Source organism: Myripristis murdjan, chromosome 23, assembly GCF_902150065.1.
Source record: "Myripristis murdjan chromosome 23, fMyrMur1.1, whole genome shotgun sequence".
Lineage (NCBI taxonomy): Eukaryota > Metazoa > Chordata > Actinopteri > Holocentriformes > Holocentridae > Myripristis > Myripristis murdjan.
Genome location: NC_044002.1, coordinates 10,251,035 through 10,320,856, shown reverse-complemented (window position 1 = coordinate 10,320,856; position 69,822 = coordinate 10,251,035). Strand labels below are relative to the sequence as shown.

General features: G+C 43.2%; 1 protein-coding gene across 1 annotated transcript; it reads left to right on the top strand.

Annotated features, from left to right (window-relative positions):
• Positions 1–13,724: 13,724 nt before the first annotated feature.
• Positions 13,725–69,325, top strand: pcloa (piccolo presynaptic cytomatrix protein a). Its single transcript, XM_030046428.1, has 27 exons — positions 13,725–13,948; positions 16,747–17,698; positions 19,564–20,616; positions 34,380–36,569; positions 37,425–41,505; positions 41,853–43,393; positions 45,461–47,528; positions 49,135–49,182; positions 49,902–49,984; positions 50,248–50,323; positions 51,221–51,346; positions 53,856–53,964; positions 54,581–54,645; positions 55,278–55,460; positions 56,066–56,112; positions 56,567–56,697; positions 58,791–58,817; positions 60,064–60,157; positions 60,898–60,969; positions 61,068–61,314; positions 61,949–62,206; positions 63,534–63,722; positions 64,914–65,055; positions 65,199–65,260; positions 66,335–66,469; positions 67,655–67,800; positions 69,066–69,325. The coding sequence occupies exons 1-27, from the start codon at positions 13,725–13,727 to the stop codon at positions 69,207–69,209; spliced, it is 14,493 nt and encodes a 4,830-aa protein (XP_029902288.1). The 3' UTR covers positions 69,210–69,325.
• The last annotated feature ends 497 nt before the right edge of the window (positions 69,326–69,822 follow it).

Sequence of the window (69,822 nt, the reverse complement as noted above, 5' to 3'; positions counted from 1 at the left end):
ATACTTGGGCTTCTCACCTTCTGGGCATGGCACGAATACACGAATAAATTTCCCCTTGGTATTTAACGAATCAGTAGGGAAACATAATTAGACTTGTCTGTTGCTGTGTTTCTGTAATCTGCATTTTTTTTTGCTCTGCAATGAGGCTTTTAAACACTCAAAAACAAAACTGCGTTACTGGAGGGGAACGTGGCTCCGAGAGAAATCGATTATGCTCAGACATCGCCACAAGAGGTCACTGTCATTTCACTGCCTTGGCTTGTCGGCGCCTAAGATCATACAAGGCCTTCTGGTGGGAATGCTTGCATACACACCTCACACTCTATCTTTCACAACATTACGGAAACATCTGTTGGAGGTACGAGTGGATTTCTCAATAATCTCAGCACCTTGGGGAATATTTTGGAAATAACAGCAGACATGAACAGACATACAAAGAAGCAAAGAAGCCCAGACTGTCTGGTTGTGTTTGTGTGTGTGTGTGTGTGTGTGTGTGTGTGTGTGTGAGGGGGTGAGGGTGGGGGGGTGTCTGAGGTGATGAGAGTGGTGCAATCACATTCCCTGCCCTCAAGTGTCACAAACGTGTTGTGAATTCACTCGTCCTGTTACCATGGCTACTGTCCTTGAGCGCCCTGTGTGTGCGTGTGCGCATGTTTGTGTTTTGTGTGTGGATGTTTTTTGCATGTGTATGCTTGTGTGCATGTGTCTTAAAACACACATTTTAAGCAGTAGACATCTTGACCATCATGTAGTAGAAGTCTTTATCTGGAGGGTTTTATCTGGTTTTATCTGGATTTTCGTGTGAATCGTCACCAGCAGGTCCTTTGCTGCAGGGGAGCTTCTCCGCTGTCTGAACTACTTCCCTCCTCAAGCCTCCTCTCATGTCGGCTCCTTCAAGCTGCGTTTCTATCTGCGGCAACCTTTTGTTTTCCCCCAGCATGCTAATCTCAGTATCAACGGTCAAACTCCAACATTAGCTGCTGTGAAACATGCACAGTATTCACCGGCAATTTTCAGACACAAGGGCAAAAACCAATAAACACAATAAACATAAAATATCTCATAAGTTTGATTTGTAACAATAAGGAAGGAAGGATTTTTAACAACAAGGAAGCAAATGACAGTAACACTCTAAACCATGATAGGCACTGAGACTGTTAGAAATACAGTGCACTTACAATTATTATTATAACAACTATAATTAATTTGTATTACTACTTGTAATATCAATTAATAGTTATAGAAGTAGTAACTTACCACTATCATAACTACTACTGCTACTACTAATATTACTACTACTGAGGCTGCAATTACTGCTACTATTACCACTAGTACTAGTACTACAACTGCTACCCATACTACTACCGAGGCTACTGTGATGCTACTGCTGGTTCAGTCAGAGACACGAGGTCATATGAGGTTGGAGCAGTTATTATGAATTTGGCAGAAAAAAGGCTCTGCTCTTGTGGATGCTCCCCAAAAATGAATCTAAGCAGCATGCAGGAGGTTTTGCACCGGTCGTGATAAATTCCACCCAAAGCACAGTAGATATACAACGAATTATTCAGTCTGGATTGCCTATTTTGTCGTTGCCGTTGCTTTGTTTTTGTTTTATTCTTCCTCTGCTGCTTATCTTGTTTTTACGCCGTTTTTTTTTTTTTCTTCTCTGTTCAGATTTTGCTTTGTTTTCATTCAGGGTCTGTTGCACCCACTTCCTTTGTTGCTGCCTTTTTGGATTTTTATTTGTCTGTCTGTTTGTTGTTTGCTTGTTTTATTGTTGGTTTTTGTGAAGCACTTTGTAACTCCATTTTCAAAAGGTATGAATAAAACTTTACTTACATATCTACTGGCTTACTACTATCTCTACTATTGCTACTGCAGCTAGCTGTGCCAGTGCTGCTCCTACTACCACTAAAGCTCCGGCTATTCCTATTACTGCTGCTTGTTATTTTATTTAGTATTATTATTATATTAAGAGAAGGAGAAGAAGAAGCAGAAGAAGAAGAGGGAGAAGAGCAGACCTTCCTTTCATGCTTCATCTGCCTCATTTGCCACACATAATGGAGGAGACAAGAAGTCAGGGAGGTTTTCAGTTTCATTGACATGCAGAGCAATCCCTGGAATCTCGAAGCCAGAGGCATTTATTGAGTGGCCCCCCCCTCCCACCGCCTCAGCAACAACACGCATGCTCTGATCTCCGCATGCTGAAGATGCTCGAGTCATTCTGTAGCTGGCATAGTTGGCTTGGAATTCCTGCTGCATGAATAAACGCATATACGCATGGAGATACGCACATACACACACACACACACATGAACGCACACACTCACAACAGCTGGCAGAGGGGGAGATGAGGCTTTGACACAGATGCCAACTGTAGGAGAGAAGAAAAAGTGAGTCACTATGGCAAAGAGGCATGCTCACACACCTGCTTTTTGTTTATTATCTGTTCGGATGATGAATGGTACAACCACCCTTTATACACTCTGATAGATAAATAAATTTTGCCTTCTTGTCTGCCCCATGTGATGCTGTGTAGAGTCAAGAAGGTCCAGTGACCCAGAGAAATATATTCTGGCTCGTGAGGGGGAAAAGGACAGGGTGTGTGTCACATGTGTCATCCCACTCTGGCCAAACCCCAGAGGCCAGGACCTGTGTTCTCAGAAGATAAGCCAATTGTCAGCTCACAGAAGAGGCAGTTTCCTCACTCAACAACAAGCAAAGCCAAAGAGCGAGGCCACTCAGAGCGCACTGGCAGGTGAACTACTTGACTAATCAGCGTGTGTGTGTGTGTGTGTGTGTGTGTGTGTGTGTGTGTGTGTCTGATCGGTAAGGGTTTTCACACACATGATGACAGAAAAGCATGCTGGATAAACCCTCTGTCAGCTGGATGTAATGGCAATAAGCCCCCAGATTAATGAAGAGAGAAAATTCAGCTGAGGTTTTTGTGCACGGATGCACAAATTGTTTTTCTGAGCAGGTGCCATGGATTTGACTTTACATTGTAAACTGAACATATTTCACTGGAGACTTCATAAATCAGATTTGCAGTGCACACTTTTGATAAACGGCCATGTATTGATTGATTTATCAGGAAGTAGTTTTGATTCGAATTCTGATGTATTTTTTATTATTATTCATTTTGTTGAGTGGATGACCTGGCAAAAGGAAAGGCACTGGGGGTGAGCTGGCTCCCTGTGGTAAACCCACAGGAAACTGGCATATTAAATTCAATGATAATAAAGCAAGAATGAAAGAAGAAAAGAACAAACATTTTTTTTATCTCCTTCTCCCTGTCCTTAATCCCCTCTACCATTTGCCCAGGCTGTTAAAATGTAGATGTCCAAAGTAAAAGTTTTCAAAATCATTGTTTGTCATGGGAACAGACTGATCAGTATTCAGTAACCCAAATCAAGAATGATTAACACAGCTAATGAAAAACACATTTAGAGGAATAGCAACACTCAAATCTTGACTCAATGCTGTTTTATTTATAAAGAAGAATAATTCTAGTGGGGTGTTCCGACAAGGTGAACAGATTCCTTCTCTCTGTCTTTGAGAATTAAAGCTCTGAAAACCAACCTGCCCAGGAACGGAGCACATAGGAAGATGAACTACTCCGACATACTGCAGTCACATACTCGTACTGTACTGGACTTAGACTGTAAATATACATAATAAGACTCACTGTTAAATCACATTAAGTAATCCTGTGTGGTGTGATGGCAGCTGGATGGTGTATGTTATGAACCAGAAAGAAAACTAGCTCCTCTGACACAGGCGCGGTTGGTACAAATTTAATGCAATTACACACACGCATGCATACATGCACACGTCTTTATTTGTGACAGTTTGCATGCACTGTATGTGGGGCATTAAGCTGCAGTACTTGGACTAACCACTAGGTGGCTTTATAGCATACTGTGCTGCGTTCACAATAATATCAACATTACTTTGTGTGTGTGTGTGTGTGTGTGTGTGTGTGTGTGTGTGTGTGTGGTTGAAGTGACCTATGATGAGTCACCTGAGGAGACTGAAAGTACCTCCATCTATCCCCAAACTAATCAAGCACCTGACAGCTAGAGACATTTGAGTGTCTTCACACATATCCATCAGACTACACTGTGTGTGTGTGTGTGTGTGTGTGTGTGTGTGTGTGTGTGTGTGTGTGTGAGTGTGTGTTTGTGAGTGTGTAGGTATAAGAGAGAGAAAGCAGGAAACTGAGCCACTGAGCTCTAACGTGTTTCTGTGTTGCCTTAGGCTAAGCACATGTGTGTTTACAAATTTGTATACATAGTGTGCATGTGTATGTGTTTTTCATGTGTGTGTGTGTGTATGTATGTGTGCATGTGCGTGTGTGTGTGTGTGTGTGTGTGTGTGCGTGTGCGTGCGTGCGCGTGCGTGCGTGTGCATGTGTGTGTGTGTGTGCATTGCTCAATCCCCTCACGACTCTTGAGAGTGGGTTCTCGCTTCAGAAGCTCTGACTCACTCCTTCCTGCCCAGGAGCAAGCCCAAAGGATTGTGGGAAATAAAGTCTGTGGGCAAGGAGAGAGAAGAGAGGAGATTTAGGTCAGCTGCAGGACACACCAACACACCAGCAGACTGGCAAACTCACAGCTAGTTCCCTCTCTTACACACACACACGTCTATCTGTATCTGTCTTTATCTTACTCCCCCGCTCTCATTCTCCCATTCTGTAAATCTCTCTCTCCCTCTCTCTCTCTCTCTCTCTCTCTCTCTCCATCTTTTACTCTGTACTTCTCTCTGTGATCTTCTTGTCATGCTTTTCCTCCTCAAGCTCCATCACTCTTCCTCCCTCCCACCCAGTTTCCCTCATAAGCTCCTGTTCCAAACATCTGTTAAAGCTTTGAACTCGATGTTGTCCGTCCTATTCCCCGCTGACTCACTTTTCTCAGTTTAAACTGCTAAACTGTGCAAAGCGGTGCCACATCACACACCCTCACTTGGCCATACAGACACCGTACAGTGTGTGTGCATGCTTGCAGCTTATGTGAGTCCTGTGTTGAACTGTAACGCACTGGAAACGCATTGTTGCACCACTCCTCAGCAACCTAATAATTAGGAGCTCTGCAGGTGAGTGGCAGCTGCCTCGGAAACCATGGCAACCGCAGAGCAAGTCTTCTTGGATGATAGATGGCAATTTGGATCTAGAAATGCAAGCACCATGAAATCCTCTATGGATACAGTGTTCTCTCCTTGCCTCCTTTAGGAACTGTTCATTGAAAATACAAAAAAATAGATAAATTTTTTGTCACTTATTCTAAACGAAGCTGTTCGTCCAGACAGAGTGTGTGATTTGGTAAGGTTTCCAGTATGTCATGACCTTCCCCACCTCTCTATACCCTAATACACCAGAAAACTGTTTGTTTCTGCCTCCTGGGGGAATAAATTAGAGACAGATTGATACAGTTTGATGGTGTTCTTTGGTAGGAAATAGTTCCCAGCATGCGTTGCCCCAGAGCGGTGTGGATTATTTCTCTGTGTCATCGTCTATATCGTTTTTTCACGGTGTGAGCTCCACAAAAGAATACCCATCCAGCCCCACTGTTCTGGTGTGAGGGGAGTCAGACGGGAAACCTCACCAAATCACACAGAAATTATCTGAATGGACAGATTGCACTAGAGGGAAGTAGGAAAATCAGCTTTTTCAAAATTAATTTTACATGAACCATTCCTTTAAGTAATTACAGACTGGATTTCCTGGATTGTTAAAATTGTTTAGAAATGTATAATCGGCAGCATTTTATGCTTTCAGCATGTTTTGGGAGCAATATCATTTTGTGACAGAGCACTGTTTTCCTTTCTAAATGCCTCTTTGTTTGGTAATGCGATGTCAAATTACTGTGTGCTGCAGCCTACACATCAGGCCTGCTACTCTTGCCCACAGTTTACTAAGGAGCCTTTTATTCTTAGTAACTGGCAGCTCCCCTACATTAATTAACACTTGAGATTTGGGGAGTTATCAGAGCTACAGTCTAGGCTGCCAAAAACCATGATGACCATGATGGTCCAATACATTTCAACTCGAGATTATTTACACTAAAGCAAAAAGCTAGCCAGTTGAGCTTGTTTCTGCCTGTGGTGGACAGCTACAGTCAAACGCTAATCACATAACCAAGTGCTTTATCTCTCTCTGAAATTATTCCTGAGGAGTGAACAGCGCCGACTGGGAGCGCTGCACCCCGTCTGTTGTTAACACACAACGATTTATTGCTGTGATCCCCCCTTCTCGACACCAGGCCACAACACTGGGACTCATAAACCCAGGCACGTGTTAGAGGACAGACAAAACACACACAAACATGTGCGAGTATGAGCACGCCAATATACACACATGCTCACACTCTCCCAACACTGATTGCTTGGGATTGATGAGCTGATCAATGGCCTATTCCTGTCCCTCTCTGGAGACAATACAGCTTCACAGAGGGCCGCAGGGTTAAGTGCAAGGACATGGGAAATCATCAAGGATTAGTTTTGCAAAAGCTTTCAGGTCCTAAAATCGCCTTTCTATCTTTCGAAAAAGATGATATTAATGCTGATGCATTGTTTGGAAGCCTCTAATATAGATTTATATGCTTTGGAGCTCCATTTTGATGTTTTGGGACCCCATTTCTTATGATTTGGGTGTTGGCTTCAGAACGATGATTACTTTGTGAGTGTGTGTGTGTGTGTGTGTGTGTGTGTGTGTGTGTGTGTGTGTGTGTGTGGCTTTCCTTCGGTGTGACTCATCTGTGACAAGCCCCAGCTTAATCACAAGGGCCCCCCTGCCTCCTCTCTGCAAGGTGATGACATCACCACCTGTGACGCACCACCTTGACAACAGGTGTGTGTTGTCAAGGATTCATGAACAGCAGGGGTGTGTATGACTTGATCTCAGCACCTCGGCATTGTCTCTCACCCCTCCCTCTCTCTCTCTCTCTCTGTCTCTCTCTCTCTCTCGCTTTCTTCTTGTTTTTTTCAGAAATGATTAGACACGAGAATGTGTAAATACTTATTTGACTCCCACTGCTGATGAATGGGCCCATTAGACCTGCGAGCCGCATGGGTTGAGATGTCAGCTGCTGTCAATTCACTCGAGGAAAAAGGAGAAAGAAAGAGTGAGAGGGTGGGATGCGGTGACAGAGGCAGTAGGAAGGAATGTGAAAACCCATTATACTGGTTACCCAGGCTGCTGAGGCTTTTGCTCAAATCCCGCATTTCACTTCAGCATAATCTGCATAAAGACATGTACAGTAATGCACTAATGAGACTGCTGAGTTGAACTGCGCAACACTATTTCACATTATTTCCAAAGTACAGATGGAGTAGCAAAAAGATGAAATAACAGTTAGGAGGTCTAGCCCTTTGTTGTGACTGGCTGAACTACTGACCTCTTTGAAATTGCTGTAAAATATCCACTAAACAAGACCAAGACCAAATAACAATTAATTTGAATATTTATATGCCAATCAAAAATCATCCCTCATACTGATACTGATGTGTTGCTTAGTAACAGCATTGTTTAGCTGCTGTGGAAGATCTATGTTTCTTGGGAGAAGAATGACATTTGTTTCCTTAAAACTGTGATTATTATTGATTAAAAGTTAATAAGTGACAGCATTTCCGCATATATTAATGTTGCGTTGCTGATCTGGCACAATAGTGATTAAAGGCCCCCCTCCAGTGACTTCATCAGACTCACATGTGCAGCACCTTAATCAGAGCCTGAGCTGGTGGTGCCAGCTGTCAGTAATTAGTTGCTACTCCCATTCTACCAAATAAACCAGCAAATGTAATTGTACTGCATGTTTGACATCACTGGAAGAGGTGTGTTTATACCTGTTGCTCAGGTGAGACTCAGTTTGGTTGAGGCTGGTGATAATAGACCCCCAAGATCTAAATGGAACAGAGCCTTACTTTAAGTTTCAAGTGACCCAAGTCTGGAAATTTCTGGAAGAAGGCTTTGACTCTGTACCTGTTTCATGAAGGCTTTTACATTTGCCGTGTAAGGAGGTCCTTAGAAAAAAATCTGCTGCATGAGAAAAGACGTGTTTTCTTTGGTGGCTGCAGTAACAGCTGTGTGTTGGGATGCGATCGAAGGAGAACTGGGTGGTTTGTTTGAGTAGCGATAGCCACCAAAGTCCTGAGCAGACAAAGAGAAACGCTCCATCTGCAGAGATAAAAATTTCATCAGCAGGGAAGAAAGAGTCATCGCGTTTGACTGACAAGCGAAGAGCAGTGCAAATATGCCTCAGCGACGGCTCCTTAGCACCAAAGACTTCCCCTCCCCTCTTTAAAATGTATTCAACATTTGTGTTTTTTTGTTTTTAAATTCAATGATATGGTACTGGCATTTTCTAAAACACTTTATGTTGTGTTTTGGTGTTTTTTTTAGAACAGCGGAAGAATTGCTTGTCACAATGTGAAGTGGAAGTCAGTAAAGCCGAGGATTGTTGCTGGCACCGTGGCCACTTAGGGGACAATAACTATAAATATATTTGGTCAGCAGCAGCTTTGTCATCACTTGCCTGCGACCTGCTCTGAGTGTTCTTACCTCACCTACACCTCTCCAGTATTTTCACTCCTTAAATTCATTGGCAGGGTGGCAATACTGTTGTTGAACCAATCTTGGGCAGTGGCTTTGGAGATTGGCTCAAAGACAATGACCAGTAAATCCAATTAACAGTCCTATTAACAGTCAAAATCTCCTTCCCATGCCCTTCACCAAAGCATTAAACAACATCCCTGAAATAATACCTGCTGACAATGATTTCAGATCCCTTCATCATCATGAAATTGGAAACTGGAAGGCAAACTGTTAGGAGCACCTGCTCTTACAGTTTCCTCGACAGACCAGATGGATTGAGGTGAAAGCTGTGATCCCTTACTGACTCCATCAATTAAATCCGCTTCAGCCATGACAGGGAGACCTAGATGAAGGAGGTGACACGTTACAGGGACACTGCTAAGCCTTGAAACAACTGAAACACAAAATGCAATGTGATCTTACAGAGAAAACTGACCCTATTCAACCGAGTCAAAGTTACAAATATGTGTATGTGTATCTGAGGAACTGTAAACACTTGTGTCTGCAGTGTGGCCTTGTGCTGGTGTGTTTTTGTATTGAACAAAGGGCTTAGATTGACTTATATAACTCCAAAGCTATGTTTTTGAATCACACTTCTTTCATGTCTTCAGAAAGCGGGGAATGTTATTCATAATGGAATTTGGCCATAAAAGAAACCGTCTATGCATGCTCTATTTCTCAAACACTGTACAGTAATTATATGTTTTGTGTAAAGCTTAACAGGGATACAGCTAAGACATCCAGTCTCCTTCTTTGTGCGGACTGCTTTCAACAGATGGTGGTGTCATCGCATCTCAATGCAGCTTTAGAGGTGTTTGGAGCTGCTAGGAGGAAGAAGTATGCTGTGGGCAAACACTAATGTACTTCGGCCTGGGATGAATAATTGATAATGAGAGTCTCTTTTGGGCTTGTTCGTTTGTTGTCATTTCAGCTGATTGCAGTTCAACCACGGGGTTGACTGTGAGCCGTGGCTGCGCTCTGTGAGTTACAGCAGGTCTTCATGCACTTGTGTGTACAGGAAAACAGCTTACCGTTCAGAGCCCTGTGTGATTGGCCTATCTCTTAGGAGAAAAGAGGATTAGGGGGAGTGCACCTCCTTAGCGTGCGCGAGTGACAGAATGAGTCTGTGCATTTGTGTGTCCTATATTGCATAAACCTGTAGTCATATGTGTTTGTGTGCATGTGCGTGTTCATGTAGAGACGGGCACACCCCAGCATGCCCCCCCCATGTGCTTGTGCGTGTGCATGTGGGCACAAGGTGGTAAGATTGCCACTGTGCCTTTAAAAGTATTTTTAGTCCAGGGTGTCTCGCTGGTCAGCGGTCAGGGGAAATTGGCGTTGAGGGCGGAATTAGGCACTTGCCAGGCTGTTAATAGGGATGGAAGTGGCTCAGCCCTAATGTAGCAGAAATTAAACGTCGCTTGCAGGTACAGTGTCGCTCAGGAGCCTGCCCACCCTTTGACTTCAAGGATATACACACTCTTTCACACAAACAGTCCACAAAAGTAAAGGTATGTAACTTCTTTTCTTGCGCACTGGAAAGACAACTACTTGTTTGTGGGGAGTGAAAGGGATTTAGAGACATAAAGCTGCCCAGAGAAGGCTGTAATAGTTTGAGACAGAAATTTAACCTCACCATAGGGGGAAAAAATATCTGTTCTGGGACATACGCAGTCCCAAAAGTACCTTAGGCCTACATAGGTAGCTTTTGTTAAAGGTATAATTGTGAAAATGGGTCCCTTGTTGTGTTTGGTTTGGTATAGTTTTTTTTTACTTGAGCTGCACTGTTCAACTTCCACTGCTATCTAGAGCAAAAGCAAAGGGCCTTCGTTAGCTTGTTTGCCTCATACCATGACTGAATATTCAAAATTAATGAACACAGTGCAGTGTGTGTTATCTGGTTACCAGACTCAAATTACCTTCTGCACCAGCCCAGCAACACACAGCAGCACACACACGGTAAATAGCCAAGAATGAAGAAGCTGACCAAACACTCATTGAATACAGTACATGAGAAACATTTCATATTGTGTTTGATCTGTGGCTATATAATACAAATAAGGGCCTTGGCCATGCGGCTAAATAAATAAATTGCAAGATGAAACAGGAGGTGATAGCATTGTTCATCAGAATGTAGACTGTTTGCAAGTGTGTGTGTGCGTGTGGGTGTGTGCTTGTCCCCAAAACCTGTGCTTGATGTTGTGTATTTACACCTGTGTGCGTGTGTGTGCATATCTGTCTGTTTGTGTGTTACGCTGCGCATGACTGCCTGCCTCAGTCGGTGTATTTACGTGAATGTGTGGGTGAGGTACAGAGAGAGAGTGACAGAGAAAGAGAGGGAGGAGGAGGAGAGAGAGACGGCAAGCACGTATGGGTTACTTCTGCCTCACAGCGTCGAGACAATCAGGCCATGCTTCAGCAGTCAGTGGGAAGAAGGGGAGGAGCACAGCTATCTGTACGCTACCATCATTTATCACTGACGACAGAAGCCAAAACTCACCGCTGCCTACACACACTCGTACACACTGAGGTGAGGAGGAGGAGGAGGAGAAGGAGGTGGGGGTGGAGTTGGAGGGGGGCAGGGAGGCTGAAAGGAAAGAGGCAGAGAAATATGACATGTGCAGGTGGGTAAGTCGAGGTGAAAGAAAGGGTGTGACGTGGTGATGACGAAGAGTGGAAACTAAAAAGTGAGAGAACAAGAATGGAGAAAAGTGTGGCCCTAACTTCTACCAAGGTCAACAGTATATTCACTGTATCACGAGGTTTCTTCTAAATACTTATGAAATTATCATATTACATGGTTACACACATAGCACTCTATAAAAATACACGAGTTAGAAAAAAGAAACTATTATAGGCCTATAATAGGAGAGGTAGGTGACCTAGTGTATCAAAATTGTCATTTTTTTTTTTACTGGATTTATACTAAGAGCTGTACTGTCACAATGTCCAAAATCCTTTTTTTTCAGCTGCGTTTCCATGTTTTGAGGGGAAAAAATGCCAAAAATTCTGCACTATTGGTCCTATCAGTGACTGTGGTCCCCTTGGTGTCTTGTCAGGGGTCTTCTCCTCCACCTCTGCCCAGAGAGCAAGCGCTCTGAGCTGGGTACACAGAGGACACATCTGCCCCTGAGCTCCACAGGCACACAGAGAACGAGCTCTAGCTGTCATATCACTGCACGTCTCCCTGATGTACAGCAGAGTGGACGTATTTTAATATCATACCCACTGATTCTTGAGACTGGGTTTGCATAGACCCTGTGCTGTGCAGCTAAAGATAGGGGGTTGATGTAATGCAACTGCCTTATTATCTTGTCTTTGGTTGACATGGGCCCACATGAGGGTGTCATGTTGTAAAAATGTAACATACCTCAGTATCGCCTTCTCATTTGATTTGGAGCTTTTATATTGCACTCATTTGATCACACCTCACACCCCCCACAAAAGCACCAGTAATGACTTTATGAAAAGGGATGAGGAGATAAACAATTCACTGAGATTTATGAAGCTACATCGCAAACCCAGCCTTTTCATATAGCTACTTCATTGTTCCAGCTTTGTTTTTCTCTCACGTTTGAGAAAATGACGAGGTCCAATGCAAACTGTGCACATCCACCAGTGTAAAAAGTTGATGCCTACATGTACAAAATGATTGCTGTTATTCAAGGGCTATTCTTCAAAAAAAAAAAAAAAAAAAGTCATCTTGAGACATTTACCAGTAAACTCATTATTAAGATTGGTGTGTATCAAAACATGAAATTGAATATCGACCGGTGCATTTCAGGTAGTGTTTTTCCCAAAATGGATACACAGCAATTTGTGCTGTGAGTTGTAAGGCCAGCTGAGGAGTGGATGGTTAGTGCTTAACCTTGAGGCTTATGAAGACACTATCAGATAAAAAAAATAAAATAAAATAAAAGGTTTTAGACATGGTGAAAACATTTAGTATAATAAAAATGGAAGGCAGTCTGTTTCTGTCTGTCTTTTTGAATGAATTTCCACGAGCCAGCTCTCAGTGGGTCCCCAAAGCACCTGACCTACAAATAGCTACAAGTGCAAAGCAAGCTGACCCGTTTTGTTAAGAGCCCCAGCTACTTTAAAAAGAAACCAGAAAAAAAAAAACACCACTGAATAAAAATCAATGAATCTAAAAGCATTAGCGGTCCCCACCTCTCCTCTATTTTCCACTCAAGGCTCGATTCTTAAAACCATCAAACTAAACACATTTAGAGAAGTTTGTCCCCTTTAAAAACATGTTTTTTTCTTCTTCCTCCGGTGATGTCTTCTGATCACCTGTCAGAGGCGGAACATGCGCGGTGGGGAGGAGAGCGGAGGTGCTGATGGGGAAGTTGCGTCAAATGACCCAGTGCCAGCAAGAGAAAGACCGGAAGTTAGGCTGTTTTGCCTTCGACATAAAAGCGAATGTTACTTTGGTGGGAAAATAAGAATTAAGCGTAATGGTGTGTACAGCACAAACAACAGCTGCGACCAGGCCTTTTAAAGTAGACATCTTCAAGGTTGTATGCTTTGTTGCTTTTTTGTGATTATTCTGCATTTCATAATCCGTAGTGAAAAGAACATTTCAAAATAATAGCTAGATAGAAAAATAATAAGCCTAATCTACTAATAGTGCCGATTTGAATAATCTATTCTTTTTATGTTGGATTTGTCTCTCTCTCTCTCTCTCTCTCTCTCTCTCTCTCTCTCTCTCTCTCTCTCTCTCTCTCACTCACTGACTCACTCACACACACACACACACACACACACACACACACACACACACACACACACACACACACACACCCTACAATACGGGACTGTGAGGGTTTTATTTTGTAAAATATTGCCGGAAGTGCTTGTGTAATTGTGGGTCACTTGACACTACGAGAACAGAGACCCCCTTACGGAAAACTGTGGTTTACAGCTGCAGAGATGCGCGACACAGAAAAACACAGAGAAACGAGGGAAATGGAGAGACGGGACGGGGGAGGGAAGTAACGACGGGAAACACATCACCTGAGATGCTCCGACGAACCGAGGGACACCGTCTTCGCCGCGCATTTTGGAGATAAAAACGCAAAGAGAGATTGGATCGCGCATTGATCCCGAGTAGAGGGGACGGGAGGGGTCGATCATGGGGAACGAAGCGAGCCTGGAAGGAGGCGAAGGGCCGCTGTCTGGGCTACCGGAGGGGCTGGTACCTGACGGGAAGGGAGGCTTCGTCCGGCTCCCCGGTGGGACGGAGGCCGACCTGAGCCAACTCAGCGAGGAGGACAGGAGGCAGCTCACCGCGGCGATGTCAAGGGCGCAAAGCAGGCAGTCCGGAGGCGCAGCAGCTGCACGAAGGCAGGGCTCTTTGTATAGTATTTGTTTGTCGAATCTACAGCACACTACCCGCATAGTAATACACGAGAGAGGCGTGAGCGGCCGTGCTTTGACAGTGTGTCTGCAGGTCGTGTGCACAGCATCATTTGGGAAGCACAAGACTCAGAAGAGGCAGAGCTCCAGTTCACGCCCATTTATAATCCTCCCAAGCGCACCAAGAAATTATCCAATTCCTGGTGCTCGTATAAAGGGATTATTATTAACATCTGCTGCCCTGAATGGCTGAGAAAGATTATTTGTCTAATTAATCGGGGTGCATGTTATTAGCTCTACTGTGGGATGGATGGATCCGTTTGACGAGCCGCTTTTGATCGTTTTGTCACCGCATCTCACGGCGATACTCAAGCCGCTCGTTCTCACTGTTTTCCTGCAGCTGAAATGTCTGGACTGGGCCTGAAACCGACGACTTGTTTGTGTCAATGTCTTGCTTCTTCTTGGCTTGTCTCAGTGTGAGATCAGTGGAGAGAGACACACCTCCAGTATTTGTGCGAAATAATCGAAATGCCTGCTGGGTAAAAAAAAAAAAAAAAAAATCTCTGTCGTGCTCAGTGTTTTTTTCCACTTGAGCGACGCCTTCGCCCCCCAAAAAACAAATACGATACCAGTACGAGCTGTTTGCACATTAATTTAATTTCATTTTACCTACTAGACTGTCTAATTTTGAATTTCGCCCTAAACTGGCTTTTGCATCGGTTGTGTAAAGGGTTGGGTCTTAAATGGAGAGAGGGAAAGCTCCCAGTGAAAAAAAAAATGCCCCCAATTCCAGAATACCTCAGATTTTGTTTAACTCTCGTAATTGCCAACGATATTCCCAACTCCTCTGTAGAGCGGCATCACAGAGCGGCATGATGTGCGTTATCACTAATTGCCTCTATTGGTGGTGACTTGTTATTTATATCTGAGCTGGAAATGGGGGGAGGGGTGCATAAATATTAATATGACTAAAAATAGCACAGCTAGCGCAAATGTCATCACTCATAGATTCCCCTCCTGCTGATTTTGAAATGTTTTCATTTAAACGGCAGATGTCATCTTGCGGTGTGAGGAGGCGCATCAACCTTGGAATGAGAGTGTGGTCGCTGTCCGTGGTGCTGAAACACTCTGCTGCCTGGATCAGCCTTGAGCGGGCACTTCAGCAGCGCTACTTGTTGTCTTTACTCAGTCGTGTCGTTTATTACTCATCTCCTGGTGCAAAGTAATCAGGATGGTATTTGTGTTCACTCGTAGCTTCAAAAATTAGATTAACTCTGGCTGCATCTTCTTTTGATGACCACGTTAACAAAACAGCAATGGGAAAAGTAATGATAGTGCTGTGGCATGTCATGGGGTTATACACTGCCGCTTGACAACTGATGCTTAGACAGTTTTTATCTAAGATCACTTAAAAAAAAATCATAAATAAGTGGTAACTCTCACCTGAATATAACATGAGATAACATAACAACATAAATAAGAGAAATGTTATTGCTCCTGCAAATAAATATTTCTTAGACATCCTTGCAGAAGCACCAAGGACATACAAACAGCAATTAAAGTAGGCAAAACATAATAAATACATCCTCATGGAATTAAAACAAAACAAAACAAAACAAAACAAAACAACAACAACAACAAAAAAAAAACAAAAAAAAAACAATCTGGTTAGCCCACTAAACACACCATACACACATCAGACAATGAACTACTTTCCAGCTTGCTATTGATTTGATGCATTTCTCTAAGGTTACCATTGACGTGCATGGTCGTGCTGGGCAGTGGATGCTGGTTGCCTGTGATGCCTCTCAATCCAAGCTAACAAAGACATCTCAGCTTACGCCCATGGAACCTAGTGTGTCCCTCTTTATCTCACTGATCTACACTCCATGTCATTCAGCAGTATTCACTCTCCTGTCAGCTTTACCCCAGGGCTGCTAGCTATACAGGTTTTGTGTTCAGTGATGTGTTGAAAGGAGCTAGTGCTAGTGGTGTTAACTTGTGACATTAATGTCAATGATGTGCGGGCAATCCTACAGTCTAGGCAATGGAGTAATATCCTGAGTGATATATGCTTGGAAAGATGAATTGGCAAGGGGATTCAGAATAATGTGATACCATAGTGGGCACAAAATTGTAGTAAAACACACAGTACATCATAATTGTTGTCCAAATTACACATCCACATTAACTCAAAATGTTGTCTCTGTATTATGGCCTGTAGGCAAGTGAAACAGTTTTGTTTCAACATTAGTATGCAGCGTACATGCTTGTGTCTCATCCCCATACATTTCATACTGATGATATCATATTCTACGCATAGTCATGGAGCCTAGATATATCTTGGTATGAAAAAATATCAGGTTTGTGAACATTTTTGTGATAGATTTTGCTCATGTCAATGTCATGTTGACATTTCAGACTTTGTGAGTGAGTTTGTTCAAGCAATTTGATTCTTCAAATTGCTTCAAAAGCTGTAATTAATAATACAAGAGAAGGATCTATTTATGTTATCTTCTTCATTGGCATTTGTTTCAGCTGCTCAGTACCATTATAAATTAGCAGTGACGTAAGCAACATGAAGGAACATATTACAAGACTATCCAAATCTTCATTAGGTCTTCTGATCAGCTGAGGGGTTTGTGTTGATTTGTGTTATGTTTCTCTGAATTCAGATCAAAGAGACTGAATGGGATTAATTAGGTCTTCTTATATTGCCAGTAGCAGCAAAAATAAATAAATAAATAAATAAATAAATAAATAAAACCTGTCTCTCTTTCTCTCTCTCTCTTCCACAGACCTTCAGAAGCTGATGCCCAGCAGCGTTCCCAGCAAGTAGGATCTGGGGCCTCCAGGGGCCCAGCTGGACTCAGTAAGAGCCTCACTGTAGACGCCTTCAACCAGGGTCCGGCTGGCAGGCCCACACCAGGCCGCAGCCCCTCCTCCCTCAGCCTCCTCGAGTCCCGATTCCGGCAGGAGCCAAAGGACCCTGACACCAAGTCCAGCGGCATGTTTGGCTCCAGCTTCCTCAGTGGGGCCAACCCGCTCAGTGCCGTGTCGTCTATGACTTCCTCTGTCTCTTCTTCTCTGTTTGGAGAGGATGAGGAGAGAGATGCTTCTGGGGCCAAGCAGAAGGGCCCCCAGCAAGGCCCAGGACCCAAGGGACCAAAACAAGGAGGGCCACAAAAACAGGGTCAGCCCCCCTCTGGGCAAGGGCCAAAGCCAGGGCAGGGACCCCCTGGGCAAGGGCCAAAGCCAGGTCAGGGACCCCCTGGGCAAGGGCCAAAGCCAGGGCAGGGACCCCCTGGGCAAGGGCCAAAGCCAGGGCAGGGGCCCCCTGGGCAAGGGCCAAAGCCAGGGCAGGGACCTCCTGGGCAGGGGCCCAAAGCAGGCCAGGGTCCACCAGGCCAAGGACCCCCAGGACAACAGGGACCCAAACCAGGACAAGCGCCACCAGGTCAAGGGCCCAAACAGGGTGGTCCTCCTCAGCAAAAAGGCGGGGGCCCTCCACAAGGACCTGGGCAGGCTGGACCCAAGCAGCAGGGACCACCTGCACAGCAAGGGGAACCAGCTAAGCAAGCAGGGCCCCCTGGTCAGCAGGGGCCTGGAAAGTCTGGAAGTGGGCTCTGTCCACTGTGCAAGACCACCCAGCTGAACGTGGGGTCCAAGGAGCCGCCTAACTACAATAACTGCACTGAGTGTAAGAGTCAGGTCTGCAGCCTGTGTGGGTTCAGCCCCCCAGACTCGGCGGTAAGAGAGCTATTACGTCTCTTTGCTTTGTGTTGTTTTGTTTTGTTGTGTTTTTATGTGTTTTACATTTTCATAACTGACTTCAGAAAGGGTTTATAGTAAGTTTTCTTTGTTGCCAGCACTTTGTAAAAATATCAGTCACATTTTTCAGAGGATTTTCAAAAATAAGTCCAATCACTACAGGATTTGCTGGAAAATTGACACATTCATCTTATATAACATAAGACAGCCCATGCTATTATTCACAAGAGGTCATACCAATTTGTGACAGCAGTGTTCAGTTTTCTTTGTGTGAAACAGAATATCCAGTCAGTTTTCTCACTCCACATTACATGGCAAAAAATATCCAACTGAAGTCTTTTTTCTTTTAGAAATAGTGAAATAATGTGCCAGTCGGGTGAGATAATTTCACTTGCTCCTCATGCAGATCAACTTGCTTCAAAAAAGGGAACAGCATTGGAAGCAAGTACTGATCTCACCCCACACTGGCAGATTAGTTTCCTTTTTGAAAAGGAAACACAATTTTTAACATGCAATGCCAGAAAAATGAGTTGTTAAGATGCATATTTTTGTAGTGTAGTTGAATCCAGTAGTAGCTTGTTAGCATATTGCATGGTTAAAAATTCCCTCAGTCCAAACATGACACCGAAAGTCTGGCAAAGGAAAATGCGACTCATAAGAGTGGCACACGATTTGAGGAACAGAGGGACCATATGGACCCAGGGAATGTTGATCAAGGTGACTCATGTCATGGCCACAGGAAGATATTGTGCCAGCCAGTCAGGACACTCGGCCACACATTGTCTGTAAACTCTGGTGGGCTGTGATGCAGCACAGGAGAATGACTGGTTCCCTCTGAATGAGCTTCTTCTAGGGATTTGTTATGGATCAGGGATGGGATCAGTTCTTTCTCAGTTTGATCAATTCAGGAGCTGAATTTTGCTCAGTTTTCAAAAGCTGGTTTCAAAAGCTGGCCACCATAGAAAGGCTCTTACTTTTAAAATGACAAAAAAAACCTTTGAAAATAAAGGCTCTATCAATATAATTGAGTTGCTGATTCAATGCACATTTTAAATTCCATGAACTGACCCTAACCCTGGTATGGCTTATATCCATTAAGTGCCATTATACACAGAAAATGCACGCTGTTCTGCTCTAGATAGTGATCAAACTGTCAACACTGGCCCTTTTAAAAACTGTGGTTTGTACACAGTGGAAACCAGGGGATATGCTGTACACTAAACAAAGATAGCATGTGATGGAGCCAGGCTTGTTGGGAACAGGTGTGAGATATATTGTCAGAACAGAGATAATGAAAGGCAAGCATATATCATGTTCTGCTGTACACCTATCATAAAGGGAAAAAAGGAAAATATTGTTTCACTGACAGTAGTTGCGGTATTGCAGACTCTCCTTGTATTATAGTCACTTTTTATCATAGAAAAATGATCAGGCAGATGAACCTTTTATTGCTGAATGAAAAGAAGCTGTTTGTAGAATTAATGGGTTTTCATTTTTTCACTTAATAAGAAAAATACCAACTGTTGTATTCATAAAAGATCTAATTTTCAGTGTTGCCCTAATATACAGTTTCAACGTCATTGTAGGTTTAAGAGTGATTAGTATTTATGCAACAGTTCCCACATTTGAAATCCCTCATGCTATTAGAATTGGCATGTGAAAACAGGATTCCACATCATTTGAAACGGCCTAATTAACAGACTTGTTTTCTCTCTTAATGAATTTGTCTTTATATTCAGCTAAAAAAGCAAGTGGTTATTTTGGGGGCATGTGATTGTTTGTATATATAGTCATATACATATATAATGACTGTGCTCACTACAGTGTCTTTTGTTTCTGCACAGGGTAAAGAGTGGCTGTGTCTGAACTGCCAGATGCAGCGAGCAATGGGGGGCATGGATCCCCCTGGCATGATGAAGCCCAAGCAGGGCTCAGCCCCTCCCTCACCTCAAAGACAGGCATCAGGCAAACCGGGCAAGCTGCTAATCAAGCAGCAAAGTACCACTGACCCAGGGTTAACGCCACCAACAACACCCAAGCAGAAATCCCCAGGCCCTACCTCTCCAGGACCCGTATCCCCAGCCTCCTCTGCGGCAGGATCCCCAAAAATCGACCCTAAAACTGGCCGCCCAATTCAGCAGAAATCCAGCCCGCAGCCCTCCCCAGCCAAGGCCAAACAGGAGTCTAGCTTCTTTGGGGGTTTGGGGGGAATTAGTCTGGGAGGCCTTACAGACGCAGCCAAACCCCCAGCAGCTGCCTCTCAAGCTGCTGAGTCTGTTACAGGGAAACTGTTTAGTGGGTTTGGTGGGTCAGCGAAGCCCCAAGGGCAGGCCACACCAAAGCAGGAGGAGTCAGTGGCTGGGAAATTGTTTGGAGGCTTTGGAGGGTTGACGGAAGCACCAAAACCAAAACCACCAGCGGCCGCTTCTCAGATGTTTGGCTTTGGATCCTCTCTCTTGAGTTCAGCCACTAATCTCGTCACTGGTGCAGAGGCATCAGATTCACCACCTGGGTCACCCCCGGACTCCCCCGCTGACTCAGGACCAGGTTCCCCTCCCGATTCTGACCCTGGCTCACCCCCTGACTCCCCCTTCTCTCCTCCGGGGTCTCCCCCTGATTCTGAATCCGCTCCTGACACCCCACCAGCTAAGCCCAAGAAAGCCCAAAAATCCTTTTCCATGGAGGATCAAGAGAGGGCCCCGGCAGCTGAACCCACTCCAAAGGCAACTGAGTTCACTCCCCCAGCTTCAGCCTCCGCAGCGAAGGAAAACTGCCCCCTCTGTAATGTGGAGCTGAACTTGGGATCAGCTGACACACCCAACTACAGTCACTGCACAGAGTGCAAGAAGTTGGTGTGTAATCTGTGTGGATTCAATCCTACGCCTCACCTTGGAGAGGTAAGAAACCTGGAATCTCCCATCTCAAAACAGATAATTTCACTCTCATCTGACCGACCTTTGCTGGTTCCAGGAACAGCTTGCTTGCCTTGATTACTCAATTTGCAGTATTCTTCAGCGCTGCAGCTTCCTGTGCTCTGCAATAGTTACTCAACTTGCTGCAACTACCAGTAATTTATGTGCTCTGTCCTATATAAATAGAACGAAAACATCCTCTGGATGTTTCCTTAAAATAGGTCACTGTTAAGATGCCATCAGGAGTGATAGGAGTGATAGTTTTTCAGCTGTGCATATGCCACTTACCACTAGTGGAATAACAGAATAACATATTATTAGTTAGACTAACACATTAGGCTTAGCCCAAATTAAGGTGTATGTCATTACATCTGCGTGTTTGACCACTGAGTGGCTGTATGCAGTCAGTATGTTTCATTTTGAAGGGACAGCCTCCATACTGGCAGTTCTTTTTTTGCAACAGGGGGCTGTCAGAGATGTGAGGTTAAATTAGGTTGTCTAAATGGAAGTTTCATCATTGAGGAGCACTTCAAACAATTGACACTTGACTCTGAAATGCAATACTGTTTGTGTGTGTGTGTGTGTGTGTGTGTGTGTGTGTGTGTATGTGTGTTGGGTGTGTGTGCATTTTTTCCTGTGGATAGTATGTCTTTGCATGCACGCACACACACACGCATACATTTTCCTGTGTGTGTTTGTGTATGTGAGTGCATCTCGGTTCATGTGGACATAGGCTGCCTAATAAGGGCATGGAAACCAAACACCTTTGGTCTCTTTATCCCGTGGAAGTGGGTTTGCCAGTGTTATCACCATGCATTGGTCCATATTGAAGCACCATTACAAGGCTGTGTGTTGAGTTCCAGAGAACAGATGGTACCCTGTGTAGGTTCAGTATATTATGGCAGTGGTGAAGTGGCTAAAAATCACTTATGGTTCAGTGGTTTCTCATCATGCAGTGAAAACATATTCATATATGCCATACCCATGGAAAATTACATGTGGAATAACCTCTGTTGTGTCATTATACCACATAATTTATACACTCTGTGAAATAAAGAAAATCACAAGCCGGTCTGGGTTAAATGAACTGAAGGTCATTAGGAATGCATGAGCCTATCCTCTTGAAACAGACTCGAACATGCAAGTCAGGTCGTGCTCACGTGGTCGGCACCTCGCAGGCTTAGCAGGTATATCCCGACTTCACGTGTTAATCACTGAATTTGTTGGTGGTTTTAGTTTGTTCCTTTGGTAATCTGCTGTGGGTCTATTTCTGGTTCTCTGAGGAGTTCTGAGGATTAAAAGGGTACACTTCCAGATTTCTCTTCACATGGTAAGACCTGGACTTGGCCAGCACTCCCCTCAGTACAACTGTCTATGCTGTATATCATCATCTAAGTATCCAAACGAGAGCCATTCTCAAACTACTAACACCCACTGGAACTTGTATTGGAATCTTCCCAGGAGTAAATCCCCAGCCTGACCAAAATCTGGAAGAAACTAAGCTAGAAGTGGTTAAGTCTCACATCAAATTTCAGGAATAAACCATTTGTTATAAGAGTATGGATTACTCACAAAGAATGATATTTCCCAGAGGCCAATTATTCCTCACATTAGGTAGAGTACAGCCAGTATCTGTGAACATTAACAACTCTCTAAATAACTAATTATATCATTATCAGCTTTAACCTTTGAGACTGAGAAACCAGTGCACAGCCTGGACTGTGAAAAGCAGAGCAACACTGATAATAATATAAAGATATTATGATACTATCTGACCTTTCATGCCTTCACAAGCTTTAGATTTTTGTAGTATTAGCACTGTAAACTGTATTTGCCCTCACTGCCAGAAAATTATGTTGGCTGGAGCCACAGACATTGTCTGTTTTGCTGTATATTAGTGCGGCACTGCAGCTCAATGAACATGACACTATTTCTTTCTTTCTGTGGAAGACAGTAGTGAATGTTTGTTAATGTTGATAGAACTGTCCTGGGGCAGGGTCACCGCATTCACCCTCCGCATCAGCGCCACTCCGAAACAAAATGGCTGCCATTTGTTGTATAATAATGACAGCACCATTAAAGACTCGATATTTCTCTCAAGTTTGTGATTCTTGTCCCTCTCTACGGCTCTTAATTGCATACCCTTGCTCAGATAATGAGGAGCTGAGCGACACATTCGCTTAATTGAGGCCAAGCATGGGGAAAAGTGTAATTATGCTGGAGAGATCAGCATCCAAGGCAGTGATGCTTTAATTGGATATAGATTAGCCACTTCAGCACCATCATGTCTTAATGTGAGAACTGTAAACTCAATTTTGCTATGAACAAAGAGGCATTTGGATTTTGAAATTATGGTTCATAGACGCATGATGCAGGAGGTGGTGATTTCTCAAGGTAACTCATTTGCATGTTCATAATATAAACAGCAGTGGGCTGTGGAGTATGGCTATAGAAGATCACCTCCTTCCTGCTCACACACACACACACACACACACACACACACACACACACACACACCACCTTGGTTGAGTCATCTAGCCCCTATGTACTGTACTTTGCCTCTGTGTCATTTGCTGTCATAATGCTAGCTGTCAGCAAAGATTCATTTGCTGACACATGTATGTGGGTCAGTGTGTGTGTGTGTGTGTGTGTGTGTGTGTGTGTGTGGAGGAACTGAATACAAAAATGTGATATAGGCTTGGCAGATTTGTGTAAGGAGATTGCTTACAGTCTGAAGGGCTATCCATCAACGTCATGTATGCCTGTACTATACGGTGTACTTACATAATGCATACATTTGTAGACTTGTGAGAGTGTGTCGGTACTGTAGGTGTGTGGTTAGGTGCAGCCGGTATGTTGTTGCATCATAAAACTGTAAAAACAGAGAAAGTTCAGATTCCACGTGTACGCATTTGTGTTGTTTATGTGTGTGTGTGTGTGTGTGTGTGGGTGGGCGTAATCTCTGTTTCCTAAAAGGATTTAAAGGGCAGCAGGAAGCCTGTGGTTTCTGTTGAGGCGTGATCCCAGACTCAGGTAGCCATGCATAATCCCCATCAATATGAGTAGCGAGAATAGACCCCCTAGCAGGAAAACAGCTCACCTTAGTGGTGTGTGTTTTCTTTGTTATCTCCCATGCGGCCTCTCTTTAGCTCTCTCTCTGTTACTTCCTTCTTCTCACCTTTTACAGCTTCACAACTTGGATAATTATTATTATTATTATCTGTGTTTTATACCCTTGTTCTCTTTGTCCTTTTATCTTTTCCTGTGTCTCTAAAGCATCGGGCGAGCCTCTTGTCAGCAATTTCTTGGTGGTTACCCTCCTTTTTAAACACACTTTTCTCCATGTGTGTGATTGTCGGACTCTCCCTCGTCGGGGCTGTTCCTTTGATGCAGGGAACGTCTGCAAAGTGTGTGTGCGTCTGCGCGCCTATTGCTAGTCATAGACGGTGCCGTGGCTCACGCTCCATGTCACGTTGCCCTTATTACACTGTACCGATCATGTCAGTCAGAGAAGTCTTTTATGTAATACGAGAGGAGCTCGTCGATGCTAACAAGCCTGAACCAAAGTATGGAAAGCTGAGAGAGGCAACAGCGCAGAGCATATCACCCACACCGAGGAAAAACAACTTTATTACCAAGATCGATGGAATGAATTAAATATTCCAGCCCACCCTTTGTATTCTCCATATTCTGAGAATTATGCTGAAGCTTAATAAAAATCCATGCTTCATTTGGCCGCCTGCAGCTTAGCGAGATCCAATCAAAGGTACACAGAGGTGCAGTTTCTTCTTCTTCACATTGGCCCTCGCTGCCCTCCCTCGCTTTAAGTCTGTTGCTGTCAAAGGTGCTCCGCAATTTGAAGGGTTTAATTTCGATATCCATTTTTATATCCATTTTGGAATATTTTTGCAAGATCAAATCTCACAGTTAATACTTCAGAGTTACGGATGATGCTATCTTTCAAAATTAGAAAAACAGCTATAACCTGTGCAAACCAGTGGGTGATCAGTTTGGGAGAGAAAGGCCGTTTTATTTGAGAGGAGGGGCCAAAAATGTGATGTTTTTATTGGCTTAAATTTTTGTTCACACCTGTTTGTTTTCAAGAATGTAGAAGTAATGGGGTTTTGATATAAACAAACAGCAAAAAAGTAAATTCATTAGCGTTTTTTGTTTAAAAAAAAAAAAGTGATTATTCTGGAATGGGAAATCAGTTGACAAATTCAAAAAGTCATTCATTTCACTGTGACTTTAAAATGTAAGGTGGTACTGTTCTACTGTTTGTGTGTGTGTGTGTGTGTGTCTCCATGTGCACATATATGTTGGCAGGCCTCCATCCTGCACCCGCTGCCCGTCTGAATTCATGTCTGTGTCTTCACATATCTCACAGATGTGATATTATAACACACACACACACACACAGACTCTCGCTACATGGTGCTTCCTGTGTCCTGCTTCCTCATTGTTATTCTATGTTCATGCCTACGCCTCCTCCCACACTGTGAACCTCCTCAGCCTAGCACTAGCAGATGATCAAGCGCCGCTTCTTGGTCCCACACCCATGTATATGTACATCAAGAGCCTTTGATATCATTCAGCTGGCACACAAACACAGATCACACTCAGTAAAGGACGACACACACTCTCAGCTTGGTGTAGTTTGCTTTTGTCTCGCTATAAGCCACCACTTCTTGAATATACAACCCACATGCTATTTGCATCTGTTGTTTATTTTGAGTAAGTCCTTGTGTGTGTGTGTGTGTGTGTGTGTGTGTGTGTGTAAACCGTGCTAATCTGTATCTGCCCCATACAGTCCAGTTGCCTCAGCATCTTTCCTGCTTTCCAATCACTTGCCCAGGAGACTGAAGTGTACAAAAATAGTCCACGGCTACAAAAGAGCCACAAAGGCGAGAACACAAGCTACTGCAGGGCAGCTCTCTCTCTCTCTCTCTCTCTCTCTCTCTCACACACACACACACACACACACAGTCTCCTTTCCAGTTCTTTTGTGCTCCCTCTTTCATAGCTCTTCTTTTGAAAGGGTCTCTGCAGCAGCAAGCTACCCACAGAGCCACACAGTCTCCCACATGCCACACTAGAAGACTTGAAATGGATGGTATTTTTAAACATTCAGGTGTGTGTGTGTGTGTGTGTGTCTGTGAGTGAGAGAGAGAGAGAGAGAGAGAGAGAGAGAGAGAGAATATCTAATAGAATAGAGTATATTCTTAAAAATGTTAGTGTGTATGTCGGTGCAAATGAATAACATTTGTGTATTGCCAGATATACTGTATAGCACATGCACACGGCATATAACTGCATGAGAGATAGTGATTACGAAGGCGTGCGATGTCAGCCATATCTTTTGTAGGTCAGTGCTGCCGTTGCCAGGTCTGGGGCCTTGTCAGGATTTTGCCTCAGTCACTAAATTATTTAGCTTTACATCATATTTCTCTTGGTACTTTTTGAATAAGCACCATGGCTGTCATTGTGTCACTACATAATGCAGGTTCCCTCTCTGTTACAGAGAGATGAAATGGTTCCCAAAACACACAGCTGGGTATGTGTGTCAGTATTTGTGGGCCATGTTTTTTTAGTGGGTTTTTATCAATGGGGAAGGGAAAACATGTCATTTCCAACTCTAAATTATTTAAATTACTTAAAATTTAGCACTGGGAGTGGAGGCTCTCAGCTAGATATTCCATATATGATTCCAGTTGTATTCCAGTCCATCTCTTGATTAAATGTCCATCCACTTGGTTATGAAACTAATTGCAAACAACTTATTGCAAGTGGTTTAATAATGATTTAGAAATTGCTATAACAGAGCCGGATTGTGCTTTTTTTTTTTCTTTGCAGATCTCTTTCTAGCCCTTCTAACAGAATGATTTCCAATTATCCTCCTTCTACTTTGCAAGTGCTTGTATGCTTAGCAAAGGCCACATTTTAGCCACTGGCCCATTGGTGCCAAGAAGAGAGGGGGGGAAAAATGCCAAGGCATTATGTGTGCCAGCTCTGAGTCCCAGTGAGACAGAGAAGCAGGGATAGGCAGGCAGAGACAAAAACACACACACACACACACACACACACACACACACTTGCACATGGCCTCATCTAGTTAGCACAAGCTGTTGTATTTGCGTCATGACTATTTCAGCTATCTCTAACACCCCACCACACAAGCACACAAGCATACGCACACACACACACACACACACACACACACACACATACAAGTCCCGCTAGATAATTTGAGTTGAACGGTGCAGTCGGTTTTGTGGATGGAGTGTCTGACTGCTACTCCCTATCTAGAAATTGATGCTGGGTATTTGAGGCCAAGCAGAGCCTGGATTTGGAAATGGCTTCAAGTCAAAAAATCACTTGGGTGTATCTGAGTTGAAAACCTGACAGGCAAGTGGATAAACCCCTTTTGATGTTAGAAGGTAGTGCCTTTCAGTTCCTGTTGAAAAAATGTTTTAGAAGAGGATGGGGGGATTGCAGCTGGAAAGAATGACAGATGGTGAGAGACTCAGAGCCTGAATCCAAGCCTACAAATCACTCTTTCTTTTTCATCTGCAATTAAGTAGTAAGGTGGTTGATGAGCAAACCCGTGTGAAAACAAAAGTGAGTCATTCGCAGAGGTTCATCCAGCACACAGGGCACCTACTATGAAAATAAACGATTTGAGAGTTGCAAGACGATCCAGACAATGATGAGAGTAGTGGAGCACTCGCGCTTGTCGCTGAGGACCGTGGAGTGAAAGAATAGACAGATAACAGATAACATTTGAATGTGGAGTGGAGGAGGCCCGAAATGGAGGAGAGCAGAGAGGAGGGAGACGACTATGACAGAAAGACGAGTCCAGCAGGGGAGTTGAGGAAAGGGGTGTCACAGAGGATATGAGTGCCAGCTCATGCTGCCCTGAGCAGAGCAGACCCTGACAACCTGACTATTGTCATTTGTTTTAGCACTCGTGAGTCATGACTGTGAGTCACCCCAGCAGTTTCTATAGGCAAAGTTTACCATCACCCAGACACATGTGATGAAACACGAGCCAGAACATCAGAAAAGATATTTTTAAAGTAAAGGAACAACAGTAATTATCTGTAAAAGTAACTGAAAGTCAAAATAGTGCAGTTTTAGTTATGATGTTGCTATGCTTATGTATTTAACACTCGCTTAACTAAAGAATAAATCACATGGAGGTGTTTCAGATGTTTCTGACCTGTACTTCCCTCCCACAACCCTCAAAATTTTGCTCACATTGAAACATCGCTACTTATTTTCTGTCTTTTGCGCCTTCACCTCTCACGCCATATTGCCTCGAAACGAAAAGGTAAAACAGCAAGCTTTCATGTGGTTTTCTTAACTGGAACACACGGCTCCTTCCTCCCAACCTTTAAACTGAAAGGAAGAGTGGGTGGGCCTCCTGTCTGTCCTCCCTGCCTCTTTCCCTTCCCTTCTTTGCTCTCTAATACCCCAGCAGCACAGGCAAGCTGGCACCTTACACCTGTCCTCCTGTGCTGATAAGCCTGGTGGTGGCACACACACATACACACACCCTTGCAGTTGGCACGAACTGACATAATATGAGAAGTAATTGGGCATAATGCAGTCTGAAATATACATGGGTGGGTTTAGGAGGATTAGAGGTTTGATTCCTGCTAGGGCCACCCCAAAAAATATGTGTGCCCATTTTGCATAAAAGAGCCGACTACATGGTATATGTAGCGTGTATGAAGAGTGATCGATGCAAAAATGTAAAATAAAGGTGCTGAACCAGGACTTCAGTGCTCTGAAATGTTATTTTCTGAAAAAGAGAAGACAAAGCTATATTATAGGCAGTGCCTGGAGAGAGAACACTGAAAATACTGAAATCTTTGAGTGCCTTCAGTGCAAAATTCAGTAAGTTGCTGTATTTCAAATGAAAATTCTTACCCACGCATACACATTGCGAACTGGGCTGTGGAACGAAAAAGTGACAGAGAGAGAAAACACCCTCAAACATACTTCTCTCTCCTTATTCCCCCAGCTCAGGGTATATATAGGCACAGTCTCTCACCTCCCTCTTTGTGTCAGATCCACTTCAAACACACACACAGTCACACAACCGCACACTGTCTCTCTCTTTCTTCTTCTTCTCTCTTCTGACAGGGGAATACCAATCCGCAAGGGAGCACCTCATCCTGATTTTCTTGTCAGAAGAGAACAGAAACATTCAGGCTTGTATTTGTCTTGTGTCAGCTTTGAGTTAGCTGAAAAAAAGATTTGTGGAGAGAATAGCATAATTAACGTTGTCTCGACCTTTATTTACCCAGGGAATGTATGCTGGTTTTCAGCAGCAATCTGCTTCGCTCTCAGTCAGTTACATAAATTCACATCCGGGAGCTGGCCAGTACAGCCACAGTCTTCCAGTGCTGGTTGCTGAGCAGCTTCACTGGAGCAAATGAGGGTTAAAAGTGCTTCCCTCAGAGGCTCTTTGACAGCTGCTTTTGACTTATTCAACTTTCCAGCTCAGAGTTTCGCAGCTGGCCTTGGGATCCAAGCCAACAATCTGCTGGTCTCAAGCCCAGTCCTCGAACTTTGAAGCCACCGCTGCTCATATAACATTTATTTCCATGATTAAAACGAGTATTACATCAACACATGAGCATGAATCCCTTGAAAGGCTGCTTACAGTACGCTGAAGCTGAGATGTGAACATCTATAACAGCAGGACATTTATGAGGCAGGAGATCTTTTTTGGCTTGCAGAGGAGCTGATGCGGTGCTGTTCCGCTTACAGTCTAGTGCATTATAATTAAATTGGCCACTCAGCATCCCTCCTCAATGAGAAAAGGGCAGTAACGTCCCAACTTTCATTCTGACAACTGCTTTGTCACCAGCAGGTGAATTGAGCACCACTGCAAAACACTGGTCATTCAGTGATCTTGCAGACTGACGAAGTGACCGGGCCTTCCAGGACACATCCGATTGCTTTATTTATTCATTCATGTATTTTTGGCTACGATGAAAATGAATAGGGGTTCTGGTTCCTGATTGCCAATAATATCATCCATTAAATATGTTAAATTAAGACAACCGAAATACCACAAGGTGAATGCGTTACATGTTTTATCGACTTAATCTATTTTACATATGTGTAAATTTATCGGCTGTCAAAGCAGAGCTGGAGACATGCCCTCAGCTTCAGTATCAGCCATTGTAATGCTAAGCTAGCTAATGCGAGCAACTTTGGAATTTTTTTCCCACTGCACCTTAAAACTTGCTCCCGATGAGTTTTTCCCGTTCATCTGGTCAGGCGTTGTAACTGGAAGCTCCAAATCATGTTGGTGGTCTGTTGAAATATTGGTTTACGTCGAGTCATGTGGTATTCAATACATCTGGACTTCAGTGTTGCCAGGATGGATCATGTGACAGGATCATATGAGACCAAGACTCAATAGAAGCAAAAGCATGTGGTTTGCTCACTCAGGGATTTATATGTATATAGCTCTATCTCTATCTCTATCTCTATCTATCCATCCATCCATCTATATAAATTTGTGTGTGTGTGTGCGTGTGTGATGTCCATCGACATATCAGTCTGTCCTCAGCAACATTCTAAGATCATTTTTGGCAGTCACGGCGTGTAGCTTGTCCTGACCTCCCATTGATTGAATTGCAGATTTAGAGGGTGGTAATGTTAAGCTTGTTGGCAGGAACAGGCATTGAGTCACCTCTGATGGCCATCAAGTCCTCTCTCCTCCCCTCCCCCCTCCCTCCTCCTCATGCCATTTTTCCCCTGCTGCCTCTCCCTCACAGCCCATCTCCCTCCACCATGCCTCTTCCTCTCTCTCATCCTCTGCACTCCCCCTGTTCCCCCCACCTGCCTCTCTGTCTTCCTTTTCCCTCTCATCCTCACTTCCGCACTATTATAACCCTGCTCTTCCTCCAGCATCTCCCTCTTCCCTCTCATCCTCTCGCTTCCCCTTCCTTCTCCTCCCCCCTCTCTCTCTCTCTCTGTCTCTCTGTTGTCTCTGTGCCAGGCTCTGTCTAAATTTAGACGGGCAAAACCCTCGCAGGATCCCTTCTCGTAATCAAAGGGCTGCACCGACCTTCACAACACTCCAGCTCCCCAGAGATTGGAAACACAACCGAACAGGGGTGCAACCCATTTCATTGCGATATCTGGTTACAGTCTGCGGTTTTCAGTTTTTCTTGTTTTAGTGTCCTTGGAGGAAGTTTGAGGAAGATGGAAAGTTTGAAACACTCGTCTTGGATGCCTACTAATTCATATTTATGTGTCTGAGTGTGTGTGTATTGGGGCTGTGGGGGTCCATGTTGTCATTTCCTTCTCCTGTAACAGGAGTCACTGATGTGAATGTGTGTCATCAACACCGTCACAAAGTTCCTCTTCTCTATGGATTCTGCCTTGTATCAGCTCTTCGGTACATACAGTGCACACATAACTCTCTAAAACTCATTTCTAAGCTCTCACTTTGGTTTGAAGGCAGCACTACACAAGAATTTAATGTAAAAATAGACCCCCTTAGGAGTATGAATCACAAAATAGGGCGGCAAAGAAGAGAGAAGAGCGTCTCATCCCCTTTAATTGAGATTCCATGGATTCACCATATCTGCCAAAATTAAATTCTGGTGCCGAGTATTTACACAGGTGGGAAATCTTTTCCTCCCTTAGGAAGTAATGAATAAAACCTTAAGAATAAAGCTGTCTCTTTAAATGGAGCAAGTGAGCACTTCATCCAGAGAAAGCTGGATTCATTAGTGTTGGATCTTTTGCCTCTCTCATCCCTTTGGTGTCCTTTTTGAATAAGGCCATCACAAAGCAGCATAAACACAAAGTGCAAGCATGCTGTCTGCAGGTTACTGACTGGTCACATGACTTGATTTCTGGGTATTAATGCTCAAATTTTCCAAACATCACTTGGAGCTTCCATTGTGCAAAGTTCGTCCAGCTTTAACTGAAGCCAGGAAGCCACTTCACCACTTAATGACTTCATGACCTTTTGTGCTTTGAGTGATTGCTGAAAAGCACATCAGCAGGAAATGCTTAGGAGATGGCCATTTAGCACCAGTGACTTAAATTAACATCCCTGTTCTGACAGGGAGGTCTCTGTCATTCCAAATGACTTAAGAAGAGGTGATTCAGCTCACACTGTGCTAACACATACCCACATATCTTAGGGGTTTGTGAGTCTGTGTGTGGGACCTCTGTATGTGTGTTTGTGCGTGTGTGTGTGTGTGCGTGTGTGTGTGTGTGTGTGTGTGTGACCTTGTCTATGTGACGGGGCAGCAAAGCCTTTCACTTGGAGATGGCAGGGCCTGAGATGGCTGTGGTTGACTGTGGCTGGCTGGATTTTCAGCATTTCCTATCAGCAGCCATCCCTCTCTGGCTCTCTCATCCTGCTCTCTCTGGTGTAATAGATTAAGCAGTCAAGCTGGAGAAACTCCCATTGCAAGTCCTCCTTGGGGGAGCGGATGGGAGGGATCATATTGATAGCACATGTGGATGCATATTCACCCCCGCACACATACACATCTTCGTCCATGTGCTGTGTCTATCATCATGTCTGAGGATTAACCAGATTTCTGTTGAGTCGGGAAATATAACTCACTGCTGTCAGCAAACCTCAGACATGGAGGGAGAAATGGCTCTGTGGCATCTCCGTTCCCTATTCTTTAGCTTTGGCCTCTGTGTCTGTCAGTGTGTCTATATTTCTAATTCTTTCTCTCTTCTCCCTCTTTTTAAAATCACCTCACTTCTTCAGTCACCTTCTCATTCAGCTTTACTCCTCACCTCCCCACACACTATCAACCATTCACTCTTTCAAAATGTCTTATATATATATATATATATATATATATATATATATATATAGTGAGGTGTGTATGTGCAGGTATTTGTGCCTGTTCTGTATGTGGGGCATTTTGGAAGGTGCTGAGGTGTGGCTGGCTCTGTGTGACATGGCAGCTCATGCCTTGTTTACCCTGATTTTGCAGCTGTGACATGGCCAGCCATGCACCCTCTCCCCTCCCTCGCTCTACATTCCTCCTCCTCTCTCTGTCTGTCAATCCGTCCCATTCTCCTTCTCTTTCTACCTGTCCTTCCCTTGCTTCTTTTATCCATGTCCCCCTTCCCCTTCCCTATTCCCCTCGCTCTGTACTGGGAGACAGAGCTATTTGTGCTGGGTGGCTTAATAGGGCTGCAATCTCTTAAGGCTGAATTTAGCATAAACCCTGCTGTTAAGCCAAGCAAAGGCATGCATAAGAGGGAGTCACAGAGGAGCGTTAGAGCGTTGGAAAGCTCAGTTGGCCGCGTGGGAAATGAGGTGTTTACGTCAGAGTAGATGCTAGATGGAAACATGCTGACTATTACCTCCGCTGAGACTTTTGTGTGTAAGTGGTGTGTGTAGGGAGGTGTGTGTGTGTGTGTGTGTGTGTGCGTGTGTGTGGGTGTGGACGAGAGAGAGACGAGAGAGAGAGAGAGAGAGAGTGACCCATAAAAGGCTTGAAGACAGTATTAAAGAATCCCTTAATGGATTTGTTTTGGTTCATAAAAAACATTATTATTTGTGCTTAACTCCTTAACTCTTTACTTAAGTTCACAAAGTCAGTGCTGTTTCTTATTTCTGTAGTTATCTATGCAGGGTTAGGGTTTTTAAAATCCCATGGTGCTGAATGTTTACCCTCATTTTTTATTGTCCCCTTTTCTGTGGCACAGTAAAGCAATATTGGATGTTAAACCCTGTTACTGGCTCCAACACTTGAATCATAGCCCCCAACAGGGCCTTCAGCCTTGATATCTACCTCTTGAGCCCTGTGTGTTTAAGTAAGCACTTGAGAATATAAAACAATAATAAGATGACCGTGACTCAACAAAATTAGCAGAGCTCCAAGATCACAGCTTAGAACAGCTGTGCCAGCAATATACTTGTTTCTGGTCCCGGTGCAGCGTTGTTTTCTGTTTTATTTTTAGAATTTTTGGCATAGACTCCACCCCAGGTGACTTTAAGCAGCAAATAGGTTGAAATGATTTCACCCAAAGAAAAAATAGCATCATGAAAACATTGTTTTAAATTGTCCTGTGTTAGGCCTCATTGATTCCAAGTTTAACTGCAACTAAATAAGATGTTCAGAAAGCAGAATGTTTGTTTTTAGTGTTTGTAAATGGTTGAATTAGGAGGGGAATGTTAAAAAAGGTTTTACATATATCCTACTGACATATGCATAAAGCACATAAACACTCACACACACACACACACACACACACACACACACACACACACACACTAAGCTATAGAGTTGCTCAGCTAAGTCTGTGCCATGTGATGTCTGCACAGGCCACCCAAGCCTTTCTGACATGCTTTGGTAAAACCCTGTCCCATTACCATGCATTATGGATGGGCCTATCTCTTAAGTTCCATAAATTTAGAAACCCGGCCTTGAAATATAAAAAAATACACTGCCTCCTTGTCACAGTGACGTTTTACCTGCGTAGAAACCCAGTACACTTGTTTTGCCCAAGACTTATATTGACATAGACATTTGCTAATATGATTTTGTGCAGCCATGCTAGAACAGTGTTGTGAAGTCATTTCATGAAATACAAAGCAAACACCTCATCGACCTAGAAAAGGTCTATGCCAACTGATTATTTACTGATGAGGAATTGCTGCGTGCTATTTACTGTGAACATTTTTTTTGACAACACATATTAATAATCAACAATTTGTTACTGTCTTTGTCTTACAGAAAGAATGGCTTTGCCTCAACTGCCAGACCCAAAGAGCGATGTCGGGCCAGCTGGGAGACGTACCACCTCCAGCCATGGCTTCCCCCAAGAAGCAGCCACCTGCTTCCGCCCCTGCCCCCTCCTCCACCCCTGCCCCTGCTGCTATAGATAGTAAACCTGTGGTAGAAGCAGCAGAAGTGACCCCACCTGCTCCTGAGTCCAAGGTAGTGCCCACATCCACCCCAACACCTGATAGTGTCCCAGTTCCAGCTGAGAATGTTGCCCCTTGTGCTGGTAGTGCCCCTATTTCTGATAACAACCCTCAGGGGACAACACAGCCAAAAGAACATGAACAGGTAGAAGTAAATGAATCAGTGTCCAAGACTGTATCTAAGCCACAGGAAACTCCCATTTCAGAAAGTGTAGTTGAGAGTGTTCCTGAGACAGATCCACCACATGTTGAGCAGCAAGCACAAAGTGAAACTGCCAGTGCTTGTCCTGCAGAAAGTGAGCCAGAAAAGCCATTGCTTGATAAAGGCTTAGATGAGAAGCCAGTTCCTATTGAGGGAGCCACAGAGCCAAACGCAGAGATTGCTCAGAGTGAGGCAAAGGTGGAGGAGAGTGTTTCAGCACCTCCCACAGATAATGGGAAAGCAGAGCAACCTTTAGAAAAGATTCCAGAAGTGGCACCAAATTCGGCTGAGCCAGAACCTGCTGCAGCCCCTGAACCAGCCACACAGGAAGCTCCTGTACAACCTTCTGCTAGACCTGAGCTCTCAGCTTCTATTGTAAAAGAGGAGAAACAACCTCAAACAGAAAGTATAGTCGCTGACATTAAGATGGAAACTACTGCAGGAATGAAGGCAGACCAAAAACCAATAACAGAAAAGCTGGCATCCACAGAGGATGCTCCTTGTCTCTCAGCTGGAGATCCTGTAGCCCCTGCTGACAAAGTTGAGGTCTCTAAGCCTGATGGGAGCCAGCCAGAATCACAAGCAGAGCCACCAAAAGATATAGAAGATGTAAAGGAGAGAGCCCCCGTAGTTACAGATATAAAACAGCCTGTCACAGCTCCAGTTGACATGGGTGAGGCCAACAAGGTAGAACACCTTGCTTATGTAGCAGAAGATAAACCTGCAGAGAAAGCGCAGGAGCCAACTCTTGCTGATGAGGCAGTTACTAAGAAGAATATAGTTGGGGAAGAAGCACCTGAGGAGAAAATACTTGAAAAGGCCAAGGAGCAGAAACCTCTTGCGGACAAAGTTAATGATAAAGAACCAGAATCAGGTCCAGTACTCTCTTCTACTGAAACAGAGAATGTTGGCCATTTGATTGAGAATAAAGAATCAGAAAGAGCAGGAAAGCCAGCTCTACCTGTCCCAGTTAGTACAAACATTTCTGAAGAAGAAACACTGATACAGAAAGAGCCAAAGCAGTCTGAGGAGAAAGAAAATTCTGTGGCCCAAGCAGAAAATATAGCACAGAAAGAGGTAAAACACACACCTGTAGATACAAAGGTTGAAGCAGAGCCAAAAGTAGATGATAAATCTGAAAATACACTGGTCAGGTCTGTTCCCCCAGCTCCTGATGCTAATGAACAAGAAAAGGTCAATGCCAAAAAGTCCGAGCAAAGGGTAGAAATGGTGTCATCCTCACCTATCGTTAGTGAGGCACAGGGCCTAGATGAAGTAAGTGAACAAAAACCCACCCAGATGGAGACAGAAAATGAAGCACAAAAGACAAATACCATTGCTGAAATTAAACAAAAAGTCGAGAGAGAAGAGTTACCTCTGAGAGGCAGTGATGAGAAACAGCCTGATAAAGCTGCTGTGCAAGAAATGACAACTAAAGAGAGGGAAGAAAAGCTTGAAAAAAATGAGAAAGAAGATGGGTCACAACCTGTTGTTGGCAACAAACAGGAACCTATTTCAGTATCAGAGACAAACATAGTCTGTACTAAAAAAGGAAGTGCAGGGAATGATGTGGGAGAGGGCACAATTTCAAAAGGGGATAAAACATCTGACACTGCTTTTGAAAATAGTTTGTCTGCAGCTTCAGTCCCTGTAGCAGATCCTGACATACCAGGCTCTATAGTTAGTGAGCAAGACAAAGACAAATGCCGTAAAGAAGAGAATGCTGACACAGAGAAGAAAAAGGAAACGGAAGCTCATCCTCTGGAAAAGCCCACTGATGCAGATTCAGTCGCAGAGGTGACTCTAGCATGTAGCACAAGTAGTGCACAAGTAGTGGTCTGGCATTCTATTAGATTAGGCTTATAGTTTACAGGTTTTAATAGGTTTGATTATAACTCAGTCCCATACATCTGATGCATAGAGCATCAGATGTATGCATCAGATTCTCCTCTTATTGTTAGTGGCTATAATTGTATTGTATTTAACAAATGCATTGGGGCACATACAGACAAAAGTCACATTTCCATGGTGCTTGGAAATGGCTCAGCTAAATACTTATCATATTTAAATTAATAATATAAACAATGTGCAGTATTGTAATAGAAGTTTTAATGTTTATGTAATTGTTAATGATTGGAGTTTAACCTAATGTATCACATACATTCTTGAAGAGTGGGATATTCAGAATAAGTTACAGCTTGTAAATGATCCTAATTCTGGACATCTTTTATTGTCAAGTTCTGTTATTGTGTTCTTATATGAATGTAAGCAGTAATCACTTCAAAAAGAAGTTAAAAAACACATCCCAGGTTTGGCTCTCCACAATCCTTTTTATATGTTTTGTACATCATGTTTAGGTGTTTGTTATAGCTAAACATTAACTTAATTATACATTAATCCATAAAGGTTTTTTGTCCAGTCTAAAAACACATTTAAATTCATTACATCAAATAACTGTATTTTTTATAATAAATAATTAAATAAGTAAATAAATAAATAAATAAAAAGCTTATTTCTATACACATTCTCTGCTCTGCTCAAGAATCTCTCTATATATGAAAACAGTATGATGTTGAGGTTATAATTTAAAAATTTTATTCCTATATGTATATAAAGAAAAATATGTAATTGTGTTTTATTTCACTCCAACAGGCTAAAAAGGTGAAGGAGACCTTGAAAGAGCCTGGAGAAAAAGAAATGGCTGCCAAAGAAAGCAGTCCCACTAGCCCCTCAGACTTAGCCAAGCTGGAGAGTACAGTCCTTCCCATTCTTGAGGCCCAGGCAAGCACACAGCCAAAGGATGATGAGGAAAAACTCACTGACACACTAAAAACCAGGCGTAAATTAGAGGTACTTCCTCTATCACCTGATTCTCCCAGTTCAGAAGAGGACAGAGACCTTCCTGAAAAGAAGGATACCACTGGTACCCCAAAGAAAAAACTCCTTGTACCCACAGGTGTTAGGGCAGACTCACTGGATGACAGCAGTGAGAGTTTTGGAAAAGAAAGCCCTATGTCTGGGGATGATGAGGACTTCATCCGAAAACAGATCATGGAAATGAGTGAAAATGAGGATGCTTCTCCATCTGATGAGGAAAACTTAATCCGACGAAAGATCAAAGAGGAAGAGAAGAAACGTGTAGAAAAACCAGAGGCTGTGGAGACAAGTACATCAGGAAAAGCCAGACGACTTCTCAAGAAGAGCACTGTAAGCCCAGATGATGAAGATGACAAGCAGTTATGCTCCTCACTGGATAAACCTGAGACAGAGAAGGAGGTGGGACCAGAGCCAAAAGAAGGGGAGCCAACAAGTGGCATCGCAGTTCGCAAATTCCGAACTATGGAACTCAATGCAACTAGCACTCCTATGCGTGTATCAAATGATGATGGAGAACTTGAAATGGAAAGCCTCACAGATTCGCCAGATGACCGGTCGAGAGGTGAGGGGTCATCGAGTCTACATGCATCCAGCTTCACTCCTGGAACATCTCCAACATCTCTCTCCTCTCTGGATGAAGATAGTGACAGTAGTAGCCCCAGCCATATCCGCTCTGGTGAGGGAAAACAACACAGGAAAGCTAAACACAGACAACCTGGCCAAATGTTGCCCACTATTGAAGACTCTTCTGAGGAAGAAGAGTTACGCGAGGAAGAAGAACTGCTCAGGGAGCAAGAAAAACAGAAGGGCTCTGGGAAAAAATCTAAGAAAGACAAAGAAGAGATCCGAGCCCAGAGGAGGCGAGAGCATCCAAAAACGCCACCAAGCAACCTTTCACCCATTGAAGATGCATCACCAACTGAAGAATTGAGGCAAGAGGCTGAAATGGAGGAGATCAGACGCTCATCTTGCTCTGATTTCTCCCCCAGCATTGAGTCAGAGCCTGAAGGGTTTGAAATCCATGCCGCAAAGATTGCAGCAGTCCAGAAAACTTATCAACTACCTACATCAGTATCTCTTCACTCCCCAACTGATGATCAGAATGCTGACAAACCACAGAAAAAACCTCTCAAAACTGCTGATGAGGCTTATGAGGAGATAATGCTGAGGGCTAAGTCTCCAACAGTTGAGAAAGATGAGATCCAACCAGAGAAAGAGTCACTATATGGAGGCATGCTTATTGAGGACTATGCCTACGAGTCCCTTATCGATAGTTCAAAAGGCGAGTTTGAGGATCCAGGGAAGATCACTGTTCCTGTTCAGCCCAAAAAGCTGAGGTCACCAGATGAAGTATATGAAGACATGATAAAGAAGAGGAAAGAGTTCATGCAGCTGGAGCAAGAGTATCAAAAGATGCAGCCAGTAAAAGAAAGTACCCAACCAAAAATTGTGTTGCAACCTGCTGAGAGTACTGTTTCCAAAAGCAGTACAGTAACACTAGGCAAGGATGGGAAGCCACTGCTGGATGCTGAAGCTGCCTATGAAGAGCTCATGAAGAGAGTTCTGACTCCTGGAACGAGTCCAACACAACAGGAGCCAGAGGTGGAGGTCACATCATCTAGAAGGGCACTCCACCCCATTCCAGACTTAAAAGTGACCCAGTGCTCTTCAGGAGAGTTGTCTTCTGATGAGGAAGTGAGTGTGAATAAAAAGGTAGAAAAAGAGACAACTGTTTCTTCAGACACACCAGCAGTAACATCAGCTGTGGATACTGAACCTGTGGCAGTTGTTTGTGAGGTTCCTCCATCCACATCACACCAACAACCTCAGACCACCACTGCAGCATCCCAGTCTAATGTTGTGGATTTATCCAATGCAACCCCCAGACCATCAGCCTCTGCGGTTGTCAGTGTATCACCTTTGCCAACTGTCCCCCAGTACACACCCACTATACCCAGCTTAGTGTCAACTGCCCCACCTGTGCCACCTAAGCCAAACATCCTACGTAGGGCTAACTCTCAGGAAAAAGCAGATGTACCTTCCGCACCTCCATTGCCTCCCCCCACCCCACCAAAGCCCACAGTTTTTCCCAGGAAACCTCCAGTACCACTTCCACCTCAGGCTTCAGCAACTCCAGTAAGGCCAGAACCATTGGCTTTGACTACAGCCCAAGCACCTTCTGCAAAGCCAGTTGCACCAACATACAAACCTCATGTTCCTCCTCCAGTTCCTCCAAAACCATCCATTCCAGCTGGCATGGGATATAGCCAGAGACCAGGAGATGGTATGAAACCACCAATTGCACCAAAACCTGGCTCCCAGCCATCTTCACCTGCCCATGTCCCGCAACCACCAAGACCCACTGTGCTTGCCACAGGTCCTGCTGACGTAGCTCTGAATCTGAGTCCCTCTTCTGAAAGCAAACAGTTTCACTCCTCACCAAAGTCTCCATCTTCACCAAGATATGCCAGTAATCTTCGTGACACCTATGTGGTCATCACACTGCCATCTCAGCCCAGCTCTCCTGTAGAGGGTGTCTCAACCCAAGCCCCCACTAGTCCTGATCCAGCATCTCCTTTGCCTCAACCTCAATCATACCCACAACAACACCAACAAATACCCCCACCACAAACAACCAGGGTGCCTCTGGCATATACACGAGTCACTGAGTCTATAGAAAGTCAAGAGATTTGTGGCCCAGAAAAACATGTGTCAAGTTCTTGTCATATTATTGAAGCTATATCAGCCTCAGCACAGCAACCTGTGGTTACACCTAACCTCGTCTCTCAATTGGTCACAACAGAAGTTCAAAGAACCACTGTCTCTGTCGTACATGAAAGGACACCACCACCAATGCCAACTCCAAGAGCAAATGGTGTTCCAGTCTCAGTCGAGAAATCCAAATCACAACTGCCAGCACAGAATGGTCAGGCCTACCAACCTGGTGAGGTAGTAGATCTTAGGACTATGAAGGCTGACCCAGAATCAGACATGAAAGGTGTGGATTTGTCTGCTGGCCCAGATTCAAGGCAACAGTCCTTTGTAACTGACACCAGTAGTCGTCAGACCAGTGCAGTGCAGTCACCTGTGGTCAACCTCAGTGCTGAATCTTCCACCGTTTCCATAGTTACTGATAGCATCACCATTGTGACCTGTGCTGCTACTATCCAGCGATATGACAGTGTAGACACTTCACAAGCATCTTCATTGCCCCTTCAGTTAACAAAAAACAAAGCATTTGAGCCTGTTTCACAAATTATCTATCGCCCAATTGATTCTCAGCCCTCCACTAATGCCAATGCAGAAATTCCCATCAACCTCTCAGTTGGATCAAGCACAGGTTTAGGAACTTTCCAGACCCCTCCAGTCACAATTGCCCCCTCTCCTGTCCCAGGTTGTGTGGCCAATGGATTAACTACAGTTACAACTACAGTGGCAGGGGCCATGGACCTTAGCACAACAAAACCATTTAATACTGTTGTGTCAGTGGATGCTGTTTCTTCAGAAGTGGTCACAACTGTGATCACAGAGGATGATGGCAAACCTGTAGATCTAACCGCGGGGAAAAGAGCAGTTTGCTGTGATGTTGTGTACAAACTCCCATTCGCAGGAAGCTGCACCACTCAGCAGCCTACCACACCTCTGCCTGAAGACCGTTTTGGGTATCGAGATGACCATTACCAGTATGACCGCTCACCCTATGGCATGAGAGGCTTCGGTGGAATCAAACCATCAATGTCTGACACTAATCTAGCAGAGGCTGGGCTCTTCTTCTACAAAAGCAAGAACAGCTATGATTTCAATGGCACCACAGAGGGTGCAGTAGATCTTACCTCAACTAAGATTTCCGATGCAGGTCAGTGCAGCGACATTGCAGACCTCTCACTGAAATGTCACTTCGAGCTGCCTCCACTCATTCATGGCTAATATATGTGGCATATTTGTTTTATTTTTTAAATTTTGTTTTATTCTTTATCATCCTGATTTGCATGGAGATTCAGTTTTCTTTGTTTTTTGTTTGATGATATTTTTGCATGTGCCTGCATGCTTTTACGTGTTTGGGCTTGTCGCACTTCTGGATTTTGGATTTTTTTTCTCCCTCTTTTGCCGTTTTTATAATTGGGATGAAGCATGGCTTGCTGTCTACTTCAACATTAAGGTTGTCTTTATTTCGACTGAACTGATATTTTTGACTGTTGACAGGTGAAGCTGTGGACTACTCCAAAAAAGGGGCATATGCAGGAATGACAATTCCACCATATTCCCATGCCAGAGTCACAGGTGCTGTTGGTACACTCTTTGGCACAAGCAGTGTCTTAAGGTCATCAAATGGAGTGGTGTATTCTTCTGTCGCAGCACCAGTACCATCCACATACGCCATTACCACCCAACCTGGGTCCATCTTTAGTACTACATACAACGCTTTCTCGGGTATGCATACCAGTGACACCATGCCATCCCTGTCCAACCTCCAGAATTTGCCACTTACACGGTCCCATAGTTTCCTCTCCACCATCTCCACTACTGCCACAGGAGAGCAAGGTGATTCCCCACTCAATCTGGAGATCTCAAAGGAGGGCACCACTGCAGCTGATGCTGTCACCACTACAACAACTTCATTATCCCTTGACACGTATACTGATGCATCACTGGAGGCCATAGCTGCCTCACTGGAGGCTCTGTCCTCACCCATGGTTCCCGATGGTCAATATCAGGCAGAGCGTGAGAGGCTAGAGATGGAGAAGCTCAAGCAGCAGCGCCTGGCTGAGGAGTTAGAGTGGGAGCGGCAGGAGATACAACGTTTTCGTGAGCAGGAGCAGCTCCTTGTACAGAAGGAGCTGGAGGAACTACAGGCTATGAAACAGCAGATCCTTGCCCAGCAAGAGGAAGAGAGACAGGCTCACCTTATGATGCAAAAAGAGACCTATGCCCAGCAGCAGCAGCAGCTTGAGCAGATTCAGAGGCTCCAAGAACAGCTTCGTGTGCAACTAGAGGAGCAAAAGCTTCGACAGATGTACCCAGGTGGAGACATCCCAGGGCATGGACCACAGGAGGCTCTCGTTCTAGGTCCTGATGGCACAGTGCTAGCCCGAAAGATTACAGATAGTGGGTGCCAGACAGATGAGGAGGATGATGCAGTCAGCAAAGCTTACACATCAGGAAGGAAGAAGAGAAGTGCTAAAAAGAGTGTTGATAGTTGTGTGCAGACTGATGATGAAGATCAAGATGAGTGGGAAGTTCAGACCAGAGGCAGACGAAGCAGACCGCGCACTGCAAGGGGGGATAGGAGTGGGCAGTCAGAGATGTCTCTTCAAGCCCACACAGAGATCTCTATACAGACTGATACAGAGGGTAACATAAGAATGGACACCAGGATGGAGCTGTCTGACTCTGAAAGAACCTCACCGAAAAAACGACCTACCCCCTTAGAAATAGGCCAGTCCCCCAACCTCCAAGCTGACTCCTCCACACTACAAGCCCCTCCTAAATCCCCTAAAGTTCTCTATTCACCTATATCTCCCTGTATATCCCCCAGCAAATCCCTTGAGTTTGTGTCCTATGAGAAATCATTGGGTGATACAAGCCCACAAAAACTAAGAGGAAGTACCGAACCATCCAAAGCTTCTCCAGCAAGTCCTAGGGGACCAAAGGCCATGCAGAGATCCATGTCTGACCCTAAGCCCATGAGTCCAACAGGAGAAGAAAGGGCATCATCTGGTACACAGTATGGTGATAGCTACACTGTAAGTATTAATGGTACTACTCAAATAGACAAAAAATATAAGGACAAAAACACTGGCATATAATACACTACTGTCTTTGTTTTGTCTAGAAAAATGAGGGCATAATTTATATTTCACCTTTCCTTATTGATTAAAGCACCATGCCAGTTATTCTGCATGGTTGGCATTGTTCTGCAAATCTTCTCACAAAACAAGCAGTCTGTTTTAGAAGAATGATGTAATTTTTTTTTTTTTTTTTTTTTTTTTTTTACCTTTTTTCCTACTTTTTTCCAGCCATTGGTTTGATAACTTTTCATAAAAGCAGCACTACTGTTGTGTTTTGCTGACTTGAAATTAGGCTGAGTGAAATCAATTATGAGTTCAGTGGTTTATAAATGGTGACAGCTTTATTAACTACAACGTAGAACATTATAAGGTGGGTGTTTCAAGAGAAAATTCATATTTGAAAATCAAGGGATTCTGATTACATGATTTGCAGAATGGATTGTTGCAGTTAAAATGTGGGTAAATTGTAGTGAAGGGGACAAACATTCAAAATTATTATTATGGTCCTTTAATAATATGCCTAACAAAATGAATATGGTTTATTATAGGAGAGGAATTCAAGTTATAGGAAATTCTCAATGATATATAATATATTATTATAATACTATGTTGCAAGGCAGTTTTCTTTCTCTATGGTTTATTATCGAAGCCTAAAGTTTTACAGCATTTTACAGCTCACTTTCTAAATTAATATGATCTACTCATAGCACACTATTACCAACACACTGCCACCGTTAAGGGCATTTATTTACATTTAGCTTCCTTGTAAGCCATAGCTTGTGGCACTGATGGAACTCAATTTATTGAACTTAACAGCTTAATTTATTTTCATTTCTCCCTATTTCAACATGGTGTTTTTCATTTCAGGTTAGACCAGGTATTGCTGTGCTTTAATATGCTGTAGTATTTTTCTTTCAATCCAAGCAAATTAAAATTTCACCTGTTGATACATTGTCCTTTAGGGTAATGTTTCAGTGCTTTGTAAATATAATAACATTTGAAGTGTATGTGCTAATTAATACATGCTGTGATAACTGCATCACTATATATAACTAAACTAAATTAAACCAAATCATATTTTATATTATATAAATTATTATACATTCAATTATATTTAAATTTATTCTCCATGAAAATGTATGTTATGACCTATGCTAAGGGGTGTGACAAACCTTGCCGTTTCTGGTTCATGGAGGCAGCAATAAGTTAGGCTCAAATGTTCATGAGAGAAAGTTATATGAAAGCTTATATTCTGCATTATTCCAGTTTAAAGTTCATGCATTTCTGCCATATTATGCAATATGAGCAACACTTCAAGCAAAATGTGAGTTTTAAATTGATTTGGGGTTGCAGATATACAAGGGAACATACAAGAAATAAAAAATAATAATAAAAAAATGAAAGAGTTATTCATAGGTTATGCATACCCAGTTAGGCTTCTTATTTTGCTTCTGGCCCTCATAGGGTATAGAAGTCAGTTTTCTGCGTGAGCAATTCACTGTTGAGAACCTCATACATACATAAAATGTTGGGCAAAAAGCTGAGCTTGCAAGAAAATATTGAGCTGTCAGAATCCAAAAGCTTAATATGAATAAATTGCTTCTTTTGAGACTGCACTTAAGAAGGTACAATTTAGTGAGTATGTAACATTTATGGGCAGGAATACATTTCTTACTGGGAAGTAAAAAGACTGATAAATAAACTGTTTTCCAATAAGATTATATGCAGTCATATACATCATGTTTTAATCATAACTTAGTATAATTAAGGTGTAGAGACACAAGAATTGATGCACTTTCCCTCTATTTTTGCCACTTGTTAATTTGATTATATAATTGAAATCATGCAGGATTTAGCAGTTTTCTCAAGTTAATTTAATCAGTGTAATTAGGTTCAGAGAAAGTCATTTTTCAAGTTCTGCAGAGACTGTATATCCAGCTAATTCATTCCTGTGGGGAAAAAGAAGGCTGCTGAAGTCTTATAGTCCTTATCACAGGTTTTTGTTCATTTTTTTGTCCACAGGGAAAAGGCTCAGGTGGCACACCCACAGGTACTCAAAAGAAGGTGAAGAGGACTCTTCCCAATCCACCCTCAGAGGATGAGTCAACTGCCAGTGGCCAGACAGCATATAGCACTGGTTCTGCCCGACGGAGAATGTGCCGCAATTCTAACATGGCACGTGCAAAAATCCTACAAGACATTGATCGGGAGTTGGATTTGGTGGAGCGTGAATCCTCCAAGCTACGCAAAAAACAGGCAGAGCTTGATGAAGAGGAGAAAGAGATTGATGCCAAGCTCAGGTACTTGGAGATGGGCATTAACCGCAGAAAGGATGCTCTACTAAAGGAGAGGGAGAAGAGGGAAAGGGCCTACTTGCAGAGTGTGGCTGAGGACAGAGACTACATGTCAGACAGTGAAGTCAGTAACATCCGGGAGACAAGAGGTAGTCACGGAGGAGGTGAAGATGAGGAGATGGGAGGTCATGGTCTTGAACGACCCAGGACAGCACCACAGTCAGAACTGGATGATTTTGTCCCACCTCAAACCAAGCACGAGTATGGGAAATACTCTCAATACCAGTACCCTCAAAGCCAATACCAGCAATCTCTCTACCAGACCCCACAGTCCTACCAGTCTCAATCTATCTACTCGTCTGTCCCCTCACTTACTAGTTCTCAGCAGCAGAGCTACCATCAGATGCTCCTGCTCCAGCAGAAGGCAGCTAGACAAGCAGCCCTTCTCTCAGAGTTGGATGCCACCAAATATGATGTCATCAGTCGTCAACCTGATCCCACATCATCTGCCTATCTGGGTGTCAAGTATGATAAATATGGTAACCACTTAGACCTCCGAGCCTTGGAAGGGGGAAGTATTGCAGGTAGCCCCATGTCAACTGTGTCTGATTCCTATTACACAGATGTCGACCACCACACACCCCGAAGTTACATGTTGCTGGAAGATGCTGCAGAGCTGGCCAAGGGCTCTACAGGTCTGTCTTCATCCTATAGCCTTGCTGAGAGAGAGCTAGCCAAGGCAGAGAAGCTGTTGCGCAGAAGTGCTGCAGATCTAGGGTCCACTGACTACCTGGGCTCCACATCCAGACTTCATTCTTATGGGAAGACCCCTGACGAGGAGGATTCAATGGAGGAGCCATACGAACTGAAGCTCCTGAAGCAACAGCTGAAGCAAGAGTTTAGGAGAAGTACGGCTGGGACAGAAAGCTTAGAACAACTGACAGGTCTCTCCCATCATTACTATACACCTAGCACTGGTATCTCTAGTTACTCCCAAAGACAGTACCCAAAGTCAGAGAAGTACAGCATCAGTCGACTTACTCTAGAGAAGCAAGCAGCTAAGCAACTCCCTGCATCCATGCTGTATCAAAAACACAAGACTCCACTAATAGACCCTAAGATCTCGAAATATTCTTCTATTACAGACACCAGAGGTTTGGAGACAGACTATACCAGCTATCTAGGGTCTAGTAGTGGATCCCCAAGATCCAGCCGGCTTATGCAGGATGAGATTACCTTCGGCCTACGGAAGAATATTGCAGAGCAGCAAAAATACCTTGGTTCCACCTTGGGCGCCAACTTAGCTGGTTCACTAAATCTTGGCCAGAGCTTGGGCTTGGACTCTGCCTATCCTAGTGGTAGCCGCTCTAGACCCTCATCGAGGCCCACCTCTTGTTATGGCCTGGACCTGTCCATCAAAAGAGACCCTTCCAGCTCATCCCTGAGGCTTAAGGGGGACGGTGAAGCATCTGGGGAAGGGTCAAGCTACCAAACACCCTCTGGTCGCACCAAACCCACCAGCTTGCCTATTGTGCAAAGTGGGCGTGGCAGAATCCCTATAGTGGCCCAGAACTCAGAGGAGGAGAGTCCACTGAGTCCCGTTGGGCAGCCTATGGGCATGGCCCGGGCATCAGCAGGACCTCTGCCACCCATCTCAGCTGATTCAAGGGACCAGTTTGGTTCCTGCCTATCATTACAGGACTCTCAGCAACAACCTCATATCAGGGAGGAGCCGACAAGGGGTAGGAGCTATGCACTGCTAGATGACCTTCAGGGCACAATGTCAGACAGTGAAGGTAAAAAACAGACTTCTCACTCTGTCACGCTTTTCATATTTAATGTTTCATCTTTGGGACTGTTTGAATATGGTACTTCTTGCTTGCACTCGGTACTAATGTTTATCTTATTTAGCTGTTGTGTATTAATCGAATGTTTGCATGTGTCTATTGTCTTTTTTGATTTCATATTTATCTATGTATCTCAATGAATGTAGCCAATGTCTTCTTCTATATTCTGTCTGTCAGCATATTTGATTTAATTGTTGAGTTTTGGTTTGCATGCTTTGGATGTCTTTGTATTTGCATGCTGTCTTTTTGTTTGGGTTTGCTTGAATGTATCTTTATGCATGCACTGTGTCTCAGTCTGCTTTCCAAATATTGTGTAACTTTTTCCTATATAATGTTATTGCATGACACCATACAGTATCTGTCTCCTACAGCTACATTGTGTGGGAGGTTTTCCTCCTAGAATAGCAGTATCTGTCTTGTGACAGCCTGCATTTTATTTAGAGCATGCTGTCATCTGTAACAATTTCAACACTGCCACTTGAAAAATGAAGCTTTGTCCTTTAAGTCTTAAAGAAGATTTCCATAGTATTTCAAATCCTGCTTGTTAAGCACATGAGGCTTGAGCCACAATAGCAGAATAATCCAGCTTCAAAACTCAGGTCAGATTTTGCAAAGAAAATGCTTTTTTTGTCATAAGTGATACCCTGAAAAAAGTGCCTCCCCAACTTGAAAAATGTCGATTTAGTCAATATATAGATGTATAATATTTTAGGGTAGTTGGTCTAGGATAGCTGATTTGTTGGTATATTTTGTGTTGTTACTTAACTTAATAAATATATATTTTTTGTATTTAAATGTACAGTATTTGTCATGATGAATTAAGTCATTGAGTAATCTCATTATAATTGCATAATCAGAGGTAATGAGCATAATGAGTTTAGTGCGTCATACAGCATGCTAAGAATTTGCAGATAATACAGGACTCTTGTGTTTTATGTTTTAAATGCATGTTATTTGACTGCAACACCAATTTATGTGAAATAAATATGAAACCTTAACTTGCATGTCTTGTGTACTTGCATGTGCGTATTGCATTACATCAGTGACTTCCATGTTGCATGGCACTCATGTCTGCCTTCTCCCTTAATCTTTCTGTAGTGTTTTCTGTAAGATCTGTAAGCATTAATGTCTCACCAAATACACAGGATACATCCTATAGTATGACTACTACTAGTACTACTATCACTAATGCCCATAGATTAAAAACAAATCAAAAAGTCAACCTTATGTATATTTATAGTGCTTATTATTACAGCCACAATAATTTTAATTATTGAGTTTCTTGTCCATACACGATAATTCAAGTATTTTATCAAAACAGCATGGAACTGGGAAATTTCTGAGCTGAGGAGAGGGCAGTGCTGTCATAAAAGGGGTGAAACTTCTATCAGTTTTTCCAGTCTCAAACTTTAGGCTCTCAGAAAGATGGCAATATAAATTTCTGTGGTTTAGAAGTCCCAGTTCTGAGTTGTTTTGAATTACATTCTGTGACATGTTGATAGCAACATATGGGTCCCATTATTACACAATGTAAATCCATGTGCCTTGGTTCCAGCCCTAAGTGATTCCCTGATGGCTTTGAACAGAGACGATGCAACCACTGGTAGAGTATTGGTTCAATTCTCCAATCATCCATAAGCTAACATTTTAACCTGCACCAGAAGTCAAATGCACATCTCCATAAAATGACTAAATGTTGGGGAAGTTGAAGGTAATCAGCTGCTGCTGAATAGTGACTGCTTGGATTTGCCATCCTCAAAACAAATGTCTCCAGAATGACTATCTAACTGAATCATGAATCTTCAGTGAAACAACAAGCATAGCTGATTTTAAACTGCAAGGCTGTCACATCCAAAGCTACACATCTTATACAGTTTGCAGGGAGCACATGCACATTCATAACAATTGGCATTATAATGAAAAATATATACCCAACATTTACATTCATAATAAAAGCACCACACTACAGGCTCCAAATACTATGTATTTTGTTCACTCTCACTCAAACTGTATTATTTTTGCTGCTTATGCTACAATAACAATATTAATATAATATTATTGTGTTGCTTGGCATCCTTTTTACCCTTTGACAAGAAAGCAAAATATTAATCCAACACTTTTCGTGGCCCTTTAATTTTCCCCACACCTCTCCCTTTATCCCAATAACAAATTAATATTATTCTTTCACAAATGGATTTCCCATTAACAGCATGTATTCACCTTCCAGTGAATTTAAGAAACAAGTTCCCTGTGGTAGTGTAGGGTAATGAAGGACAGATTTTCAGATTGGCTCTGAAGTGACGCTTGTTTTTGTTCCTGAAGCCTACCACCTCAGACGAGAAGAGACAGATTGGTTTGATAAACCTAGAGACGGACGGTCAGAAAACGGACAAGAGAGGAGACAGGTGACGCAGGAAACACACGCATGCATGCTTACACACACACACACACACACACACACACACACACACACACTGTAGTCAAGCTCACAAGTGTGCCACCACTATACAAGGAATAAAAGAACACATTCACCCACATCCACTCACATGGTCATCAGGCAACAGATGCCGTATGAACACTTGCATACACAGTAGTGAAAGCTATCCATAATTACTGGTATTAGTTTATCTTGTGCTTACATAAAATCTCACCTGTGTGTGTGCCACAGGGGAAAGGCCCATACTACCCCTTCCCTCACCTCAGAGTCAAACTGCAGAGGGATCCAAAAGACCGCAGTGTCTCAGGTAAATGCACCACAAGCTACTACGTTTAATGCAGTAACAACAGAGCAGTAAAAACTAGCTGGGCACAAGGCCCCACCAGAAGTGTTTTCAAAGAGGCATGTAATACAAGCTATTGTGATAAATACTGTAATGCATGCATTAGATTTTATTGACTCCTTTGCTTGCCTACTGTATCAAATGTGCACTGTTTATAGCATAGGCATTAAGTGTTTCATTTAGACACATTTAAATGATTATAATTCATTAAAAAATCATAAACACAGTCAACTGTCTAAGTACAAATTAATATCCCTGATAACCTCTCATGTGGTTTATACTATAGAGCATGAATAATATGATTCATGTGTCTGCTTACTTGCCAAATCTCAACAAATTGGCGAGTCACTTGTCCTACCATAGTGTTCCATCATACCACTCCTTGAGGCCCAAAGCAGGCAGACATTTCATTTCCTGGCTTCTTTGTTGATTTGGCTTCTCTCCACACTCACCAGTCATTGCCATACTCAAAATGGCGTATCCTTCACACACCGGATTATCTTATGCAATTAACAAGCGGCCCACAAAGGAAGCGTTTTGTTTACGAGGGCTGGGTGCTGAACTGACTCATTTTGTCTCTGTGATTTTGTTCTCGCCTCTGCGAGGGTGTTTGATGAACACAGGGAGGTTGTGGGTCTATGTGGTGAAAGGCTTATTAATGTTTGATCCATAGAGGGATAGATAAAAGGTCTGCGTTGGGTGATGGGTGGTTAATCGGCACAGGGGTTGAGATATATGCCAACGTGTCCACGGTCTTTGATTTGTATGTGTGAGAGATGGTGAATGACTCAGATGGAGATTACAACTTCATTCTATTTCGGTGTCTAATTTTTACCCGTCTTCATTTCTCTTCCTAACCAGGAAATGGGTTAGGCATCCGTGTGGTTGGAGGGAAAGAGGTCCCAGGAAGTAATGGAGATATTGGAGCCTATGTTGCCAAAGTCCTGCCTGGTGGAGCTGCAGAACAAACAGGAAAAATTCTAGAGGGTAAGGTCCCTCATAAAGTGCTACAGTATGTTCTTCAATCAATCACTGTATAGTAAACTCACAAGGACTCGTCTGGGGATTTGTTTTCATATCATTATTCTATTTTCACCGCTTCATATACTTCATAAATGGCTGTTTTCTATCCTATATCCACATTGAAGATCCCTGAACATATGATTTACATGTGTAACTGCATCTGAGGGACATCACCGGTGACAAACTGTCAGCATTGGACATGCGGTTTGAGTGAGAAAGACAGAGTGATGACAAAAATAGGACTTAATTTGCAATTCCTTTTATCACCTCCCAGCAATGGGCCATGACTCACATTTAGCCATGAAAAAAATGCGAGAGAAAAAGGAAAGCTTACAGGTAAAGGGTTTATAGAGCAGTGGAATTAATGGTTTCATTGGATAGATTCACAAAAAGAGTCCAGGTCAATTATAGTGGCAGGAAAGGGGGGCTCAATCTAATGATTAGAACATCAGGTAGAAGTATCATATCATATGTAAAGCAATGGCATAATATACATATGCCTTCCACTGCATACAGTGTATTGTTTTCATATTCATTGTATCTGGTGCTAGTTATTCATATGGGTAAAATAATACAATACAAGCAGTAACCTTTCTTATATTTGTGAACAGTTCTAACTATATGTTTTACCAAGCCAGCATTGTGTACCCACAGATATACAACCTCTGATCTCAGCCTTACACAGCTCTCACTGACACTACCTCAGGATAAATTGTCGTGTGGTTTATTAACCGGCGCACATTTCATGAGGTGTATTGATTTCACACGAGGTAGACTGGGGACAGTTAACCCCTGTCACCCTCTCAATCTCTCCACCTGTCTAATTACAGCCCCCCTTTCATCTTTTTGTGTTGAGCCACACACAGAGGGCCATAGTAAATTGGTGAGGCTGTGGCCCCAGCCTTTGTGAAGCCGCCACACTGGTGATCTATAAATGGCGAGACATTGAGAAAGAAATAAAGCCTGGTTTGGACCTGTGTGGAGAGCTATCCATCTGTGCGTGCTGTGTGGATGTGCATTTGTCTGAGTGTGGGTGTATCCTCTTCTCACTTTTTGGCTATTAATGGTCGCATAAGTCAGAGGATTCTGCAAGTGCTATAATTTCCCAAACACATCAATTTCCTCTGCATTCGACTTTAATCTATTCTTCTCTACTCCTCTGCACTCAAATCTAGTCCTAGTGTTAGTCCATGATTATCCATCCCATCTTAGGGCAGTCTAGTCCATTTTAAGTGCACAGATGAGTGTATGGCATGGTCTGATAATGGTGGTGATTGTTTCAGACCAACAGTCAAGATGCATCTGTGGTGTTGTTAGTTCAGATGACAACTCAGCCATGGTGTGCTCGGTGCTGTCACTGACGCTGAGCAGAACGACTGCGGTGTACTTTGGCTCTGCCAGTAGGAACATGGCATCTCAATCTGAGTGGTGTGAATATGGGAAAATGTTGTCAAATCTGAGGTGTCATAGAGGAATAGGAAGAATGTGTTTGTGTACATGTGTGGATGCATGTTTGTTTGTCTGATTACTGAAGTGTAGGTTTCCTTGAATGTGTGGCAAATTGCAGCACACGTCCAAATCAATGAGTTGTATCAGAGTAAAACTACAGTAGCCTCCATGTCATTCATACACACAGCTCGAGAGTACCGTCGCAAAGAGAGGACCATCCTGATGAGGTGTTTCAACCTGTGTAAGTCCTGCCGGAGAGCAGGGTGTGCTCTGGGTGATGGAGTGGTTTTGCTGTGGTGTCCAGACTCATATGAGCTATGAGCGTATTGTAAATTAAGCATCAATTCCTTCTCTGCTGTAGGAGATGCTTGCTGAAGCAGATTTTAAATGCTTCACAAGTCGCAATATTTTATGTTTGAAAAAGTGCACATCACATGATCTGTCTCATCTTCCAAATTATGCCACTTTTGAATTCATTGTCAGGCCAGATAAATCAACTGCATCTCAAATAACTGCATCCATGAAGCCATTTTTGAGTTCCTTTTTTTTTCACCCCCAAGTCTGTGCCTGAGTGCTCCACATGCAGCTTTGTCACACAGCTGCCATTTGGGTTGACTCCAGCAGTTATCTCACCAGTTTTGGCTTGCAAATTGATGCACATGTCGTTTCTGCATAGAGAAATTTCAGCGTAAGAATCAGAGCCTGGAAATTTGACCAGCACTATTTAAGGAGTGCACCTTCTTAATTGAATCAAATTAAGATTTAGAGCCCTTGAACTGGTCAGTTATCCTCATCAACATGAATTTGTGATTTGTGACTCCTTTGAAAATCAAATGAGGTGCTCACACACGGACTTGGATTTATATTCCTCGTTAGACTTCTAACTATCTAGATAAATAAAATAAAGATATGATAAAGGTATTAAATGAATATAAACTAGCCCATCAATACAAACTAATTTTTTGCATTTTGGACTGTTTTCCTTGGTGTATCTGTGTGTCCTCGTGTGCAATGTTGTGTGTAGGAATGCAAGTCCTGGAGTGGAATGGTGTTCCTCTGACAGGGAAGACCTACGAAGAGGTGCAAGGGCTTGTGGGACAGCAATGTAACGAGGCCGAGCTGTGTGTCAGACTGTGAGTATATCCTTAGTCACTACATGCAGCTCTCCCTCTCCACCTCTCTCAAACAACAATCTCTCTCTCTGCTCTTACTCATCCGTCTTTCACGTTTCTGCATCTTTATCTCCTCTTCCTTTCTTCCTCATCATCACTCTCAAATCCATCCTAAACTCTGACTCTTGCTAATCCAATCCTTGCTCTCTTTACATTTCCTGCCTCTTTCTCCGTAAATGCCTTCCTCCAGCCTTCTCTTTTCTCCGGTTATTGTCATGACTTCCAAAAGCGAGATATTTCACCTAAATCATCCGATAATGTGTAATGCCACACATACCTTCAGATTAAATCCTGCCTTTCCGTTTCTGAAATTTTAAAGCAAGCCACAATCGCTGGCTTTGCTGTCCACATTAATATACTGAAGTTGTGATTCATAATGTTTTGAGGGCTTTCATTTTCAAGTCTGAGTCATCAGCCTTGTTCTCTTCATCTTAATATTTCTTCTGTTGACTAGTTGTAATATTTCTCATAATATCCCTATTAACTTTTTTTTTTAACCTTTTCATTTTGTTAGCCTCTCTTTCAATTTAACTTTCTGCTCATTATCATATGACACATTCTTTCTCTGTTTTTTTAGTGATCTCAACATGCTGGCTGACTCTGAGGGTTCCCAGCACCTGGATTTCCAGGAGCACACCAAAGGTGAGATACTCTATATCGCCTTTACTCCAAGCCCTGCCGAGCCTTCACTACATCTGTCGTTCCCTCCACCGTCATCCCTACCTCTTCCCTTTTAATATTTCTTAATTACCTCCTCTCTTGCATTTTTTACGATCTCTTCTCACATTGCTTTCATCTGTGAGTCTCTCCTTTCTCAGGTTCTTTCATGCATCACTTGTGGCCTATTTTCTCTGTTCACAGCATATTGAACTGTACTGGGAACACAAGATTGTTCTCAAGTGCTGCCACACCGAAGTATCTCAATATTCATCTTGAAGTTTCTTTTCAATCCTTCTATTTCCCTATTTATTTCTAAAGAAAATAGCCTACAAGTTAGTGAAGCAGGCTGGTAACGAGGCGTTTGTGACTTTGAATCCTTGGACAGGTTGGTAAAATGTGGGCGGGGACTCATCTGTACATGTAAAAACTACTGTTGAGGTACCCTTGAGCAAGGCACACAGCTCCTCGCTGCTCAGTGTAGCTGCTTAGTGGCCACCAATAGAAGACTGTGGCTGCACTGGGAATCTCTCAGGTTTCAATGTGTATAACTGTATGACTAAAGCAAGGCATCTCATGATGATTTGTGCCTGTGTTTATATGTTTGTGCCCTCCAGGTGACAGACCTCCCAGGTCTCCAGGTGTTGACCCTAAGCAGCTGGCGGCTGAGCTGCAAAAAGTGTCGCAGCAGCAGGCACCCCCCGCCTCCTCCTCTGGCCTGCCTGCCACCACCTCGGCAGCCTCCAGCCCTCAGCCAGGCTCACCCTCCGTTAGCAAGAAACGCCACAGTGGCAAGGCATGTCATTGGGAACGTTTGTTTTCTTTTGTTGTTTTTTTTTTTTTTTTCGCCTGAGGAGAAATAGAACTGACCTTAAAGATTTTGCTGATCACTTTTAAAGCATGGCTAGCATGGCTCCCAGGTCATATCCTTGACCTGTAAGGGAACTACTCTTTGGAAAACATTTCCCACTTAGGGATAATCAGGCAGTGTTGTCATTAACAACTTAAAATATATTTCCAGACATGCTTTATGCTCCCATTCCAATATATCAGCTTGTTAGTATACTTCCGTTACTTCCTGTTTTGCATCAATATTATCATATTGTGGCGATGTAAATATGAAAAATAAACAACTCAGCACTCAAAACTTCTCCAAAATGAATATAAAAACCGACGCACTGGTTCATCAAATTGGAGACTGTTAAAGTTGGCGTCTTTAAACCTTCAAGTACTCTAAGTTTTACACAGCAACTGTAAAAACAAACTCACTGACCTGCCATGCAGCACAGCACAGTGCACAGTGTGCCATACGAGTGATGTAACTCTCTAGTAAACACAATAAGTTTCCACCTACAGACTCTTGCTCTTGGTACCTAAACATGCTGTTCTCTTGTTTTACAGACAGCAGAAGGAGCCAAGACCCAGTCCCACCCCGTTTCTGGAGAGATTCAGGTCTGAGAAACTACGAGTTCTGAAGATAAACTCTAATGTTTAAATCTCTCTGGTATAAACATGGCCCTTTTCATGCAGGTGTACAGAATGTGATCATATTCTGTGTTGTGTTTTTTAATAGAATAATTAAATGGAACTAAAATGACAGGACATATTTTAGTGTATGCTATTAAAGAGATTCATTCAAAAATGGTATAGACACAACATTGATTAAAAAAAGAAAAATCTGACAAAATGATCAATAGCACCAAATTAAAACAAATGATGGTACATTTTAAAAAGGTGCTAGATGACGCAAGTCCTTAACAAAATAAAATGCTCTTTATTTTAGAAACACTGAATGATGATCATGCAGCAGTGATAGTTTTGACCAAAAACTTCAGTCCCCTTCCAAATATGTCTCTAACAATATGCATTTGACTATGTTGTCATTTGTTGTGCTCTGGTCTTGCAGCTTCAAATCCATTATGACAAGCAGCTGGGCAACTTGATCGTTCATGTCCTCCAGGCCCGAAACCTCGCCCCACGGGACAACAATGGCTACTCTGACCCATTTGTTAAAGTCTACCTCCTGCCAGGGAGAGGGTGAGTCAAGGGTGTACAAACCGCAAACACCCCAAATAGTTCAGGATAGGGGAGCTAATACAAAGCAGAGAGAAATGCCTTTATGTAATGTCAGTTTGGTTGGTTTAGTGTAGATCATGCAAATGTGTGGATACAGAGCAGCGTTCATGACAAATTTAAGGATTCACAATGAAAGTGTTATAGTCTCTTATACTGTATATCTGGGTGTTGACAGCTTGTGAGGAAAAAAACCTGTTTAACGTTACTGTCGCTGATTTGATGTTTTTCAGTGTCTTATAAATGTTCAAGGCATTGCTGTTTTCATCCTGTGCTGTCTCTTTCAGCTGTTTTTTTGGAGAGGGAATCTGAGTGCGTCTTGAGTAACACACACGCTTAGACCTTCCCAATGAAATCTAGGTTTAAAAGGCAGCCATTTTGCAAAGCTCAAACCTAATTTCCATTCCTTTTTAAAATGATTTACAATTGATTTTGGCTTACCATGACATCTCTCAGCGTGCAGCACATTACCTTTCCTTGGTATCAGCTCCATCACCTGTTATTAACATCAGGTCCTCCAAATAAATGTTTTAGAAATGTTGTTCCCATGGCGATTAGATAAGAACTCTTTGTTAAGTGACTCATCAGCAGCAAATCAATGTTGAATGACAACATCAAGCATTATGTAAATAATATGAGGTTGATAATGTACTTCATGATGTTGTCCCTGCTGATGAGTGTTCTAGGTGCGAGGGCAGGAAAAATCAATACCTCTCATATTTGCTTGTAATACGATCCACACCCCCTCATAGGTCCAGGGCTCCTTTCTCATTCTGATTGCGCTGTAATGTAATTGGCTCTCCCACCTTCGCTGCTGTATCTTCGGTCCTTTGAGATCTGCTGGTGTTTTTACAGGGCCCATTTCAGATAATAGTGGTCACGCAAGCATGCTCACGTGAGCGCATGTGTGCACATACACGTGTATATGCTGCCTGTGTATACACGCACAGTCTTGCTCACGGCTATCAGAACAGCAACTGCAATCCATGTAGAGGCTTTGCAGTTGTTTCCAAAACCTCCTAGCAACCACGGCCGGTGCCATCATGGAGGTCCACTGGAGAAATGGCCAGGCGCAAATACACAGTGACCAGGCATGAAAGACGTAATGTTACCCAAAGTACTGTTGTGGCATAGGTGCAGATTCATTAAGTAACACAGAAAGTGAATAGTCTGATCGATTTGTTCCTAAAATTAGGTTGCTGTCCTTAGCTTTAGCCTCTGCTCTAAAATGCTATCATTGCATATTTTATCAAGGAGTACATAGCCCTAAAACTATATATTTTGCATCATTTACTCACCTCAAGTCTTCAAAAACTGTAACCATTTCTGTTAGAGTGGAGTTGACTGGTGACTTTGACCAAGACCTGTGAAAAGGATTTCAAATCATCTGTTTCAAATTCTCAAATTCTTCTTGCAGTACAATCCAAGTTCAGAACCACTTCTGGTGAGTAAATGATGCAAGAAATATAGTTTTTGAATGAAGCATTCCTCTAGAATTAGCATGCAACCAGCTAGTGTTTTCTTCTGTGAGATGCATTAGTTGCAGATATGTTTACAATGACAACAAGCCAATGATGGTTAGCAGACTAGATTTTTTTTTTTATGATTTTCTAGCTACCAAATGGCACAAAATCAAACATTTTTACTGAATTCTGCGGAAAGGGCCAAGTTGTGCTTATAAAATGCAACCAGCATTCACAGCTACTCTTACTCAAGAGCTGTGGACCTCCACTATGGCTGCTACAGGATGTCATCACGTGAAATCCTCTGTACATGCACCCACATACTGCACATTGCAATTCCACAACATGCAAATAAAAAGCACACATTCTGATAATCCTCCTCCACAAGCACACCACGTGCCCCCTGCTGTGCCCAGACCCTGGACACATAGACGATGCATAACACGCCAAGCCTGTTCGGGACCTTTTTAATCCTCTCCCGCTCCCACACACACACACTCACAGTCCACAGACACTCTCTGACCCCTCACCCCCCTTCTGACTATTGTTTCTGTATGTTGTTTTCTATATTTAATGCATGCTGGACCCCCTCAGTCAGGTCATGGTTGTCCAGAACGCCAGGTATGTTGACTTGCCCACTATGATTATGACACTTTGGTCCTTTGGTTCTGTTTTGGTTGAAGTTTGGTTGTCAGTCGGTCAAGACTGCGGATTGGTAAGAGCTGTTTTTGTTTTTGTTTTTGTTTTAAACTCTAACGGGAAGTTCATTGCAAGTTTAAGTCAATTAGTTGAGTCCTGCTAACCCCCTTCTCCCTGGCACAGTTGTGCACCCTCCCTGTTCCCCTTAATCTCATGATGTCCATGGTGTTAGAGTGAGCGTCCGTCTTTGCATTCTAGAGAAGAACCCTCCCCCCCTTTAACCCCAGATATTAACATCTGCCCTTCACTTTAACATAATGCATACAGCATACTGTGCCAACGTTAACCTTTTTCCCAACTAACTCGTACGTTCTCCCGAGAGATGGCCTCTTTGTGTTCCTAACCATTGTGATTTAACACCCTAACATTGCGCTTTCCTCCCTTTAGCATATTGTCGTTGTTGTGATTGAAACCCCTCAGCAAAGTCCCCCATCCCGCCCCAACATTTTACCCCTGATGCCCCAATATACTCCGTACACACTCCCTTTATTTTGCCCTGCAATCCTTATTTATTCCATCATTTAGTTACTATGATAAATCCTACTTGTGTTTTGGCATTTCTTCACCAAACTAACTCTCACACACTGACAGTCCTATATCAAACCCTACACACTGCAAAAAAATCCATCTTAACAAGTCATTATTCTAGTCCACTGAGGCTGTTGTGCCTTAAACACTTACTTTTCTTAAACAAGTGAAAAAATCAGCTCTGCAAATCCACTTATGTCAAGGATTTTCTTGAAGGAGGTGCTATTGCCTTAATTTTAGTGGAGTGATCTTATCTCCAGACAATGGTTATGAATATGTCTATAGAAGATTCCTTAAAGATGATAAATTGCGTTGTTGCTGTATTTTTTCACCCGTTTTAAGAAATTAAAATTGTGTGACTATTAGACTAAATGACATGATCGACAAGAAAGATGGACTTTTTTGAAGCGCACCCTTACATTGTGCAACGTTGTCTTTGCACGGTGGCTCATATATTGTGACCGTCACACTGTGCCATCCACCTAAACACTGTGCATCAAACTCATTTTCTCCTCTACTGTCGCATTGTGCCCGACACCAGTGTGTTGTACTCATTGCATTGTGGTGGTCCCCCAAACTGCAGTCCTATTGTATATCCTGTCAGTGACCTGCCGTGTCTGTGATTTATGTGTTCCCTCAGTGCTGAAAACAAGAGGAGGTCCAAACACGCAGGCAAGAGTCTCAACCCCGAGTGGAACCAGACTGTCATTTATAAGAATATACACCTTGAGCAGGTATGTGGATGGATTTCAGATTCACTCAAAACTCGTACTTCTGTATTTCAGTAATTCATAAGTCAATCAAAATAATGTAATAACAACTATTATGCAACATACTGCCACAAAGCTCTGTAGGCAACGATTAACGATCTATGAAAAACACAAAACATCAGCCCACGCCATGTGCCAGCCATGCTCCACGGATTTTATCTTGAATATACATTTACAAACTAAGGCAAACACACACACACATGCTGCTCCTCAGCACAGCCATTATCACACACATTATCTCTGTTGCACTGAGATCGAAAACAGATCCATAACATAGGTTTTCTGCAACCCCCCCCCCCCCCTCCCTCATCCAGTGTGTTGAGGTTGACCTGTTTTGAATGTCTTGTCCATATGCTGGGGTCTGCTGACAAATCATTGTCTTTCTCTGCTATTGGCACTTTGACTAGCCGTGTGGAACTGCTCTTAATGTAGATTCCCCTGTGGTCGGTCAGTAGTTTTAGTGGAGCAGATGGATGTTCCATTGGGATTTAATTATTCTATTTTACATTCTATTTTTGATTCACTGGGCCCATATCAATTACATGCTTTTTTAAATAGAGTTTGAATATGAGCTCTCACTTGATGTTGAGATCAAACATGTTTTTTTTTTTTTCAAAGGTTTGCTTTTACATTTTGTTTCATGTTGCTCAGCCAAGATAAGGTACCAGAGGGATACGTTCACTGTTTGATTCTATGTGTTTCAGCTAAGGAAGAAGACCCTGGAAGTGAGCGTATGGGACTACGACAAAGGCTCTTCTAATGACTTCCTAGGAGAGGTAACCTTCTCAGACACTGACTTACATTAACTTTAGCAAACTGATGCATTGATTTGTGCGCGTACACACATTCGTTAAACTGCTCTGTGTTTTCCCAGGTCCTCATTGATCTGTCGAACACCGCCCAGCTGGACAACGTCCCACGGTGGCTCCCCCTGAAGGAGCAGAGCGAAGGGGACCACCACCGGCGCTCGCACTCGGGCCAGGGCCGTCAGCATTCCTCTAAACCTTCCTCACAGCACTCCTCCCCAAAAACTACCGGCTCCTCCCATGATATCCAGGACTCCCCTAAATCGTCGGTCATCAAGAGCCGAAGCCACGGGATCTTTCCCGATCCGGCCAAGGGTAGGACATGATGAAATTCCTTCACCTGCCTGACTCTGTCACCTTCATCCCCTAACAACCTTCTGTGCTCCACTGGGTCTCTACTCTTCCCGTTTCCTTTTTGTCTCTCCTTTGTTTTGTTTTTTTCTCTGTCTGACTCTTTTCTCACTTCTTGTGGCTGTTTCTTCTCTCTTGCTATTTCCTCCCACCATGTCGATGTCTTCCTCTTTCCACCCGTTTCTCTCTCTCTGTATTCTTATCTCACCAGGTCCCACCCTTCCCATTTTTGCTCACCCATCGTAGCTTCAGCTTCATGCTTTTTGCTTTCTCATGTTTTTTTTGTTTTTTTTTTTGGTTCCTATGTTTTCACCCAGCTCAGAGGCCTAGCATTAGCTTCCTCTGTCTTTCTTCTAACACTGAGGGCAACGTGGCCGTGGAAGGCTTTGAACGCTCCCCTAACTTTACAATAAATATCCTTCAAATTATAAGGATGCTAAAAGATAATATTTTTAACAAGGCCGTTACCATGCTAGCGAGATATCTTACTAGCCAGCTGGCCAATCACAAAAGTGCACACTCTGGTAACAGCCTCTAAGTTCGCTGAACTAAAAGTTAGCTTTTTTTTTTGGTAATTTGGTGAATCTGGTTGTTTTAGACACGCAGGTGCCCACTATCGAGAAATCTCACAGTAGCCCTGGCACATCGAAGCCTTCCCCGTCCGAGGGCCTGAGCCAAAGCCACAGCCACGGACACAGCCAACACTCTCGCTCGCACGGCGCTTCACGCTCCAGCAAAAGCGCCGCACGGCAACACCATCAGGACAGCAGCACTGGAAGTGGTGGAGGCGCTGCCATAGCAACGGGCGATGCCCCTCAGCAGCCACAGCAGCAGCCGCCGCAACGCCTCCAACCAAGTAAACCAAGACGCAAATAAAGCCTACGCAGCATGGCCTCCTCGCGCTCATCTGTTCCACCTTCTGTTGAGTTATTTTTTCTGCCTTTTTTTATTGCTATTCTCGTTTTTCTTTACCTTGGTACCCTCTGGTCCTCCTCCCCTTGTATTCACAGTGTGTTCACCTCTCACCGCTTCTCTTCTGTATGTACTCACAGTGTGTAGAGCCAGCACTTCACTTGTACTGTAGAACACTGTCTTCCACCGCCCTAAGTTTGATCCCTTTTCATAAAGACCTAAAGAGGCATAAAGCTTGCTCTAATACCTAAAGACCAGATCCACCTAAAGGAAAACTGTAAAAATTAAAAATACTAAACAAGTTGTAAAACTTTTTTTTTTTTTTTTTTACTACAAGATAAAAGTAAACAAACAGTTCTTTTTACATAAGTAAAAGCTACATTTTTCTAAATTTCCTTTGGGATAGTAACTTAAATGGATTTTATTTTTATTTGAGTTGACAGGAGGCATGACAGTAAAAGAAATTACTCAATAAAAAGAAATCAATAACCTTTTTCTGAGTGTAAAATTAGCAATAAGACCAGCAGAGTTGCAGGACATATTTTGAAGAGTCAGGTCAGGACACCCTGTCAGTCACTGTCAAGAGATCAGCCACACTGCCAGCTCTCTCAGACAACCAGGCTAGTAAACGACTTGCTTTGGCACGACAATGTTAATCTATGGACCGGAGATCATCAAGAGAACATTTGGGCATTTTTTTATGGCTCCAAGAGAGATTACTGCCGCCAGCTAGCGGTTAAACATTTTGGACTGAATGACTGATCCAAGCAGTAAAACAGAAGAAAGTGCACTCCCACCCCCTCCCCAAGATATCATTAACCTCTTTTGATTTTGTTTTTTTGTTTTGTTTTTTATTGTTTTTTTTATTTTTTTGGAGTTCCTTTTGATTTCCGTTATGTTAACAAACAACAACCGGCTTTTCTGAGGCTCCTCCACTGAGATGGCTGTGCATGCAGTCCGCTGCCCCACCACACTCTTTTTGTTTTTACTACTACCGGACCCACAATGCACCTCAGTAGACGCTGCACACCCCGCCCCTTAGTGACATGCGGGCGGGGCGAATGTGCACTGCGCACTGTGGCTGCATGTGATTGACAGTCAAGCTGGTTGCCATGGTGAGGATGTACCGCTCTCTGAGTCTCCATCTTGCTCCTCCTCCCTTCCATCTTGACCTTTGACCCCTTCCGGCCATGACCTTTGTCTCCTGGCGTGATCCTCTGACCTCTGACCTTTGACCTGCACCTGCGAAAATAAAAACTCCGCCCACCCAGGCCAAAGAGGCCGCCTCTCATTGAGGCACCACAGACACAGCGTAGTAGGCGTGCTCACCATTCAGAGAGCCCAGTCCGATTGGCTGCCTGCCCTGCCATCGGTTGTGTCGGCCAAAGGGAGCAGAGCAGACGGCAGACACCTGACCCTCAGGAAAGCCGTGTCAGAAGAGAGGCCGCAGACCACCGGAGGTGAGAGTTTGCCCAAGAGTCTCCTCTCTGTCGTGTGACTGAAACACAGATGGAGCAAGGAGAGAAAGAGAGAGAGTGAGAGAAAGAGAGGATGGGATACTACTAACGCACACCTGCAGAAAGAGAGAGAGGAGTCTGATGAGCTAAAAAAAAAAAAAGATAGAAGACAGGATAAGAGAGAGAGAGAGAGAGAGTTGCACTCAGCCACATCACCACAGATTCATGCAGCGAGACACAATTTCTTAACGGCCGCCAACACAGTTCACTAATACCAGGAAATGAATGTCTCCAACTGTGGTATGATTCATTGACAGTTAATGCTGTTTCACTTCCACAACTGCTGCGTCATGACTCTCCGTTGGTGCTCTGAAATGGTATTAGTGAACTTTTTCAGCCCTTCAATTACATCGTGTTGAGCGGCCAGAGGGGAAAGCGTGTCAGCATGGATCCTGTTTTGCACCACATTCACGCATCTCACATCATTCATATTCTACCTCACTGCCGTATCGACTGTTGGAGAGCAATGGCTTTGTTGAAGTGTTAAAATATTTAAATATGGACAGTCTGTATTTGATTAAGTACTACACCCAAAATGTGCAACATATAAACAAATGAATTAAACTCCCATTAAATCAGTGGATACTCATAAACAGCCCTTTAAGTCCTTAAGATGTGAAACTGACATGGTAGTAATTTCATTTTGATTATCTAAGTGAGATGCTAGGCTCCAGTTACTATTTAGTACTCTCATACAGATGACTAACAATGTCAGTAGGGTCTACGTGCCTCTTGTTCGGTCTTCCGTTTACATATTTGTTATATTTCTCTGGATTTAATTGTCCGTTTCATGTTAGTGCTTTCTATGTGAGTTAATTAGTATACTGTCTTGTCATTGTCTTTGTCTTTGAGAAAAAGATGCTAAATATGCTACATTCGTCCACATGCTTCTCACTAGTCCTCAATGTTCGTGCGCTACTCATTACAACTCGGTTTTGTGTGTTTTGACAAAACTATCCATAGGCAAGTTAGAGATGTTTTAACTTGTAAAGTCAGATAGAATGGTTTTTGAATTGCTCAGATATCGACTAATCCCTCTTGGTTTTTAGTCTGCACTTTCTTGGACCCTGTAGAGGTGCGAGTTTTCTCTGTCTCTGTCTTTCTTGTGACGGCTGTGGTTGCATTCCTACGCAGCGCGGTCCAGCTACAGGTCTGGCGATGCTCCCGTCACAGCAGCCTCACTGGACAGCGGCCTGAGTGGCAGCGCCTACAGCCTATTGGACGAGGAAGGAGAGATGAATGAGGTGGACAGTGCCATCTTCCAGGTTCCCCGGTTGTAAGTCGGCTCATTCGCATCATTAAAGCATAAAGGCTTTTGGTGTAATATCATCAACAGAACCATATCATATCTCCAGTGTATTATATTGTGAAATAACCGTATAGCTTTATAACAAGCATTATGTTTTCCTCTTTCTCTAGTGGAAAGATCCCAAATGGCACAGATGTGATGAAATCATCAATGGGACACACTGACTCCGAAGGTAAAATGTACATGCATATGTATATGTAATTATATATTATTCATTTGGGTAATATACCAAGGTTTGGTGTTTTAATGCATACGTAATTGAAAAGCTCCGAAATATTGAGTTCTCACGAAAGTTTCCTTCTATTTTATGGACATTAACCATTCCACTACACACTAAAACTGGGGATCATGAGCAAAATGATCCATATCACTGTGAAGCTGGCTTCAGATTTTTCAGACCACAAATGGTACAGGATCCAAACCTACTCAGTCTATATGTACATTTGCACGTGTGTGTTGCTGTTTCAGTTTCCAGCAGGTTACATATTCTCTCCATGCGTCATTCCCATATGCAGGCCCACGCACTAACAGGTTATTTTCTTCACTCTGTCTTCGCTGCTTTCTCTCGTTCTCTCCTTGTGAAGTTGCAATTTGAGATTATTATGAAATGACTAATGTGAAGGTGACAGCAGTGACTGACATAACAGTCTGGGGTGGTGTGACACGACCTGAGAGAGGCTGAAGAAGTGAAACTTGCCATCATCTTTAAAAGCATCGTTCACGCAATGTCAGACTGAGGCATGATACACACACACACACACACACAGATGGATGTGTTGACACAGTCCTCCTCATCCTCACTCTCTCCGCACCGTCTGATTCTTGCTCTTATCTCTGTACCTTCACTGTATCTCTCTCCTAGTAACACACACACACACACACACACACACACACACACACAAAAGCATTTTCAGACTACCATAACTGTTTGCCAGAGTCTTGTTGACCCAGCTTTCAGAAATGTCATTTTCATTCAGTTTCCAAGGCAACTGGAGGCCAGTTGGAGCTTCTCATAACTTCTCCATGTCCTTGTTAAACAAATAGATGAGATTGGTTTCAGGCCATGTTTAACATTACTCATGGTGAGGATACAGTTAATGTCCAGAAGAGGGCGGTGTTCAGACATCTGATTTCAAAAGCTGTTGGAGTAAAGACAGGAAGAGAGAGAACAGGAAAACCTATATGTACATTGACTCGTTTGTGTGTGTGTGTGTGTGTGTGTGTCTCTGTGTGTGTGTGTGTTCAGGTAAGACCCAGGTAATGGGAGAGATAAAGATCGCTCTGAAGAAGGAAATGAAGACGGAAGGCGAACATCTGGTCCTCGAGATCCTCCAGTGTCGTAACATCACCTACAAATTCAAGACTCCAGACCACCTGCCTGGTACTGGAAACATGACTAGATACATGAAAGCACACACACACACACACACACACACACACAGATACATATTCCTGTATGAAAACAGCCACAGAAAAACTATAAACTCACTCATATTCACGCTCATACAGACACACACCTGAGAACCACTGGTGTCAGGTTTGATGCTGCTGGTTTGCCTTTACACCTTACGTTAAAACGTTTCCCTGACACCCATGGTGAAATCAGCATTCTCTTTCAGTCGCTGACACCTCTTATTTTACATGGTATTGGTTTTTTAAAGAGAAGTATCTCTGCAGATCAGAGCCGATGGAGAACCCTAACCCTGAGCAGCATCAGCAGTGTACTTCTAAAAATCCTCCAGCGTTTGCTGTAATACGTCCTATTCAGGTTTCTACCTACTTGTGGTTGAAAACCTGTAAAAGCTTTAGTGGTGGCTCTCCATCCCACAGAGACACATATTTGACTTTTTAAGCAAGGTTTATTTATTTGTTTGCACCATTCGTACACACTGGCAATTGAAAGTGCTTTACATAACAAGCTAAAACACTAAAAAATGCAGTTAAAAAGAGATTAAAACATGGTGAGGAGAAATTAAAGTTATACAAGAGTAAAACAAGATGAATTTAAATATCATAAAATCAAAGTGCAGAATTAGCCATAAGCAGCATACTGTTACTGGGGAGGGACGGGGCATGCCTGAGGCTAGCCGGCAGCTTCTTCCAGCCTTAGGAGGAATTTTTTTTTAAGACAGCCTGGAAGTCCTGGGAGTGATAGGCCCTTTACTGCCCTCTACTGGCCGGCTGCAGAGCAACAGAGCTCAGAGAGATGATCTTAATGTTTGTAAGGAGGTGCATCCTCATAATTCTGCACAGTATCAGCTCTGGGCTTCACATTGTGCTGATTGATTACATAAGATAATACTGGCTGTAGTTGTGGCTTCATAAAGGCTACAACTGCTGAAGTCTTTCAGTTTTCTCTACAAACTGCGGCTTCAAGAATAAAACTTGTCACTGTGTAGAAATCCCTCCTCAGGCTTCAGACAGGTTAGCAGCAGGCCTCTTTATCTAGTTTACCTTTATAGTTTAATACCAAAATCAAACTCAAACAAATGACACTCATAGCAATGTTGTATCAACTCTCTGTGTGTGTGTGTGTGTGTGTGTGTGTGTATTTGTGTTTCCACAGACCTGTATGTGAAGCTCTACGTGGTGAACATCGCCACCCAGAAGAGGATCATCAAGAAAAAGACCAGAGTGTGTCGTCACGACCGCGAGCCATCCTTCAACGAAACCTTCCGCTTCTGTATGAACCCCACCGGACACTCTCTGCAGGTAATCTCTCTCTCACAGCTCACGTACGCTCTGATACTTTTGAATGTTGTTATTCACCCATACTGTGTGTGCTGCATCCTCTGTATGTGCACGGAGCATGTGCAAGAAATCAATGGAATCACTCAAGCATCAATATGAAATGCTTTGAATTCATTAATTCTTGATTCTTTAACAACAAACATAGTGGTGATCCAACAGAATACCAAAAATTGTAATTTTAAGGTAATTCTATTTCTGATTTTTTTTCACATTTCAGAAGCAAAAGAATAGCCTTATTTCATTGCATGTGTTTATTAATGGATAAAAAAATTGGTCAATAATATTGAATTGAATCATTGACCCCCAGTTTCCAAAGTCAAAATGAATCGTTCCAAAAATGAAAAATCACTTAACCAAGCTGAATGAACCACTATTATCTCTATAAGCACAAGCACCACACAGTTTATCTATAAAGTGAGAAAGAAGTACTTTTCACCGCAGCACTGTTTTCCCGGTTTGTTTAGGAAGGGTCAAGTTAAGACTGTAGAGCTGAAAATCAGTGCACAGTGGATGTTGTTGCTCACCAGAAGTAGATCCAAACATAAACCTGGAAGCATCAGCTATATTGATATTTATTGTAATTGGAACAAAAAAGTAGGAATCTACAGGACATATAAAAATACCAACAAGACATCCATGCATTTGTAACTGCCTGGGAGCATTTCAATAGAGTGTGCCGTCTCCATTGCTGCCTGTAGGCTCCATTCAGTTCACATTTATCAGTGTCAGCTGTATATTAAAGCGAGATTACTTAAGGGGGGCTGTGTTGTGCGGCACTAGTGGGTTTGCTTGTAGCAGGTTTGTCTATAACTATGATCAATATTTGACTGATCCAGAAAAAAATCCAAAAATGTGCATCTCTACTCAGCATAGAGTTTGTAAAAGTGTTAGAATGGAGCACAGATACTAGGAGTGTGAGTCTTTGGCTTAACATCAATTCTGTATGAGGCCTGTTGCATCCTCTTCACCAAGCAAGCCCACGATCTACGCAAGCTGTTTGCTTTCATAACACACACACATAGATCGACTCTCGTAGGTCCATTCTGATGACATTTTTTTTGAATGGGAAAGGCCATTCTACTCCAATTCAAGTTGTATGGTGCCAACGTTTGGGGATGATTTTGGCGTCTATGTTCTCCTCATTGAGCATGTTAAGTCAATCCCCTATAATTTGGTGAGTTCTTGTGAAATACTCAGCATGACGATATTTTCTGCTTCCATGCCAGCTGTTCCTGGTATCCAACGGGGGCAAGTTTGTGAAGAAGACGCTGATCGGGGAGGCCTACGTGTGGCTGGACAAAGTGGACCTACGCAAGCGAGTGGTGAGCTGGCACAAGCTGCTCGCCAGCACCGCGCAGATCCACTCGTAAAGGGAGACTCATCTCGATGGGGCACAGAGAAGCTTCTGATGTCTGGGGATGCCTGATGACTTCAGCATCTCCGTCACTGAAAACCACTTTTCTTAAGGATAGAATCACAGGTCTACTGCTGGGATGGGCGGGGCGGGACGGGACGGGACGGGACGGGCAGGGGGAGTGAAATATCTCTCTCTTCAATTTCAGTTTCAGGGAAAGGATAGCTCGAGATGCGGCTGGTTGTTTGGGGCGAGGCAGTAAAAAAAAAAAAAAACTGTCAGAGATGTGGGATTTTTTTGTGATACAGGAAGTAGTTATGTGTTTACAAGAAATGACCATGTGTTTACAGGACGTAGTGTAGCCAGCGGAGAGTAGAACATAGGTGCTGAGTTAAGAAGGCAAGCACGGAATCAACCAGGTATTACACACTGTAACACATGCACTTGCACACACTCACTCACACACACACACACACACACACACATAATTATTTACAATTTTGCACACATGAATTCACACAGAAGAGAAAAAAAAAATCAATTTCAACTGATACAGGGAATGGACACTTGTAGATTCTAATTTGTTTATTTAGATGTTTTATCCATGGATGAAATTCTGTTTCTTTGAA

Bases quoted from the DNA above. Each gene is read 5' to 3' on its own strand.
- pcloa (XM_030046428.1), top strand. From the start codon at position 13,725: ATGGGGAACGAAGCGAGCCTGGAAGGAGGCGAAGGGCCGCTGTCTGGG. The intron at 51,347-53,855 runs GTAAGGTCCCTC...TGTTGTGTGTAG, and splicing joins AACAGGAAAAATTCTAGAGG to GAATGCAAGTCCTGGAGTGG. The intron at 66,470-67,654 runs GTACTGGAAACA...GTGTTTCCACAG, and splicing joins GACTCCAGACCACCTGCCTG to ACCTGTATGTGAAGCTCTAC.